Raw genomic sequence first — 72,089 nt, 5'->3', positions numbered from 1 at the left:
GAATTTATAATGAGGAGAGAAGATAAATCAATTTTTGAACATTAACGAAATTGTTTGAGAGTGGCAATTAGTTTTTGGTGCACATTGTTCACTTGCACAATGGTTGAAAAATTTTATTGAATGAATCATTTTTGAATTTATTGAATTTCTAGTTGACAAGTGAAATTCATACTAATGACAGAAAACTAGTATGACTTATAAAAAGAACATTTCGAGCATAATAGACAAAGACTAAAACGAGAGACTTCAGACCAAATAGACTTCAGATAAAGAGCAAATTATAGACTTCTGGAGTAACAACACAAAAACATCTCAATTCAAAAAAAGTTATACTAAAAGATAGAAAATTAGTATGAGGTATGAAAAGAAACGACATTTGGAGCATAGACAAAGCATAACTTCTGGAATAACAACACATAACATATCAATTTAAAATTATTAGCTATTATAGGTACATTTTCAATGAAATAGACTGTCAAATATGCTAGATTTCACACAAACTTTACATCCATCGATGGTAGGAATCTGACATTTGTAACTCTGTATATTGAAAAGTAATTCAGAGAGCAGTCTAGATTAAGTTGGTAGGTTTCCAAATTGGGTGTTTTCCATCTAAATTTTCTAAAAAGTTATCCGTTGATCTGAGATGGAATATTGAACTAACCTCTTGTAGAAAGGTTCAATTTAATTCGTAACAGAACAGAGGAAAGAATACTAACATTTAGTAATAATACTAACCCTGGTAATATGTAATCTGTGGTGATAGCCTTCTATTTGTAAAGAATTCAGGACAAAGTATCAAGAAATTACAGTTGAACCACAATACAACGTATCCTAAGGGATTGAAAGTAAAAATCGTTGTATTGGTGTATTTTTGATAACGGGGACATTTCAAATTAGTTCTAATCTAAGTACGAATAAGTTCAAATGTACTAACAAAATGTATAAGGTACTTAATCAATCGAGGTCTACTGAAAAGTCAAAATTATATAAGGAGAGCAAATTGAATAATTTTTCAAAGAGTTCATTAATTCATCAATTATAAATCATGCACAAATTTGGATTCAAGTTGCAATTAATTACAGGTCGGACGATACAGTTTTCTACCAGAAAATTAATTCAGTGGGCCGAGGCTTGTCTAATGTTGCGTGTAGAAAAGCTCTGATTGACTGGGACAGTGAATTGCTTTGAACGCAGACACGAGAGAAGCTGGATATTATTATTTCAACTAGTGTGCCTGACTTTGAGTATCACTCAATTAATTGAATGAGCGCAATATGGAACAGCACTGTCATTCTTACGATTGAAAATTTGGAATGTTGGAGCAACGCCAAACTTCACAATCAAAATTATTCTCCAGAAATCTTTGATCTCAGCTCCACCATTCACCAAATAAATATTTTTGTGTTTACTATGAATTGAAGGTAGGAACAATTGATGAATGATGTATGGCTAAATGGAATTGCATTCCATGCCAATGACTGTCACCATAGCCTTCTCTCGCTAACTATAAAGATGCTATATTAATTATAGAGAGATATGGAGATGATAATTATAGAGATGCCAGTGATAACAAGAATCTATCTCATTAGTTTATAGAATAAATTCAATAGTGAATAGGATCTGTTTTCTATGCCACATCATTCCAAAAATCTTTTATCCATTTATCATTTCGTCCAGAAGAAAAAACATTTTCTGAGTTTTTTTAATGGTGATGCTGGGATGTCGAAGATATCCATATTGAATGAAATCGCCTTGACTTAATATTGTCAAAGCTAATAATCTATTAAACAATATGAGATAGCCTACTAGTTTCTGTTGTTACACATCTCAATCTTTAGTGAACTGCATGCTTAAACATTGAGCAGTAGAATATTGAAGTATGGGTGAAGCCCTACAATAGGCCATTAGATGTTGACTAATGAAGGTTGAGCTCCACTGTCATTGGTAGAGACTGAACACGCCAACACTTGACACTTGGACGTGTATAGTCTCAGCCAATGACATTAGAGCTCAACGTTTATTGGTCAACAGCTGATAGCCAATCGTAGAGCTCAATCCATACTGTATAATATTCGGCAGCTTACTAGAGATTGATAATGAAGTAACAATCGAGGCAAGTATCTCAAATTATGAAGAATCATACTATATTCGAGTATTCTGTTGCTCAATGTTAAAGATTTCATTCAGCTTACTAGAGATTGATAATGGAGTAACAACCGAAGCTAGTATCTCAAATCAGATAGTATCATAAAATATACTCTACTGCTCAAAATTCAAGCTTCCAGTTTACTAGAGATTGATAATGGAGTAACAACCGCAGCTAGTATCTCAAATTGTTTTAATAAATTATTGATTTTGACAATATCAAGTCGTTTTCATTCAACAAATGAACCAATTCCAGAGAAAGGATAGAATATAAATAGAATAGAAAGAAGAAAATTGGTGTATCATAACCCTGAAAATATTTGCAAATAGCTCCTTCCTTATAGTCAGAAACAAGATTATCAAGAAAGGATTTTTTTGCCTGATGTTTCAGCTACCATTCAAAAGAGAAGAATAACGACCCTTACAGCCGAATAAAAGAGAGTTCCTATGGAGCGAAAGGTTTTCAGCTTTCAATGCCGGAAAACAGCAATATTCATGGAATGAAAAACCCAACCCCACATTATTATTCTTAACAATAAACTTCGGGAGTTTTCCCCTAAACAGAACTTTCCCTCTCCGATTTTCGACCCGAGAATCTCATTCTCTCAAAATACCATTTCATAATGACGAAATATCTTGCAACCATTGGAAAATTGGATGGATCATAGCAGAGAACAAATTCTCGTAGGACTTCTATGAACTGTGTCGTTAGTTTTCAATCACCAACCCCTTAGAAAAACTCGGAATCGGTTAGTTTTCATCATAATAAATTTGTATCAAACGATGTACCACAGCTCTTGTCGGGACTGGCAACTCGAAATTAATCTCGAAGAAAATGACATTCATTCAAGATTCACATCAAAAAGAGCTAAAATTAAATTGCTTCAAAATACAGGCAATGTAACCAGGGTTCCCTTGTTGATGCAATAATTTACAGGCTCAAGGGTTCAAAAATTTGTGTTTTCATTACAATTTCTTCTTAAATATATGTAGGGGTATGTAGGCCATCATACGAAGTTTACTTAATATTTGTAAGTTGTAGGAGTATAGGATTCTCTCAAACTATCATATTAATTTGTAAGTTGAATCAAATCGAAAATTTGAAGTTTACTCAATATTCGTCAGTTCTGAAGTAAATCTCAAACTATCATATTAATTTGTAAGTTAAATCAAATTGAATATTCGAAGTTTACTCAATATTCGAAAGTTCTGAGAGTATAGGATTCTCTCAAACTATCACATTAATTTGTAAGTTGAATCAAATCGAGTATGCTTATTTCATTAAGTTGCAAACTCTTGACAACAACAAATGTGTGAATCATTCATCAATTTTCTCGCATATAAGCAAAATAAATTATGGTTGTTGGGACATAATATTGAGCTACAACTATCTCACTATAATATTCATTTATGATACAAATTACACTGACGTAGTAGAATTATTGGTAGATAAAATACCAAGGGAATCCTTGTGTTTCATTCATTTATTTATTCTTTTTACAATGAAGCACAGATCGGGAGAGAAAAACTAAGAATACCTTGTACTATTTCTCTGCCAAATTTAGGTAAGTCCGAAATATATATATATCTCTGCGTTAAAAATATATCTCGACTATTCGAAAGCAACGAGTCATATCCATCGCCCAAGCAACAAGAATCGCGTCACTGAGTCAACTGTCATCAACCCACGGCGCCAAGTGGCCAACAGGGATCTTGACAAAATAGTTTCCTGAATTTCGGCACAAGCGACTGCGTGCCTAGTTCGTTGACTCGCAGCTGTGATTCAGTATTTATGTGGTGTTGGCGCCTACGCGTGCCTCAGCCGAGAGCCGACCAATGGCCTTGGCAATGGGCTCTCAGCTCTCAACTCAACACAGGAAGGCGGCCCACCACCACACACACACACCACCAGTCAGGCCTCACTACACTACGCACTTCACACCATTCCGAAAATAACAAGCCCATGCATGCTAAAACAACGCGGGTTGCGTCATAATTGAAGAGAACTCAAGTCACCTGGACACAAATTAGGTCTATTATGAAGTATCATTGATAGAAGAATAGAATAGCATTAATTTATATTTGTAAACGTGGCGAAGTCTGGACAGTGAAGTCCACTCTACCACTTAACCACGTCGTTAGCAGAAAATAAATACAAGTTAATAAAGAAATAGAAACAAAAAGAGAATTGGAGGAGGCTTGTTGTATTTGGGAAAATAGATGAAATGGTTAATGTGATTTATACATGCTGAAACAACGCAGGCTGCGTCATAATATTGAAGAGAGCTCAAGTCACCTGGACACAAATGAGGTGTATTGGTGGAAGAGAATTGGAGGAGTGTTGAATTTGGGAAAATTGATGAAATGGTAACTGGTCTATTATGATGTTTAATCGGTAGAAGAGAATAGAATAGAATAGAAAATTGAAGGAGGCTTGTTGCATTTGGGAAAATTGATAGAATAGCTACCGTGATATATGCATGCTAAATCAACGCGGGTTTCGTCACAATTGAAAGGTGCAGGTCATCTAGACAACATAAATGAGGTCTGTTTGTCTATTATGATGGTAGAAGAGAATTGGAGGAGACTTGTTGCATTTGGGAAAATTAATGAAATGGTTACTGTGATCTATACATTTGTGTTCATTAATTTACAGATTAAAAAGATACTTAGAGACTTTGAGTGAATCCTAAACTCTTCTAAATTTAAAAAAAAATCCAATGAGTCATGATATGATCTGTGTAGTCACAAAACCATGGTACTGTACCATGAATAAATAATGTAGAATTGATCTTAATTAGTAGAATAGAATATGTCATGTTTTTCCGAGTAAAATGTTCATTTATTTTATTCATTTATTGATTCAATGATACACAATTCAATAAAATTTGTTTACATAAACTCAAAGCTTTTACGTGAGTAATGGGTAGGTATGATGATGACAATGATAATGATGATGTTTGTGAAAGTTGATGATAAGAAATGAATAGTCCCATAGTCCTACAGTCTGAAATTAATATTCCTACAGTGGGTACAGCACAACTGGGAAGTGATTTTGACGTTCATAAACTGTTAGTTAGTGAAACTGGCACCATGACGCTATTCTTTCAAGAGAAGCTGAAAGTAGGGTCCTTGATTGACTTATTTGAACAATGAGATAAGACTCTGACGGATGAATTTCATCAGACCCCACTAATGATTACAATTCTGAGTTCTAAAAAATAATTTTATTTTCCATTCAATTAGCAAAAATATCACAGAAACTAGACTTCATTATTCTACTACGATTTACCATTAAATCGTAGATCATACCGTTGATATCTGAAAGCTGATGATCATTTACTGAAGTAACTATAGAATTTACAGTTAAATAAATAAGAAATGAATTTTATACATTTGGAAGATCAATAAATTGTATCTAGATCTTTATCAAACGATCGAAAATATTTTCAAGATTCGAATCTGCTTCCTTCATTCTGAAACAAAGTCGAATAAAATTCCGCCACTCCTACAAACCTTCCTAGCAACAAACTACTCTCCTTCATCAGATAATCTTGACAAAAGAAACAAACAATCTTGAAAACATCACCGGCCATTAGTACAAAACTGATAACAGAGCAGACGACAGCTGAATATAACTTGTCCATTAGAACCAGACCTCAGACAAGGTCTTTTCCTCTACTACCGTTCACCTACTGGACACATTCTCTAATATTCGATTAGCATCTCCAATAAATTTCACAATACTCAGATCATCCATTCATTTGAAATTGAATCTTTGTATAGCTATTTTAAATAGTATAACAAAATTCATTCTACTTTCTGAATTACCAAAATACTTTAATGAAAGATTAAAAGGAGAAGAGTAGCACAGTGTCATCAAGTTAAATCACCTACAATAAACTTCACAATAATTCTCGAACCATCCATTCATTTAGAATGTAACCATTCTATAACTAATGTCAATACCTAACAAAATGCATTATACTTTCTGAATAGCTAGAATACTGGAAACATGTATTGAGACTGAAGGGAGGAAAGATAAAACAAAGTAGTGTCACTAACTCACAAGATATAATGTTTTTCTTATAACATTCCAATGTTGATACTTGGAAAGAATATTACACCACATTGATGAATGAGATTCATAATTTATGAGATTCTTTCAACTACAACTCACAAGTTGAATTACAACTATAATTTTTATCACCATGGGCACGCCCCTTGAAGGAAAGTATAAGATAAATTAATTTATAATTCTAATTTAATCCATCTACAATCAACAAGAGCTTCTTCAACTTACAAATCGCTTGAATCATCATATAAAAATGCCTGTATTTTCCAATGGATTTTACATTTGATCATCCAGATCAATCGTACGATCATCAACTTAGAAAAATTATTTAGCATTGCACTGATTATAAAATACAACAATCACTACAACAAAGGGTCAAAGGATAATCCTTATTTCAATTGGAAACATGGGTTCTATTTTTTCTTTGCTTCAATATCACAAGATTTATTGACTCCTCCTCTAAACACAGACTTGTTCAATATTAGAGGAGTGATATTCAAGGGAATGTATTGTAAAATGTAAACTCTCTGAAAATAAAATAAATTTAGGTTTTACAATAGCTTCTTTACATTACATCATCTTCATCTATCGGATACAATACATTATCCCAAAAGTTTATTTTGTTACAGCATTGATCGTTCCGCTTACAAAAACTACAATTACTCCAATTTTATAAAACTGAATATTCATATATTTCAATATGTATTTTCATATGATTTCCATTACATCGACAACAGTTCAACAATCAACATTGTACATTACAACAGTTATCCAGTCATATCATTTCTACGGATACAATCTCTACAAAACTAAAATTTACATAATATACTTATACATTGTACTTGAGATACAATTCGCATTCCATAGGTTCAATTAATCAACCAAAACAATCCTACTGCTATGTTCCCGAAGGACTGGAATTTCCACAAAACTATTTCTGTTTGCAATCCCAGAGTGGACTCTCCGGATAACCGTTCAGTTTCACTTTCATTTAGAGCAAAGCGGGCATGATGCAAGCGCCCGCCCGCCCAGCACCCATCATGGCCACGAACGCACTTTCACGAGGAGGAAATCGGCCATCAATGACGTCGGATGATTCACTGATCCAACAATAAAGGGTTACGTGCTAGAGCCGCAATTCAGGTCACCGGTTTCCCTTTATGAGTGAAGAATCGCCGTTAAGAAACGGACGCTGCCGAGCTGATATCAATTTCTCATGCGAAATCATTCAATCACTTCGGCATGCAAGGAATTCGGTACAACATCGATCGGAACAACATCGATAATCGAAAATCAAGAATGATCATCACCCAGGAATTCGGTACCAAATCGATCGAAACAACATCGATCTTCAAAAATCTGGTGTTGCGCACTCACACAACTTTCCTTGCCATTATGAAAAGTTGAATTATACTCGTTGTAATCTATCACATGATGTACCATATTATTTCAAAATTGAACACCTGACGCTAGTGTTCACGGGCATCTCAAGTCTACTATTCAGAGATCTGAGCCAGCTTATCGTGTGACAGGACAATAACGCTGGAGACTCTCTCATTAAGTTTGCATTTGAATAATCTCATTTTCTCAAATTTCGAGTTTATTTTGAATTTTAGGTGAAAATGTTACTAAACATTAGTCTAATTGTAGAGATTTTCATGCTCAATATTTAAATTTAAAATGTTTCGTTTAAATTGTTTCTGAAGCCTGATAATTGGGAATATAAAATCAAACTTTGCACGAATAGGGCGGTACTCCTGAAATTTTTACAGATATGGGACTTGTGGCAGTTTATAGAGCTTATCAATGACTATTTTAGGTATAAATTTTATCAAAATCGTTGGAGCCGTTTTTGAAAAAATCCCGAAAAACCCTGTTTTTGACATAACTTTCGCCATTTTAGCCGTCTTGAATTGCATTTGATCGAAATTGTTCGTGTCGGATCCTTATAGTGTAAGGATCTTACGTTCCAAATTTCAAGTCATTCCGTTGATTGGGAGATGAGATATCGTGCACTCACACACACACATACAGACCAATACCCAAAAACCACTTTGTTGGACTCAGGGGACCTTGAAACGTATAGAAATTCGGGTACCTTAATTTTTCGGAAAGCAATTCTTTCCTTACCTATGGTAATTGGGCAAGGAAAGTAAAAATCAAGAATGATCATCACCGAGGAATTTGATACCACATCGATCGGAACAACATCGATCATCGAAAATCAAGAATGAACATCTCACCCAGCTTTTCATTTTCATTCATCCTGCACACACACACTCTCACTCTCTCTCACTCACACACACCTGGCCAACGGCGAAGTTCAAAGCTCTCTCACAAGGTTATCCACAGCCAACAATGCCACCAACCAACTAAAGAAAGACGAAGATTAACTCATCGCGTGTAGTGTTTCTTTCGATAGGCGGAATTATATAGTTGTCGGATGCCAACAACCAAAAGCGTTGCCATTTATTTAGCAAATTACACTTATATAATAAGTGAGAGCATTCGGCTGTAGCAAGCGTTTCATTTGGGGAAGTTTTGTTGTTGTGTATCTATTGATATCCTTCCACCTACACAGAGGGCCTTGAGAACAAAAAATATAGTATCATTCACAGAAAAATATGATTCCTAGAAAATGGTTAGGTCTAATTAAATGAGAGCAATGAGGGGGGTTCATGATGATTTTGAGGATGTAAGGCTGAAGACTCCAGTTTGATCAACCAATGATACAACTTGAATAATTCTGTAATTATTACATATTGTTGATCATAGTATAAAATTGAAGATATTTTTTTTATTACACAGAATTGGTAAGATTACTTTTATTATTGATAAGATTATTTTTAATATATTTAACGTTGGTAAGAGTATAGAGTTGGAGATAGTATTTTTCAATCACAAAGAATAAAATAAGATGATTGATTGTGACCCAATAATTGATAAATGAGTGTACTCTCGAAGAACATGACAAGTTCTAGTGCAAGTCCTATCCCAAGATCAAGTAAGTATGAAAGTCTATAGTCTACGTTGATGGAAACATCATGATTCAGACTCACGTTTAGTGAACTAAACAGTTTTTTTCAGCTATTTAATGAGCTGCAGTTATGGTTGTTGACGACTGATTTATCAACTTGTCACTTGCATTTAATGATGAGGTTGTGTTTGAGAAAGTTTTGTTGAATAGATATTGTATTTAAAATTGGGTAAGCAATTCCTTCCATGTATTTCTTCTAGTATTTGTGCTATAGTCTGTTATTCGATTTGATTATTTTAAACAAGAATGAACACTTTAAAAGAGACAACAAAAATGTTTGCGCTTGTGTAAGTATAGAAGCAATGACTCATATCAGGTATTAATAGGTGATGTGATATGAGTCATTGCTTTTATGCACAAGCGCAAACTTTATGTTGTTGTATCTGCTTTCGATGAACAGGATATAGTGCTGCCTTTTTGTCACATATCACATTGAAACTGCTTCAACGTACTACATTTTTCTGTGCTATTTTTTCTCAATCGCTGAAACCCAACTACATTCATTGCATCTTCAGTAATAACTCGTGGGAAAGCGATTCAAATCATGCCAAAAAATATATCAAACGATCACCGCAAGAGGCGTAGGGGTGGGAGAAAGAGAGCAAGCATCGGAAGAAAGGAATGTAGCCGCATACAATCGAGTAAATATTCCATATATATTCCAGGAGGCCGGTCGTTATTTCTTTATGCTTTCTTACTCTTTTACTCTCTTTCTTTTTTACTCTTGTTTCTTTCCAGAGGACGTGCGACGAAAGCAACAAGTCAAGAAGTGGAAGCTTTGCCACAGAGGCCACCACATACTGAGAAAGAGAAAGATAGTGAGTGTGAGAGAGAGTGAGCTCAACAACAAGGACGTTGTCCCTGTCTGTATAAGTCGACCGTACAGACACTGCGGTCTCAACTCAACCAAGAGTCCTGTACTTGAAGGTTACTGAGTATTGGGTAGAGAGAATATTATCAAAGATAATCAATGATTTTAATAAGATTATCAAAGATAATATTATGAAGCTGGAATATCATTCTACTGTATGTCTTTGATATTGTGGGTAAGAGAGAAAATCCATTTATAGAGCACAGTTGACGATATCTATCTACAAGCACAGATTCAAGCCATCGTTTTCATCAATAGGTAAGCCATCCTTGTTTATTTAGTCTATGCTGCAAGGAAACGAGAAGTGAGCAACAAGTGATAAAACAAGGATTTAAATTAAATTTCAGAAATGATAAAATGACAATTGAGAGAAGTGAATTGTGGACAAAGAAAGACAACTACAGAATAATGAAACAAGAATTACGATTGAACTTTGGAAACAATGGAAGAAAATTTTTAAAAATGGCTGAAATTTAATGAACAGCTGGCCCAAAGAAAGGAAGTCGGAGAGAGAAGTCGAAGACGATAGGAAATTGCCCATCGTCATTATTTTGTATATTTATAAATAATCTAATATATTTTATTAGCATATCTTCTATTTATATAATTATTCATTTCCTCATTTGATACTCATATAGCTGTAAATACTAACAAACTACGCAGTAAATCATCTGTACTTGTAATTTGTAACCAACAAAATGTTATATCCATGGGTGGAAGAGAACTCGGGTAGATATCAATAAAAAGTCATAAAGTTTCCAGTTCTTCACATGGATAACATTATTCCATGTTACGAACATCCTCATGAAGATTGCCGCACTTGAAGGATGAGCATGAGCACAGCTGAAAAATTGTAAGAGGATTTTTTTTTCAATACCCTCTCATTATTTTCTTTACATTGGGTTATAAAAAAGAGTCAGTGTGGCGGTGTAAAGCTGCGTTTACACCAAAGTTATTAACAAAATGTTAATAACTTAATCATAGATTCTATTAGATTGAATATAACTATTAGATGAACATACTGTATGTGCTTGTCAAGTTCCATTCAATCTAACTAACATTTTGTTAATAACTTTGGTGTAAACCCAGCTTTATTGTTTTTATCATTTTCTGTGTATATTGTTCTATACTTCTGAGCGGTAATGTAAATCTATAGACCTATGCTTTTTACAAATACCCTTTTATTAATTTCTATACATTAGATTAGAAAATGAGACAGTGTTATCGTTGTTATAATTCTCTGAGTGTATTATTCTATACTTCTGAGTTTTATTGTAAATCCATAAACCTATGTTTTCTACAAAAACCCTTTTATTATTTTCTATACATTGGATTAGAAAATGAGACAGTGTTATAATTCTCTGAGTGTATTATTCTATACTTCTGAGATTTATTGTAAATCTATAAACCTATGTTTTCTACAAAAACCCTTTTATTATTTTCTATACATTAGATTAGAAAATGAGACAGTGTTATCGTTGCTATAACTCTCTGAGTGTATTATTCTATACTTCTGAGTTTTATTGTAAATCTATAAACCTATGTTTTCTACAAAAACCCTTTTATTATTTTCTTTACATTTAGATTATAAAATGAGAGTGTTATCGTTGTTATAATTCTCTGTGTTTATTATTCTATACTTCTGAGCGCTCATGTAAATCTGTAGGCCTATGTTTTCGACAATAAATTATTCGATTTTATATTAATGGCGACGTTCAAGTTCAGCCGAGAACGCCTCCACATGTTCCACCAAGGCTGGTAACAACACAACACAACCGTATGCTGTCACTTCCACTCTGGCTCAGTCTCCACTAGACTCTTGGGAAAGAAACCTGGACGCATCTGAAGCGGAAAATTGCCCCAAGAGTACAATCAACTTCCCGATCCGAAAACTATTAGGTCATTTAGTTCTCGAGGTGGTAGGAACAACTACACTAATCATTATGGACAGGAGAAATGCAACAAGAACAAAAGACACTCCTGGAAGAGGTTGCTTGATTAACCCCAACCTTCAACAAACCTAACATGAAGACTTCACAATCTACTTCATGCTGGAATGGACAACACTGAAGTTTAATCAAGATTCATGATCTATATCTAGACTCTCTATATAAGTAAAACAATTCAAAATTTTCCCACATACTCAACACTGTAAGGAATAATAAATTGTCAAGTGGACGACTGTATTTTTGTTATTTTGAAAGTGATAAAACATCGAGATTCGAGCCTGTAACTATATTATTAATTATCTGTATTGATCAAGATTTTTCTGATAAACAAATAGATCTTGCAATTAATCAGAATTTTCACACATATATCTATGGTTTTAAAGTATCAGGACAATCTATAATAGACTACCTACTGAATTTGTTATATTGAAAGGTGATAAGATTTGCTGTGAACTGCTTATTTACAAGAAATAATAATTCGTAAGACAACTTCCAGAATTCAAATAGATATAGCGCATTACATAAGTAGGTCAAAATCCTCTCATTATATTATTACTTCAGTAAGTGACAGCAGCTTTGTAGACCTAAAAATGTGGATGAAAAAATAATGCTGCATTCCTTTATTCCAAAATACATTTATTATTGAATCATAACTTTCAACTATGTATCATCAATCGCCAATAAAATTATTGATTCTTATTCACTAATTTGATACATCGGATACTAATAAATAAAATTTCTTTGGAAATTTGATCATTAATTTACAAAGTACAACCTCATAGATATTATTATAAAATAGGGAGGAATCGATTGTAGCCTGATTTTATAAGAAAAAAAGCTTTTCCAGAGTTGATAAATTTTAAAATACGAAAATGACAGTTGAAAAATGAAAAGTTACAATGCCAGAGTTTCTTTATTGTTACTAGTATTTGCTATTAAAATAATATTAAGAATTGCATCTTCATAACTATTGGAGGGTTTAAAATGAAAAGATGAGTTCAAGACAAGTTAATGATGTCATACTAATTAGTCATCAAAGATTCTATTAAGTTTAAAATGAAATAAATTGAGAAGGTTTTTATGAGACACTATAATTCTTTTTATCTGACACTGCATTCCTTTATTCCAAAATGTATTTATAATTGAATCATAACTCTATCATCATCTGCCAATGAAATTTACTACCCCTAGGAAACAACACACATGTTGGAAATACTATGCAGGGCACAAACTTACAGCTATCCAATAAGTTAATGCATAAAAAACTCTATTCAAGACAATTTTAACACACCTCTTCAATAGTAAAAAAGCCTATTGGAATACCTGAAAATGATCCTACATAGAAACATAATTATGTCTTATGGAATAACTAAATATTAAGAGTTCTTAAATAAATAAATTGAGTAAACTTCATCAATTTATTCAATTAGTGATTTGCTCATAGACTCAAATGTATTACTAAGATGATCTTATTGATGAATAGAAAGTATCTTTGTAATTTAAGAAACTGTTCAAAAATTAATTAAGTACTGCACGTTACAGTAGACCTATAGAGATATCCACGTTATAATGACAGTATTTAATAAATTGGTGTTACTGTCCTTATCTATCATATCATTTGACAAAGCATAGCGCTATTCTTTTCTAGCTTCGCAACGTTGCCAGGTCGTCTTTCAACAATGTAAAAATTTAAATCACAAAATGTTTAATCTCAATAAATTTATGAAAATGTATCATTTAACCATAAAAAATATTTCCTTGACAATTCTCTTAGCAGAGAATTGGCAAAGCTGTTCTCCTATCTTTCTCTACTGCCATTATAATGTGGACATCACTATAGTACCAACAAATCTAATTAAGCAGATTGGTTAGTTATGAGGTTAGACTATCCATTATTAGAAATTTTGTCAATATAACCTCAAATCAGTTTTTGAAACTATTCAAATCTATGATTGTACTGATAATAAAAATAAACAGAATTCTAGATTATAATATTAAAAACGACAAACAAGTTATTATACCAAATCTTCTAATTTAACTTGATTTACCGTATTTAAAAAAGTACTGGCCTATTTAAATTAATTAGAAAACAAACAATTGTAAGATAATAGCTTTAGAATGTACACATAGGCTCTAGAGGTTTTTAACCCAAATATTTTAGGCCTGAGTTATCCCGTTGGTTCTTCAGGACTTCAAGACTAGCTTTTTGTAACGGACAAGTGCTAGACCACATGTGAAGAGCCGTTGCAATAATTTCTAGGTTTGGCCATTGCCGATACATCTTATCACTGACATCGGTGACTAGGGAATCATGATCCATCTAGGACATGGGAAATCTTTGATGCTTGAGAAACCTTTAGTAGAAATAGTTGCAGATTAAGATAAGTACGGTATTGTTTCTGGTTGGAAGTGTGATAACAAAAAAATCAAGTTTTGTACTTACGTAAATTAATCCAGAATAATAACGGTCCTTGATGTTATGTAGAACACAAGCTTCATTTAAACAAGTTAAATCAGCCATGTCCTCGACTTTGTCGAATTTTGGAGGATTCATCTTCTGGATATCATCCTTGGCCACAAACGATTTCTTGCCGGTTTCCACGATTTCAACTTCTACCTCGTCTCCACGATCTCCTTTGATTCCGGCAGCAACGAAACCGTGAATTTCGTGCGGAACCCAGACCATTTTCTTTTGAGTCCATTCTGCCTGAGTTGCGGGATCATTGAAGGTATTCCGATCAACAGAAAGATATTTGAAATCGGGATCAGAGTGATCGAGTTTTGTATCACCGTCCGACGCCATGTTTGCCACAAGCGTAGCTAGCCGGCGTAGCTTTATTCGAAACTTAAATCCGATTCCTACGCGAACACTCAAAAACTAAGTACACTGTGCAGTCGATGTGATAACTTGTTAACTAATATCCATTACATTAACTACATTTAAATTAAGTATAAATAATCCAGTGGAAGGCACGATAACCGCAGCACACATGCGGACTGATAGAGCGTGAATGCCCGTCTGGCAAAGCCTACGCCCGAGCTTGGTTTAGTCATTCGTCGCAACATTCTCACGCTAGGTGGCAGCACCTCATTGCCACATCACACTCATGCAATAGATTTTTTTCAAAATATTATTTCTCAATAACATACAAATTAATAAGACTATTGCCTTATCATTCATTGACTTTTTCACACCATTTCTCTATTGAGTTGAATTTTTATAACTTTTTTGTTAACAAAATGAATGACTATCAGTCAATTAACAAATAAAGTGTTTGAATGGTAAGCAGTCCGCGATGGAAAACAACATTGAAAAATTGAATTTTCAATAAATTTTATAAATGATTTTGATTGGTTCATGAACAATTCAATTAAGAGTAGTAGGAAATTTATTTTCCTATACTAATTTTTGTGAATAAATAAATAAATAAATAAATAAATTTTTATTGTCATTAAGCAACATTGGCAATAGACAGTCAAAACTATAGGCCTACTAACATTAAGCAAGTCAGAAGGTTATAAGTTAATGTAATTGAAAGTATATACGATATCTATATATATAAAAGCGAAATGGCACTCACTCACTGACTGACTGACTCACTCACTCACTCACTCACTCACTCACTCACTCGCATAACTAAAAATCTACCAGACCAAAAACGTTCAAATTTGGTAGGTATGTTCAGTTGACCCTTTAGAGGCGCACTAAGAAATCTTTTGGCAATATTTTAACTCTAAGGGTTGTTTTTAAGGGTTTAAATTTCGTCTTTTAGCATGTATATTCTTCTTCTCCCAATCTCTTAATTATAATTGAAATTTCCATATCATATGTTACTATAGAACTATAATCTAGATAGAGTACCTCTTCGAAACAGTTGTTAACTGGCAACTAAATTAATAATTTTGTCAGGTTGGCATTAAGTTGAGTTGACTTTGTTAGGTTGGCACCAAGTTGAAGATTTAAATGCATTTATCGCGGAAAAATTGATTGGGCACTGCTACTCCAATCCTGGGAATATTATATTACTAGCCGTCAGGCTCGCTTCGCTCGCCATATCCGTTTAGCCAGACGTTTAGTCTGGACCCCCGACTGGATTGTCCTAACATGATAAAAATGCAGGCGAGCGAAGCGAGCCTGCTAATCTCATTCCTGGACAATCCAGTCGGGGGTCCAGGGGGCGGAGCCCCTGGCTAGACGGATATGGCGAGCGAAGCGAGCCTGACGGCTAGTACATATATAAACACATAAACATAACTACATCTAAAGTAAGCCCAGAAGAATTCAAATATTCATCACTGTACAAACAACAGTACAAACAAGGCCCTGTCAAAATGTTAAAACAAGAAAGAAAAGCTTTAAGCAATCAAGGAATTGGTGTTCTACAGTTAATAACATACTTTTCTCCTGGACTATTGGATGTAGAGTTCTGTTAGTGTTTTTATTACACTTTCACATAAAACTCATACAATAACAAATAATAATAAAACTACCTATTTAACACAGTTGGTTCTATAAATCTAGTCTCATGAATTTAGCGTTCCAAAAACTACAATACGATTCAATTTCACTGAGAGAGCTGAGTTTCAGGTGGAATCTTTTACTCTGTATAACTCGGTATATAGCAAACTATTTTTTCTAGACTCATGTTTCAATAACCTTTATTATTGTTGAGAAAGGAGGAATCAGTCGGACTTATTCCGGTACCGTAATGTATTTTGTGAGTTTATTTATTACGACAGTGAGTTGGTAATTTTTTGAATATATTTTATGAAATTATATTTCTTTTAAAAGATGATAAATTTGGGATTTGGGATTAGAACAAACATGACTGAAACTCTATAAATTTTCTCATTAGAGTTGCAAAAGCTCTTACCAATATTATTTTATGTTTATAAACTATAGAGCTTATTGAATATCATGCATGCTATGAAATCTTCATCCTACTTTCTTGTGAAGTGCGCTTCTATAGTTCTAAAACGCAGAAATAGATTTTTCCACAGTAAATATCAATTATTTTTTCTGGTCTTATTTTCAAAATACAATTCCAGGAGGAATCTGCTAAACGGTTCTCTTGCTCCGATAAGAATCTCTCGGAAGCTTTTAAAAACAAACAAATAATAATCGCTCATTTCTGTAATACATTTAATGGTAGCTCCAAGTTTATGAAAATAAAATTCAGTAATAGATTTGAATAAGATGCATATTTAGAGATACGGTAATAACTTTCATTAGACAATGAGAAGGCTTGCAAATGAGAACAATTGAACGCTTCATTAGATCTTAGTCCATGATTATTTTCTTGAATATACAATCAAGTCTCTACTTGAATAAATCAAGGCGATAGCAATACCGTACTACTTGCAATCACATATTCACAAGTCAATAATTATTAGTAACTAGCCTACTTATTATAACTTGAGTAAGTTACTAATTACTTGGTAGTTACTGAACCTTTGCCTTAGAATTATGTGACAGACAGAGAAAATCAATTGTGTTCTAACAGATAATTCATCCATCAACTCCTCCTACAACTCAATTCCAATTTAGCCTACTTATGAAAAGGCTTTCTGTAGATTCATGTGTGTTTTCAACTGCACTGTATTGTATCGTACCATTTTTCAACTTCAACAATTACCTGGAGTTCGTTACCTGATAATAAGCTCGTTAATCTTCAAGACAATTTACTTGTCCACCACAATTTACCAGAGACCACCATATGATTCAACAATATTGTCCTCTAATCAATTCCTGAAAATCAAAGTCATGCGTAATTCTTATTGATTGGTGGAAATAGTTTATTAGAATATATGAAGATTGAGGTGACTGATAATAATGAAACTTTTGAAGTTTTATTGAACAGCATTTCCAGGTGGAACTGATAAGGCATCATTCATCATCAATTATTGTAAACCTCGGTAAAGAGTCGTTCTCAGGTCTTTTAAGGCAACAACTACTACCACTTTCCTGATTTAAGGATACATTCGATCATTAGATGTCTGCCACCCATATAGATTTTCCTAGCCAGTGCAATTGAATTGACCCGGTGAACCAATAAATACCCAACAGCTGATCGCAAACGTAGTATTATGTGATCGTTGAGACAACAGATGGTTCCCCCTATTACCAAAGCGATCAGGTCTTTCTAATCCTTTCCATAAAAGGAAGACTGGCGCCGCCTGAAAAGCGAATTTAAAAGGCCTTGTTTGAGAAGCACGATTTCGTAATAATGCCTTGCTAAGCCGAGGGACACTACACACTATACTTTCTCCACCATATCCCTATGAATATCAGCCGTAATGTTGTTTGTTTTCTGGTAAAAAATTATAAAAAAATCTTGTGTTAAATGTTGATGCAATCGATAATACATTGACTATTAAACTATCACCATCTGTTTGTTCAATTATTATTTACGTTACGTTGGAATTGTTGCAGTTGAAGATCTGACCGCATGTTAAATTTCAGCCTTATAAAGAAATACACGATTTCATTGACTGTTGCCGTATTCAGTTGGGTACCTAGACTATCAATTTCTTGGCACAGTCGTGTTGTTCTTCAGATGATGAGCCTCGGGCAGTTCTTTTGCGTTCGATTCATAGCATACATGATTCCGTTTGTCTCTTTAATTTCCATTTCTTTCGTTCCAGGTGACCCCTCTTTTTCGCACACACGAACCGGTAGAAGAAGAGATTAAGAGAGAGCGAGTGAGTGAGAGAGGGTGAGAGAGAGAGGTCCTTAACCCGCTGACACCGGCCGTGTGAGTCATTCTCAGCGGTTAGTCCTCTAGTCAGGCATCAGGTCTCCCAAATGAGTCATATCACCAAGTTCCATGGAATGTATTGTCCAGTAGTACAGGTCTTGAACTTTTGCTGCGATTACTATCTGAAACAAATGGTAGAAGGTGAAATGCAATATGCAATCATTATTCTAAATAGTAGTTATGCACTAGGTACCTATTTCACTCAATAGTCTCTTATAAAATCGAATAAAAATTAAAATTGTGCTTTATTTTACTTTTATGAAATTTTAATAAAATTTACTAGTAGTTCTGTGAACAGTAGACCTCACACAGTTTTCTCATCCACAAGTATCTGATGTTACCTGTTCTAGTTGATTCAGTTGAATCACAATTCACAGTTGAATTATAATTTACTCTTAAAAACTGATATTAGTTTTCTTCAAGATCAAATACTCACTTATGTTGATAAACTCGTTTGAATTTGTATCTTATATGATAATTTATCCAGTTCCACGATAATCTTTCCATCTGAATTTTCTCAACTATTTTAAAATTGATTTTTTTCAATCAAGGATATTATAATTTCATCAGCATTATTTAGTTTTATTTTTCATTTAGATAATGATGGGCACGCATCATAAAAAATCTGGTGTGGTACACTCACACAACTTTCCTTGCTCATATTTGAAACAACGATCAGACTTTTGTATATGTGTATAAATAATTATTGTTTTCAAAGTACTTTTTCCTTTGTGTAAATTGTGAAATTCGATGATTTTTTTAATTGTCATTTTTTTAAAGTCGTCAAAACAGCTGTTCTACAGATGAAATATCTCGACTATGTGTTCTTTTTTATGAACTGCTCTACCTACCTACCTCATGCACGAGAAGGAGGTTACAAGTCCATTTCCCAAGGATGGGGTGGACCCTCCATTGGTTTCCCAGAAAGGAGACTTATAGTATTGATAAATAGAGTTGATAGAGCTGATAAATAACTCTACAGGGTATGAATTTAAAAAAAAATCGGTCAAGTTATTTTTGAGAAAATCGTGAAAAACATGGTTTTTTAGCAATTATCCGCCATTTTTCTCAAGAATATTACGGAGCTCCTGCAATTTTCCCAGAAAAAAACTCATGCCAGTTGATAGGGCTTATAAATAGCTATCCATGGTATAAATTTGAAAAAAATCGTTAGAACCGTTTTCGAGAAAAACGTGAAAAACATGTTTTTTTAGTAATTATCCGCCATTTTTTTCGCCATCTTGGATTGAATTTTATTGAATTTCTTATTGTCGGATCCTCATGGTATAAGGACCTTAAGTTTAAAATTTCAAGTCAATCGGTTAATCAGGAATGGAGTTATCGTGTTCACAGACATACACACATACACACACACACACACACACACACACACACACACACACACACACCACACACACACACACATACACACACACACACACACACACACACACACACACACACACACACACACACACACACACACACACACACACACACACACACACACACACACACACACACACACACACATACACACACACACATACACACACACAGACCAACACCCAAAAATCATGTTTTTGGACTCAAGGGATCTTGAAACGTATAGAAAACATGAAATTAGGGTACCTTAAATTTTTTTGGAAAGCAATACTTTCCTTACCTATGGTAATAGGGCAAGGAAAGTAAAAATATTGAAACCTTTTAGAAATAGACACGGCCAGACATCTGTGTAAGCATGCAATGAATCAATGTACCTAGAATACATTGTATTCTAGGTCCCTCGGTCTGATCTATCCTATCTTCAAAGTAGATGATAATATAATAGTGATATCAGAGTATGGAGGAATTCCTTTTCTATTCATATTATCCTTAAAATGAAAAATTTCAAAAAGCCTTGTGTACCTATACATCGACGCGCAGTTGAAAAAGGAATATTTCTGCACAAATCTCATAGAATTCTAACAACGCGTTTGGCCGTAAATGCGTTACATACACACAGACAAAAGGAAATCCGAGTTAAAACATAGACCTCACTACGCTCGGTCAATTAATGAGAGTTTCCATTACCGGTACCGACACTAAAAAACTTTAAACAGTGAACATTCAACATAACACTGTTTAAATCATTGAGAAGCATTAAAAGAATAGAAGCATAGGAAATTGTAAGCAATTATCAATAATATTTTTAATTATCAACAATCACAGTACCTAATTATCTATGAAAAAACACCCTACTTATATCCTAGAAGCTGTCACTAGTCAGGACTATAAAGCTGAAGATAGGTCCTTTCTAGAGTCTTGTTTGTTTAATTGTTATAGAAAATGTCACAAAAGTGTGTCATTCTTGTCCGAAACTTGTTTGTACTTATTTTTTGTTAACGAATTACTAATTCTAAACAGATACTCTCAGGCATGAGTACTCAGAACTATGAGTTCTTTGTCCAATGTGTGGACTTTTGTTGATAATATTATTTGCTAAATGTTTGAATATCTTGGACAAACTCTTAAGAAAGTTAAGTGGAGAAAAAGATGAACACAACAAATGAAATTAAGTTAGATTATTTGTTTTGGAATACAGATCTTTTCAACTGGAACACTAATTGTATTGAATTGTTGAATGAAAATTTCTTCATATGAGAAAGTTGTGAAGTTGAATGAAACTTTCATTTGAGCAAAAAATACGTGAACACCCCATTGAAGTTGTGAGTAATAATTTTGTTTCACAAAAATATTGACATTTCTCCTTTCACCTAAAACCTTGCTTATCCAGGCCCCGATAACTTTGAAGTCTGAACAATCTCTGGATAAATGGTTGGGGGAACCAAATAAAATTAAGACTGTAATGATTACCATACATTTTAGCCATGAAAAGAATGAAAATTAGGATGTAGAGGTTTGTAGTGAATGCTTCAATGTAGATACAATAGAGTGTATAAGTACTGTTGTGGTGCGAACAACAGAAATTGGTCTGTATATACAGTTTACTACAAATGGGGTATATTATAAATAACATAACTTCCTAAAGCACTGGGTGATTGTGGAACCATATAGGCAAAGTTCTAAAACACAGACAACTAAAATATTAATTTGATTGGAAAAATGTGTCCAATATTTGTGTATTCTGATGTGAAATCAGTGTTAGATCTCAATGAAGATTGAATTTAACAAGTCTGTAAAATGATGCCATCGAATTAATCTCAGGTTTGTTGATTGGGTCTCTTTACATTGGAACCATGATATCACCATTCAACTGCAGTAAAATAAATTGGTTTTTGTACAAAAATGTCACTTTTGGATGTTTTTCAGTACGTTCACTTCTTGAATGTTTCCCCTACCGTATTCTCATATCAACCGAGATTTTGTTCAACCAACTATGGCTGGCTTCAGTCTCAAGTGGTCCACTATTATCTAAATTTATCAAAAAATTGTGAATTTAGGTTGTTGGCCCCGGTTATTGAAATTTCACCATGATTGTAAAATACTCTGTTTTTCTGTAAATTTAGGTTATTGTATTAGGGCCTGTTCAGTGAAGTCCAGAGTAACAAAAGACTGTACTCTAACTAGAATTGGTGATATAAAAAATTTTAATGAGAAATAGTTTTAAAAATGGAATTCTTACTTCTCGTCAATAGAAAAATGAATATTTTGAATTTTATTCCAATATGTTACACAAGTAACAGCTCACTCCAAAAATAAATTAAGAGATATGAGGTATGACGTAAATTCAGGTACATGTAGGGTTGTAGTTCAGGTACATATGATGTAGGGTTGTAGTTTAGTTACATGTAGGGTTGTAGTTCAGGTACATATGTAGGATTTTAGTTCAGGTACATGTAGGGTGTAGTTCAGGTACATGTAGGGTTGTAGTTCAGGTACATATGATGTAGGGTTGTAGTTTAGTTACATGTAGGGTTGTAGTTCAGGTACATATGTAGGGTTGTAGTTCAGGTACATGTAGGGTTGAAGTTCAGGTACATGTAGGGTTGTAGTTCAGGTACATATGTAGGGTTGTAGTTCAGGTACATGTAGGGTTGTAGTTCAGGTACATGTAGGGTTGTAGTTCAGGTACATATGTAGGGTTGTAGTTCAGGTACATTTATGTAGGGTTGTAGTTCAGGTACATGTAGGGTTGTAGTTCAGGTACATTATGTAGGGTTGTAGTTCAGGTACATGTAGGGTTGTAGTTCAGGTACATATGTAGGGTTGTAGTTCAGGTACATGTAGGGTTGTAGTTCAGGTACATATGTAGGGTTGTAGTTCAGGTACACGTAGGGTTGTAGTTCAGGTACATGTAGTATTAAAAACTACCTATGCAAAATTCAATCATGATCAATTTTGATTTATAATGTTTTCAATAAACTAACCAGCACATTATTCTTCTTGAAACCCATTACGTCTACAGTTCACATCGGATCTCCTTAAATAATAAATATGAGGTAAGTTCATGTAGAGATCACTAAGACCACATACAATAATATAGTAGAATATTTGGTTGATTCGCCATACAATTACATTTTTTGTTGGGGGCTACACTCAATTATCAAGAAATATTATTATTCTAGATTTTAGGAAAAATATTATTTCTTGTTTATACAGAGTGTTTCAGAGAAACGGGAAATTTTGAAAGTTGAATATTTTCAAGAAAAACAAATCTCTAAATAACGTTTTTCATATTATTCAATAGTAAAAATAATGCCATTTTAGAATAAATGTCACCATAACATTTATTTTTTGAAGATCACATCTTTCAGGTGTATTCCTTTTCAATGCAAACATTCCTGTAGTCTCTTCATCACATTTTTAATTTTTTATAATTGTTTTATTGTAGCAGCAAAAGAGAACATCAAATGCATTACAATGTCAAATGGTAACAAAAGTAGACACATAACAAATAAATAGAACTATTAAATACTATAAGTCACAATCGTACACAGGTAAATCATTATAACTAATTCTACACCAAGAAATTTTTCTCTGATCTCAATATAACATTCAAGTACCTAGTAAGGCTATTCCACTTCAAGATTCATTATACAAAAAAATCATCTATTGTATAAATAGAATTTTCTGACGAAATTACTTTTAATTTATTTTTAATCTCTAGGTTCCTGATTGAAGGAGGTAAAAAATTATATAATTTTATCGCTGTATAGATGAATTATTGTCCATGTCCATGGTTTGACGTAACATTACAACTGGAATTTGAAATAGTTTCTCGAATCTTGGCTTTGAATTCTTCTGTTGTTGCAGAATTGAAAGCCAAGATTAGAGAAGTAATTTCAAATTTCAGTTATAATGTTACGTCAAACCATGCATGGACAATGTGATGAAGAGACTACAGGAATATTTGCATAGAAAAGGAAAATACCTGCAAGATGTCATTTTCAAAAAATAAATGTCATGGTATTATTTATTGTAAAATGGCATTATTTTTACTATTGAATGATATGAAAAACTTTATTTAAAGATTTGTTTTACTTGAAATTATTTAACTTTCAAAATTTCCCGTTTCTCTGAAACACTGTATTAAGAGTAACCCTAGCAAAAAAGGTAATTTGATGCATTTGTCTCACTTGAAAATGACATTAATGTAATAATATATTGTGAGTGTAAATAAAAAAAGTACACTTAGATTTTTTTATGTGTTGATATAGTAGAATACTATAATTAAATTGTAGAGAAAGGTCCTTTTTGCTTTTTCTTGTATGTGCTATGACGTGTACTGTCATTGACGTCATGCTGGCATATAGTTGGTTGCCGTGGCTGAAGCGTCAGCCGTATTATTTTCAAAACTGGCATCACTGATAAGAAATAACTGATAAATAAATATGCTATTTGAATGTCATAAATAAAAATGAATGACCAAATCGAATTTCATGCGTATATTTTGTTTTCATAGTATCTGTTTATTTTACACTTAAACCGAACTTTTAAACTGCGCAGTTGGTCAACGTGGGGCTAAATTTATAAATGATGTGTCACGTGAACGCTCTGGCTATAAAACTCCTTGTAAAAAACGTCACCGGCTTAAAAACATTCCATCATTCAAAAAGCTCACTTGCTAGGACAGTTGTATCGCATAATTTGATAGCAGACAGTAAGAATATTGTTATTTCGATAACTGAATGTTTTGTATTATGATTCTTGAGGTAGCACAAGTAGCTCGCTTTCTTATCTTTTCCTTCGCTTGTGGTGGAACTTTCCACTTTACCTCTAATCCTATTGGCCGATTTCATGAATGTGCATGCTTATCTAGTTTGGCGCTAAATTTCGAAAGACGCTCTTTCAATAAAAGTAATGCCTCTTTGTTTGCATGCAACTATTTCAGTCTTATAAATGAAAATAGAAATTGAATAAACATTATTATGTTTGCTATATTTCTTGTAGGTACAAAACTGAGTTAGATGGAAAAATATTTTTCATTCTCAATTCAGCAAATTCTTAATTTGTTACTTGACTGATTGAAATTTCAATTCAAAGAATTGGTATATATTCTTTGAAATATTGAATAGAAAATTCAGTTACCTATTACTGTTATTCTCAAACTGATTCTTCACCAAATTTTATAGGGTAATAATAATTATTAATCACAAGATCATATTAATGCTATGATCCTACTGAATACTGTTTGAAAAAACACAGTTTAATTTTGTCACATCCACGTTTTTATTGGACATCTTCAGCTGTTGGTTTCAACACAAAACTGCAGTCCTGTATTAATGCCTAATAAATGTGGATGTGACAAAATAAAACTGTGTTTTTTCAATTATGGAAAAAGTCCACAATATCAATGATTCTCATTCTACAAATTTTATCATGAATACCGGTACTGTTTATTTTTACTCCATCTTCGATTTTTTTTTGTCAATAACCACCTAAAATAATAATATTATTTGAAAATTCTTATTCCGTCAAGAGAACTATACTTCGCTATTTTCAAGATTCGTTTTATTCAATTGGAGCATCCTAATTAGTAATCACAACAAATTTTAACACATCACAAATCAGCACTCTTGTCATTTTTTTACATCCTTGCTTTAAGAGTTGGTACTTGCTGTTTTGATTAAATGAATAATGAATAGCCTACATAGGCTATTAGGCTTCAGTTTTATTGACTTATCTAATAATTTAATTAAATTGATAAAAATAATATTCACCTGACAAATATACTGGATTCTGTTACCGTTCTTGATAGAAAATTCTGATGAATGATTTTAAATACCCATGACCCAACGATATCATCCTACTTGTGTATCAAAAATGTCTATTGGCAGGCCTCTATAAAAAATAAACTCCATAGTAGACAAAAAAGTACGTGGGCCTACTGAATAATAGAAATAAAATTCAATAGTAGCAAGGCAAGAATTACTAAGCTATACCATAGAGAAATCATAGGTACATAACTAAAAGTACCTGAAAATAAGTACTTTCCAATAATTCTTATTATATGTTTATACTTTGAGTTTATTTTATGAATTGGAATTACTGAATGTCACTGCCAAGATTTATCGTTATCCAAAAGATTCATTATTGAGTTTAATTATCATAAAAACGCTTGACACTAACGAAAAAGTCCTTCGGATAATGGAGTCGGAAAGTAAGTAACATAAAAACGACTGTTCATCATTTCACTTGTTCATATATTGAAAGTAAATCAAATCACAGTTCCTGAAGTTATCCAAAATTAAACAATAAAATGTTGATACAGAATTCCACTATCACCTTGAGCAATGCATCACTTATCTTGACTGAAATAGAAAATGCATATTCAGCTAAATTGAAATTGAGAATAGCTTATTTTCAACTTTTATCAATGCAACATTACAGTAATCTTTCCTCATTTCTGTACTCTACATACGTTAGTATTATCAACAACCAATTAAAATAGATTGAATAAAAGGAACCGAAAATTTAAAAAAGTTCATTGAATGCTGAACGAAAGATAAGTTTTTCTGAAAATGTATCATTCCTACTGTCGAACGAGTTTTTTGAGCTTGATAACCCTTTCCTTTGATACTTTTTTTAGCGTTAAGTTGATCTTCTAATGATGAGTTACAAAGATAATAATATCTTGGGTCATCGGAATGTTTAGAAATAATGTTGATAAACTCAACTTTGTAACAATAAATGACGAAAGATATCAATAAACAAGCCTCTTTCTCTGTGAACAAGCAACCGGTGAAGTTCGTGTTGTGATTGAGCTGTGTGTTCTCCACAATACCGGTATCAAATCAAAATACTGCTCTATTTAATATTAACCTTAATTTTAAGGGTGATTCTACATTAACTTGCATTAAATTGGTGATTAAATAATAATGAATCGTTTCTAGTAAATTTAAAGTAGCTTTATGATTAAACTTGACATATCAAACTTTTATTGCGTCAGCCTCAAAAATTTAGCATGTTCAATCCTCTTTTAAAATCAAATATTGTATAATTTTAGTATGGAATGAAAATTTGAAAAAAATATATGATGCTAGAACTTATACTAAGGTACCGTATGGCATGTCTTCAGAATTAGGATTTTTAGGTATTATAAATTTAAAGTAACTTTATGACTAAACTTGACATATCAAACTTTTATTGCATCAACCTCAAAAATGTAGCATGCTCAATCCTCTCTGAAGATCAAATATTGTAGAATTTTAGTATGAAATGCAAATTTGAAAAAAAATGTAAGTGATGCTAGAACTTATACTAAGGTATGGAATGTCTTCAGAATTAGGATTTTGAGGTATTATACTGTTGCATGTCTTAATATCAAGAACCGCATCCCTTTCTAGCAATTTGCAGTTTGAAAATTGAACATTTTCCAAACTAATATACAATCATACTTGGATTCATGTAGACATCACATTCATTGAATAGTAATACTGAATATATTAATCGTCAGTTCACTCTTGTTACATATTTTCAAATTGAATATAATCTACAGGATAAAGGAAATAAAGGATAACATTCTATTAGGCATGCGGTTTTAATCCTACACAATGATGGTGCAGCAGGCACTTATTTAGAGAAGCATTAATCCATATTATCTAGTACAGTAGCCCAATTATTTATGATCCTATTTTCAGTTTTCTGGTACCTATAATAGGTACTCATAAAGGTTTTCTGGTATTCATAAAGTGTTTATGGTAAAGTCAACAGTTTTTATTGAAATCACTTTATGTCCCGTACCTGAGAAAATAATAAGTTATATTGGTAAAACCTGATATAATTTTATTTATTCAACCAATGATACACAAAACATAATTCATTAAAATGATTTTTTTTCATTGATATAATTTCTATATATTCAATAGATCTGATCTTCTCTCTTTTATGAAAAAAAATATCAAAGGATCAGGAGAAACTGATCTCTAGATTGTAATAGTCCGATATCAGTATGCTTTAAATTTGCAAATACCGTAGAAATAAATCTGATAAAACAAACAATCCAAGACTTCATTGACATTTTCAGTTCGATCTAGCTTATAGATACCATGAGTACAGAAGTCATTCTTTTTCAAAACACAATGTTTGATAATGATAGATGGTACGATAATAGATATTATAGAATGATTTAATCTAGCTACTAAATGAGCATGTGGAAAAATCGCATAAATATTATTGCTGCATAAAAATTATTTCTCAAGCGACGGTTGGATCAAAATGTGCTTAGCGCCTGCTTTGAGCCTAATTTTTACACTGATACCGTCGTCTTGAGAAGAGTTTTACGGGACCAATTAAAATACGATTTCATTTATTTTCTCATTCAGGAATGTATTCCAATAACAGAAATCGCTACATGCCAGCCATGTATCCTGACCAAGCGTCTTGTTCACCACCGTTTGATGGATTTATTATGGGTAATTGAAATTTTGCAATAATTTACATTTATTTAAATAAGTTCAATAAATACGACAAATAAGATATTTTGTTGAGTTTTGATACACCCAATATTTTAATATTCATAGACAGTATCAATCTTATCATTTATATAAAGATCTAGGTCTAATGGACAAGCCGTCTTTGAATTTAATAACTTATGATAGAAGAGTAATTACTATCAATCAATGTGTAGATGTACAAGTAAATTACGAGGGCCAATGTTTCGAGGGTAGATTGTTTGTAGTTGAGGGTGATTTTGATACAATACTTGGTAGAGATTGGTTTTTCAAATTACAGTTCAATTGGTCTGACATTAAAAAAACTGATCTTACAAATACCTTACAGATGAAAAACATTTAAGAAATTACAAGTGAGCAAACGCAAAATCAGGCTGCCAACATTACTAAATTAAATAATATAAAATACAATATAAAATGATAATAAGATATATTTATAAGATATATGATAAATTTATAGTGCCATGGTATTAATATTTGTGAGCACAAACCAAAACTCCATAGTGCATTTACATTTCATATTTGTAAGCACAAACCAAGAAGAATAAATTATAGGTACCTTACCACTTAGTTACAACTATATTATTCTCCCCAATATTAATACCGAAGGAAAAAAGTGTATAATTGTTCAAGTACAAGATGAGTATTGTATATATTAGTAAAATTATGTATATATTTGTTCAATCATTGATATCATAGTCTATTTTATTTATCACTCAAATAATCAAATCCCATTACAGACATTTGCCTTTCTGATTTTTACTCATACCCTAGATAACACAATGTAGATCACTATATACTTTCTTGTTAATATTTTTTCTCACTATTTACAACTGTTACTGGTGTGGTGTGTTATTTAGAAGCTTTAGTTGCAGTGTTTTTACTATATGGTATGCATGTGAGTAAGATTCTTATTGTTCAATCTGTTTATTTATTTGAATTGTGAGTATTGCTTATTCTTGTTTGATTTATTTTCTAAAACATTTCATGTTTCTTAATAATTTCAAAGTTACTGTTTTTGATGAGAAAGATAATGTTCTTTATCCATTTTAATAAATAAATAGATTATATAACTTACTAATTATTATTGCATGACTATGTTCAATACAGTATATTTTTATCATCTCCAAAGAAGAAGTGATGTTTATTTGGTGATGTGATTTGTGAATTATATTGTTTTATAGTTGCAAATGTTGGCGGCTGTTTGAGCTAGCTCAAGTTGTAATCCCCTGACATATTTATGAAAGAGGAAACATCAAGCTTGTAGAATAATTTATTTTAAATAAAAGTTTCATATTACCTGCTTGTTTATCGACATTTCTTCACATGTAGACAATTTAAAAGCCTTCATCAAAAGAATTTGTTTGGAGCTCGACGTCAAAAAGTTATTAGACACTGATCTCATACAAGAGCTTCTACTTGAAACGAAGCTACACATAATAGCAAAGTAAAATTACCTGATAGAGGACCTTGAATTATTTTTCCTTAAAAATCAAGTCCAGGAAACTTATTAAGTTTGAGTATATTTCAAAGAAATTACTAATGAAACAATTACAGTATATTCTTTATTGAAAAGTTCTCTCCCACGCAACTAATCTTTCATCATCTTGAACAATAAATAAAAACAAATCATCAATATCCTCATTGATAGCTTCATTATTTCTGAGAAAAATTGTATCAGTCCATTAGTTTACTGGACAAAATATAATTATTTCATGTACTTAATTTTAATTAATAGGACTAGATGACCTTCAGTGACTGTTGTAATTACTCAAGATTTCTCACCTATTTATTCATAGAGTTGTGAGAAGTATTACCTCGCCGTTGGTCGATGGATGAGCGTGGTGCTTAACCTGAAAGTTCATAAATCTGTCAGTTACCGTAGTGTTTTAAAGGGTCATCATGGAAAGTAAGTTACCTAAGTTGTCTCAGTAACATCGGATGGCACACTCCTGTGTAACAGGATGCTGACCCATCTCCCCTACATTTTATATTTTTTGAAAAACTATTACCAGTATTTTTGTGGTTTAATTGTTTACAAGAGATGCTAGATCATCATCTTCTTATAGGCTCTATTAGCCTGCACCAGGATCCAAGAAAGAGTTTGATAACGTTTCAAGATGCTAGATTGTTATTTTAATTTTTTCAACTTTTTATTTTGAGAATAATGAAATTATTAAATGATGATGCACATGCTTACAATTATCGTGAAAGGTTGAGCAATGAAAGTGTTTTTTATATACTTCTATTGCTGATTTTACGTACCTCCACCTTATGACCTCCACCTAATTCTTTTGAAAAGAGTTCAAACACTTTTGTGGTGAATTTTCTTATTAGAACATTCTGGATCAATTTGTAACAATCTGTTACATTGTTTTTGTATGACCGATACAAGATACTATCTTTCATGGTTCCTTGAACTATTTTTATTAAAAATATATTCGATACTTTAAACCATTTTGTTGTTATGTTGTAATAATTGCAATTTTTTTATACTGTTTTCCTTGATTGAAAACGTCAGCTTTTATCTGAGCCAGACAATTTGTATGTCGGTAGATTAATTTGTATGTGGGTGGATTAATTTATTTACAAAATTCAACGCATTTTCATCTGATACAAATTGTATTCTATTTTCTCTCACTATCAAAAAGAAAAATTAAGAAATAAAGTCTACTCTTTGGAAAAACCTCTATTGTTGGAGACCTTCCAACCCTCCCCCACCACCTGGTGATGATTTTTCAGTCTTTCTATTTAATTCCTAGCAAAAATATGTGTTTGCAGTTTCCAGCTGTACATCGGTGCGTATAAAAACATACTCTATTTTTTGTGGTTTGACATATAACCTCCTCTTAAAATTTATAATTGAATAGTTTTTAATTTTTTTCACAAAATGCACAAAGTTAATAGAACTGGTGTTTCTGCCCGAACAGGAAATCACAACAGAAGGTCTGACACAGAATACACCCTCAAATCGTACAAGTTGAACTTCAGCATGTATGGAGCAGAGAATCCAACAAGAGTGTCGGTAAGATACTTCTCTATATTTTTAAAAAGATATTAAGTAAATTTAAGCTTATATAATTTGCAATACCAGATACCTTTACCTTACCATAATTATTATTATTATTATTATATTATTATTATTATTATTATTATTATTATTATTATTATTATTATTATTATTATTATTATTATTATTATAATTTTATGGCCTTCATTGGACCACTGTAGTCAGTATCTTCCACCTTTACTCCGTCCTCTCTCAGCCCAATATTTCTTCATTCGTTCAGAAATTAATTTCCTTTCCTCGTCCGAAATCACTCTTCCCATTCTGTGTCTGACTTTGATCTGCAGTCTGGTCTGTTTGTCCTTCAGGATTCTGATGTTGTCCGACTTGTTCTTCAAATCTTCGAATGTTATATTCAACTCTCTCATATCCTCCTTGAGTTCGTCAATCCATTTTATATTTGTTTTACTTTTCCACAACTTTTCAATAATTCTTCTGCTTAGTCTGTCCTCCGAAGCTCTAATCAGGTGACCGAAGAAAGATATTCGCTTTTTTTTATTGCACTTGTGACAGGTTCAATTTCTTTGTAAACAGTTTCGTTGGAAGCTAATCTCCAGTGTCCATCTACTTGATAGTTCTTGTTAATACAGGTTCTGATGATTCTTCTTTCGATTTTTAGTAATTTGTCTATTGTGATGGTATTGGTAGTTTTAAAGATGGTTTCACTTGCGTAAGTTATTACCGGTTGAGTGACTGTCTTGTAATGCTTCAATTTTGTGGCTATTGATAGTGATTTCTTGTTGTAAGTGTTCTTTGTGGCATACTGTGCTCTTCTCAACTTATTGTAAAAAATTGATGACAGGTATTTCGGCACTGGACGTAAAATTACACCAAGCACCTATTCTAATTATTCATCTTAATATTTTTTTAAAGCCATTCTTAATCCCACTACTTGATTTTATTTTCATTTTGCAGTGTACTGTACTTTGTATTATTATAAGTTGAATCATAGACTAAGTAATAAACAAATTTAGATCTGTGGTTTAATTTAAAAAATCATATTGTTTATTAGGTAGTTGAGTGATCTAAATATATTGAGTACAGTAGTAACTTGTAAAAATGTTCAAATAATAATATTTGTTATCTTTTCCTACTCACAAACACACAATCTACTGTAGTACACAATGTGTCTACTACAAAATATACAACATATTATTATTTTATTTCTGTTTATTAATAAATAATATAGCCTAAGCGTTTTCTAGTAGACTGTTTCTGTTTGCTTTTGCACTTACTGTAGTTGAATATTTTATAATTGCTTTAAAAAAGAAGTCTTGTTGGAATTCTATTGTTTTCAGGTACCTATTGATGATTGCCAATATTAATACATAGCAACTATTGTGTGAATGTATTTTCAAGAAAATAAAAAAATACAAAAGAAAATGCAAACACAGTTCAAACAAATTAATATTTGAGAATTACTCGTACATTTTACCTTTCAGTTTTAAATCTGTTGTGCAATGTGTCGAATGGTATGGAATGTGTCTAATTTAATGAAAAATCCATTTCCAAGAAGAAAAATATATCTATCGTTATTTGTCGTTGATTTTCAAATTATTGTTTACCTATAAGATTATAGAATTTCCTAATAATTTTTCAAATTTTCAGATTCCGGCAGTTGATTTCAGAAGCGACACAGTAACAAGACCAACGCAAGAGATGAGGCAAGCCATGTTTGAAGCTGAGGTTGGAGATGATGTTATGGAGGAAGATCCTACTGTAAAGAGTGAGTTATATTCAACAATATTTTTAACGGTTTCAATTAATGTTTAGCATTTTATATTCTATTAGGATTTCATTTTGAAATCAATAAATTTGATTCCTGTAAACTTAATACTAGCTTCTCAAATTCCTAAAACTCATTTTTTAATATTAATTTTTTTCTATCATGTGAGTTTTAAACATTGTTCAAATATTCTACAGTCCATTTTAAAAGTAAAAGTAAAAGTTACTTTATAGATTATTTATTAGTATAAATTATTTTATAAGTATGGATTACTCTATACAAGTAAAAGTGAAATCCTTTGAACAGAAATTGGTTGAAATTAGAATTAGGTCTAACTTAGTCTCTAATTATCTCTTCCATTCCTATATATTAAATAATTGTCTTTTTGGAGGAATTTAGTGTGTGTATATTATTGGTTGAAATTATACATTTGTTTTTATTTATTAGTATAGACGATTATTTTATAAGTATGAATTAATCTATACAAGTAAAAGTGAAATCCTTTGAACAGAATTAGGCCTAACTTAGTCGGTATTCATCTCTTTCATTCCTATATATTGAATAATATTGTCTTTGGAATAAATATAGTGTATGTGTATTATGGGTTGTAATTATACATTTGTTTCCTTTCTTCATAAATTTCAGTACTTGAAAAGAAGGTAGCAGCTCTGTGTGACAAAGAAGCTGGACTCTATGTTTCCAGTGGCACCATGGGAAACTTAGTGGCAAGTAAGTTGAGAAAAATATATAATGAAATAAAATAATTACTTGAGAATATCTTAATCAATTTAAACTCTAGAAATAAAATTATAAATGATTAGTTTCAGTATCTTTAAAAATTTTCATTTAACCTTTACAATAAATTTAGAATATTCTTAACCAAGGTATTATTATTTTATAATAAATCATTAATGACAGGCTTTCTTTCAATTAATACTAAAATAGCTCTCTTAATTTTCAATCACCAAAGACATCTTCGCCTCAGTAATTTTTGAGAAATTTATGATTAGCGAGGCTACCTAGCCTACGGTATTCTATGAATCGATACATAACTACCTAATAATTATTTTTAATGATGACTAATATCATTATAATAGCCTAGGTACTCATTTATAATTTGTAGGTACTAAAGGATCTTCATGTTTAAAATTATTCTGTTTCAAAAATGTCACTGAGGTGAGAGGAAATGGAGAAAAATCACACTGTTATCATGAAGATTTTAAAGTCTGTTTTTATCTAATTACAAACTTTGTTCCTAATTACAGTAATGGCTCACACCGCTCATGTGAGGGGAGCAGACATTATTGTCGGAAGCAAATGCCATATTGTCCGTTATGAGCAAGGAGGTGCTGCTCAAGTAAGTAGATCAAATATTTCTATTTAAATATATTTTTTAAAAACAAGGATAACTATTCAGTCATTAATTTTCCTTACAAATTAGAGGATGCATTAGAGGACCTACACCTACAGTTCAGAGGAAATTTCAATAAAAAATTTTCTTGAATATTAAAAAATCTCTTTTTGTTATTCACTCTTCTCTTCACTCAATTGTAATAAATCTACCAGGTCATAGATGGAAGTTGTGACACTGAACGCTGTGCCTGCACTTCAAAGAAAATTTCTTTATTGGTAGTAATTATTATTTTCTATAATATTCGAAAATCTCTTCTAGAATTTATTTTTTTGTTATTGACTCAATTATAATAAATCTACTCGGTCCTAGGTGGGAGGTGTGACACTGAACGCTGTGCCTACACTTCAAAGAAGATTTCTTTATATTTTTCCGAAATATTCGAATAGGTTATCTCTTGTCTAGAATATATCTCTATATTCACTTATAAATCTACTTGATCATAGATTGAAGGAGTAATACTGAACGTTGTGCCTACTCGTCACAGAAGATTCATTTGTAATTTTTCCCGAATATTCGAAAAGGCTTATATTTTAATAACTAACGGTTTGATCAAACTGAATGCTTATATGTGCAAATGTTCAAGTGCACGTCAGATCATGCTTGAGCCGAAAAACAATATCTGGAATGTGTCATTGAAACAAGATGTGACTTGCATGTAGCTGCTCACACTGAACGCAACCAGCTAGTGCACGCGTTCAGTGTGAGTGGTCCTATTGCTCTTTCCAGATTTTTTTCTCTCATCTGCACGCTTGGTAATGTATAACCAAGCGTGCACTTACACATATTATACGCATTGTGATACACAATGTGATCACACACTAATAAATACTAATTGGGCCAATATTTGAATAACTAATAAATAATATTTAGGCTAATATTTGAATAACCAATTAATGTACTTGGTGTCACAGATTGGAGGAGTGACACTGAACGTTGTGCCGAACAACCCGGATGGAACATTCGACATCGACGAAATGCTGACCCAGATCCACGAGGGGGAACATGACGTGCATTACCCGGTTACTGCGCTCATCTGCGTCGAGAACACCCACAATGCTTGCGGGGGGCGCATACTTCCTCTCAGCTGGCTCAGCAGTGTAAGTTTCAATAAATATTCCACTTGAACTATCATCTAAATAGAAATTTCATTGGTACGATGTAGTCAAAGAATAAGTCTCCATATCCACATAGTCTGGACTACAGTTACTGTAGTAATTTATTATAGTCTATGCTAACAACGTTTCCTTTTCATCCTGGATTATTTAGTAAACATTTAGTAGTTTACAATGATTACATCGAAGCTCGAAACAATCTTCAACTAACTTACACAATTAGTTGATGAGAGACAATAAGGGCCGGTTCCCGAGCTCGTGATTTAGCTACGATCTAGACTTTAAACAGCTGGAGTCAAAAAATTGGCTTTCCGAAACGGGGCGTAGTCATAGTTTTTATGATAATCTTTATTTTCTCATTTCTATAATTGGAAACTTTTTTCTTGAAGAAATGAAACATTCCTAAATTTAATAATTCAAAATAGCTGAAACTTTACACTATTTTATCTTTATTTTATTTTGTGTTCAATTTCCTAGTTTTTCGAAATTCACTATAAACGTGGACTACGATTACGCCCCGTTTTGGAAAGCCAATTTTCTGACTCCAGCTGTTTAAAGTCTAGAACTTAGCTAAATCCCGAGCTCGGAAACCGGCCCTTATTGTCTTTCATCAACTAATTGTGTAACTTTAACTAACATTCATTGTGTTATTGGTTTTATTTATTTCTATTTTATTTGCCATTCTATTTTTCAAAATGTAAATCAGTGTGTAACATGTAAAAAATGTTTTGTAATGTGAAATAACGCTTCAAATCTTCAAACCGCATTAACGATATTCACAGAGCAATATAGTAGGATTGCCCTACAATAATTTATTTTCCAAAGAAAGTACTTACAGACTAGAATGATCTTAATATTCAATATACCAATTCTTCTATGGTGAAACTAATAACATTGTAAATAATTCTTTGAACATTTACATCAGCATGGAAATGTTTATAAAACTCAGATATCCGAATCTGAAATAGATTAATGTACGTATAAAACAAAGAGCTCAAACGAGTTGCAAAAGTAAAATTGACTTTAGCAGTTTGGCAAGTTAAAATCAATCAATCAATTTATTTCTTCATGAAAAACATACAAATAGAGTTGAGCTTATATGAGATACTCTTGTGCATGTTAAAATTTCACAACATCATACAATAACTACATTTTTTAATATACTTATAGAATAAACAAGGAAACATATTGAAAACAAGTAGGCCTACTTTATATGAATAGAGCTGGAACAAGACAATTATGAAATTTAAAATCTACGTAATTCTAGAATATATGAAGCTGTGATGATTATATATGAAAATGATTGATGAAGTACGGTAGTTGAATTTCATAACAAAACTAACGGATGGGATTGTGAATAAGTAGCCTATTTGGTTGGAGCGCAATATTGTGAATTGGATGTACAGTACTTTTTAAATTGGACGTATGTTGTGAATTGGATATTTTCTTGTGTACTGTGCAATGAGAAAATGACAGCTCTTTATCATTTTATTATTGTGATGCTTCAGTATAGTAGGAAGCATTGCTATGGTAATTTGCAATAACTAGCAGGGTACTACCGTTATATTGTGAACTACGTACTAAGTACCTACTCAAGCCTCACTTTATTTAACTACATGGTTAGGAGTGTTTGTAAACAGTACAGACGTCACTGATCTGTATTGCCGTTTATAGACTGTACTATTATTACAGATTGTCTAGTAGGCTTGAACCAACTACGCCATGCTTAATATAAATTGGTTGCTTCCTCTTATTATTTTATTTTGTCTAAGCTTTGCACTGATAGTGACGTACTGTCACTTCAATCCAGACAGATTTCATCAGGGTCAAATCAATTGCTCACACCACAAACCAATATTACTTGACTTTATCAGTTTAGCAATTTGGACTACCCTATCTGTTGGGCTGCCTGCCAATTTATGAATCAGTGACAAGGCATTCGTAAAAGAGATAAACATTCAAAAACGTGATGTTCACTTTTGCAATGATTTATTGTGTAAATGAAAGATTAGTTATAGACCTGATTGGCTATCTTCTATGATATTAGGTACTTGTTTTCTATTTCGTAAATAGTAATATTTCTCTGTAATTGTAAATTACAGGCTACTGTACCTTTGAGATGTAAATATTTCAAATGAAAGGAAAAATATGTCTCATTTAAATACTAAAATAAAGCATATTTTTCACTGTTAATAATGATGGAATTGGTGATAATTTTTTCACTTAACATTTACTGTAAGTTTTCTCGGGAGTCAGTATAATTATATTGATGGTGTGTTACATTAGCATTAAATTATAACATTAACATAATATTTCAATTCATTAGCATACCATGATGTACCTTCACCTTAACGAAAGATTTCATTTTTAATAAATTATCTTGAGATCTCTTTATCAACATAGTAAATAAAATTCAGTTTCTACTATACTATTCATTGATACTTCAAGTGGATTCTCACTTAGTAGTATCAGTGAACGCTTACAAACAGTGAGAATAATATTCCCATAAGTTTTGATAGGTCTAATCATACTCGATCGGCCAGGCTGAGTTGGAATAGTTCTATTAGAACCCATGGATATGTGGGAGACCAACTTGAAACTCAAACTCAAATTCATACAAGCGTATTTGCATGCAAAATTTATTTTTTTACTTTCAATTCAGTTGGGAATTTTATACATAGAACTATAATTATTTTCACTGTATCGAACACGTTCATTGATACTGATATGTGGGAGTCCAATTTCAATACAAATACATACAATAGTATTTTATTTTCATACAAACTTCCATTCTTATCCTTTCAATTGAGTTGTGAATTTTGTGCAGATCGTCGAAATTGGCAAGGAGAAGAACATCCCTCTGCACATGGACGGAGCCAGGCTGTTCAACGCTGTTGTGGCTCAGGGAGTGTCAGCCGCCGAGATCACACGTGGATTCTCATCAGTCAGCATCTGTCTCAGCAAAGGCCTCGGCGCTCCTGTCGGATCAGTGCTCGTTGGAAGTCAGGACTTCATCAAAAAGTAAATAAAACAATTGAACAGCATATTAGAATTGATAAAATTTCATTCATTATCCAAGTAAGAATGGTACTGTACCAATCTGGACTGTACGTTTTCAAAGTCACCTCAATTCATTGGTTCAAAAATACATCAAAAAGTGAATAAAATAGATAACCTTTCATTCATTATCCAAGTAAGAATGGTACCTGTACTAGACAGATCTGTATTTTTTCAAAAATCACCTCAATTCAGGGGTTCAAAAATACATCAAAAAGTGAATAAACTTGATAACCTTTCAAAGTATAATTGCTACTGTACTGTACCAATGAAAACCGTACGTTTTAAAAAATTACCTCAATTCAGTGGTTCAAAAATAAATGCCGTGCCAACTGAGATGAGAAAGGAGGAAAATGATTACAAGTTTAAATTAAGTCGGGCACTGGCTACTAGACCATTCTACTCAGTAAATGATTATTAATAATAAAATTAGTGAATGATTCTTCAATTATTGATCTGTTGAATAATGTACCATACTCCATTTAATCTTCCCTCACTCTATGACTCCCTTCCTTGTGCACACCTACTTGGAGGCACCTTATCAGTTCGTTTTAATAGCACTTATGTTCTCATTTAGCTGAGGAACATACTGTTATAAAATGTAATGTCAATTTTGACAGTACTAGTGTATTTTCTCAATTTTAATGTTTGTTGATTGATTACGGTATGCATATATTGTGACTCTTCCTCTGTATTTCTCTTTAGATAAAATAAATTCATAAATGTATGGACCTGCCTTAAGGCAGAATACTGATGATGAAGATGATGATTGGATAAAATAAACTGTTCATCTATCTATTATCTAAAATACTAGAGTTGAACAACATAATAATAACAATAATGTTGAGGAGTATTATAGAGTTGAGGAATATAGCAAGACATGAGAAAGAGACGTCTTTAGTACTTAACCGTATTGTTGCTGGTTGGTTTTAGTACACATTAGGTTTCCCGATTATAGAATTATAAAAAAGTACAATACAGTACTTAGCTTTATTTGTTAGTGAAGGGTATGGATTCGAAATGTGGATAATAATATTTAGCTCTTGCAAGAATACTAAGTGAGAGTTGTGGAATATAGTAAGACATGAGAAAGAGACGTCTTTAATTCTTTATGGTTGCTGGTTGTACACATTAGGATTATAGAATTATTATAAAAAAGTAAAATACAGTACTTAGCTTTATTTGTTAGTGAAGGGTATGGATTCAAAATGTGGATAATATTTAGCTCTTTCAAGAATACTCTAATTGTAAAAATTTAGAATGCTAGTCAATAAATAATGAGTAGTAATTCCTCCAAAAAGGGGGTGAAATCTAAATCTCTTGCTTTCGGAAATTCCTATGAAAATCGGTTTCTCAACCACTCTTCGGTGTTCATTGATATTCCCAGGTTGAAAACAAGACTATTAAGCTTACTAAAGTCTACTACAGCCTGGAATTTTCTTTGATTATTAATGTGAATCTCTGAATATTATGTAACTAGGTGTGGATCAACTGTGGAACGAACTTGCTCATATATGAGTAAATCAAAGTTAATTATTGATTACAGATGTACTTATCTATTTTTCCGCAGAGCTCGCCGTATCAGGAAAGTTCTGGGAGGAGGTATGCGACAGGTCGGTGTGATAGCTGCTGCTGGACTCTATGCTGTTGAAAACAACATCAAACGACTGGCCGAAGATCACTACAACACCCTCACTCTGGCTAACGGTCAGTTCATATCCTATTTACAACTTCAAATTAAAAACACAAATACATTTTCATAGACATTCTGCTTAGATGCGGTAGCAACAATATATTAATGTATTGTTATCGGTACTTTTTATTTAATAAATGAACTTACAAGATAATCATCAAGAAATTAAGAGCAAAATAACACAAGATTTGCAAGATATTAAAGACTATAAAAAAACTAAATAAGATTTCGGTGACAAGTTTGCTAGAAAAATGAATAATAGGTGAAGAAAATTTGTCACTTACGTTGTCCAGCGAGGGATTTTCAGAGCACAAATAACGTCGTCAGCGGTAGACGTTTGAGACGGCAAGGGTCTCCAAGTAGACGGCACGGTCTCCTAGAAGTGGTAGAGACAGCACGGGCATCGAGCTAGCTCATGGAACCGGCTATGTTTACAGTAGCACGCCTAGTCGAGCACTGAGTTGTAGAATAGTGAAATACAATATTGTACCATTCTTCTCCGCCCTTATCGCAAATTGCGTAATGCCAGGAATGGGGTTTAGAAGGCGAAATAGAAAGAGAAATAAGAGGAGAAGTGTTGTGGATAGGATTGAACAAGATTATATCTATTATATTATGTAGATTAAGATTGTATTTTCGAATGATTAGAGTTCAGAATCAAAAGAAACTGATCACCCAATAGGCTACTTATTGCATTATAGTAAACTTAATGTTACTTATTCTATATTGTAATAATAATTATTAGGTATATTTCGGATATTTTTGAATGACTGAAATTGAAAATAGAATTGACACTGACTTTTTCATGTTTTACAGCGATTGCCGAACTGAAGAGTGACCTGGTAAAAGTGAACCTGGAAGTGGTTGAAACCAACATTCTCTTCATTTACTTTGACAACAGTCAGCTGACTCCTGAGGAATTCTGTAGCCGTATGGTCAAGGTTTGTATCCACTCTACTTTTTGGTAAAACGATTTTAGATGGTAAAAACGTTCACTAATTCATTGCCAAAGTATTAATCTTGATACAGATGAAAATACTGAGATATTGCAATTATTCAAATGCTAATGAATTAATTATTATTATTAAACGAAATGAAAATTAATTAAAAAATTAATAATAATAATTAATCTTGATACTGGTATTAACCTCTCTCCCTCTACTTGAAAGCAACCAATACAGCTGCAATACAAGGGATAAGACCATGTATAAATATCCCTTAGAAACTCTCCAATTTGCGCAGGATCACGATTCTTAAACCTTCTCCTACTACATCTCAATACTATTGAGAGCAAACAATCATTTGTCTCGGAATTAAAAAAAATATTTGATTGTAAGCCATACTATACAGTCTCTGAATACACAGATGAACATACTTTTCAACATTTACGGAGTCAGATTATTAATATTTGACAATTGAATTAAGATTTGAAAATTCCCCGGTCTATTGACTGTGGCGAAGACCTAAAAAACTGAAACTGATGAATGGTTTTGTTCGACAAATTTTGAGGTGGATAACAGACGGAAACTTTCTTACACATCACGGGTTATCAAAGTGTGCGGTAGGGGTCATGAAATGTGTGTAAAGGTGCGTACAGACTTTCGCTCTACTCCGCAATCGAACGTCACTCGAGCAGATCGATTGATGATCGACCGGGGAGCAAGAGTGGAACGCCAGAAGAGCTAACATCTCCCGTAACGTTCATGATCGGAACGAGAGCGGAGCGTGTTGGAGGCGCGTACGCACCTTTAAGTAGCCAATTTTCTTCACCTCCACCAACCGAGGTTTCCAAATCCCAAGAGCAAATCTATTGAAGTTACTCATCATCATCTTCACTTTAGGAATAAGGTTTATTAACTAACCTGTTCCGGTACCCATCTCTTTCTTGGCCTCCCTACAACTCTTTTTCCTGTAGGTCTATAGTTTTGAATTTCAAGGAACATTCTTTGAAATTATACTGTGAAACAAATTACATAAATTATTGTCCAAACAAAAGCGTAATTTCTACCGGCTTCTTCTTCGTACTAAGGAACACATCGGTGAAAATTAAAAAATATTTTCATTTCTAAAATATACACTAACACAGACATATTTTTCATTTCACATTAATTTTCATTTACTTTTTCTCATAGTGTGTCTTTTTTGGAGTGAATTATGTATTGTTCTCTAAATTATTTGAAAAATAATCTGGAAATATTTGAATTTAGTATAGGCCTTCTGGATCACAAGGTGATTTCATTAGAATTTAATTTACTGTAGAATCTTATTAGTATATTTACTGTAATTGTTACATGTAGCTCCGGGCTTGATTAGCTGACTTGACTTAAATATTTATTTTACTTCAACTGGTATCTTCTCTGTATAGTGATAACAGTCGAGTCTACTTTCTTTTCTAGCATTGTGCTGTTTTGTTAATTTATCTTGTTTTTGTTTTAGTTTTTATCTTGTTTTATTTCTACGCAGCTAAAAAAGAAAAAATTAACTAATTTCCTGTAACTTGGGTAGTTATAGTGAGGTTAAATATTTGTTTCGAATAATTGCATTATTAAAAAGTAATAGGATTCAATTCGAATAATTTTGTTATCAGAAAGTATTGTATTCAATTCGAATTAATAATTAAATTGAATAATTACATTGTTGGAAAATAATGATGCGATATTCAATTCGAATGATTGGCTAAAGTATTATGATTATTTGTAGTACGGTACCCTTTACAATAATTATTGATTGATGTCAATTAATATTGATATTAACGGATGTTGATTTAATCCTTATAATGCTGCTTGTAATTGCTAATAATATTGAATTATTCCAATAATTTTTCGAGAATTATCAAAAGTAATATGATATTCAATAGTCTACTTTGAAATATTATCTATGATAACATAATTAGACTATATTGCTTTATTATCAGTTATGATACACCCTAGTGTTGGTCTAATAATTTATGGTTCTTATTTACACAAAACCAAAATAAAACCGTCTATTCTGCCTCCAATGTATATTATCATGTTCAAATTTTTTCCGTACATTATGTTACATGAAATTTGTATTTTTTGTGGCGGTTGAGCGGGCGGATGGTCCCGGAGATTTTTTATTATTTTTGTTTTAGAATTTTTTTTTACTGTCTATGGACAGACATGAAATAGAATTAGACAATTATAATACAATATTTTGTAGAGAGTATGATACATTTAATTCATTCAATTTATTTTTTAATAAAGAGAGAAGCTTGAAAATAATTCATTTAAATATAAGAAGCTACAATGAAAACATTGACAATTTATTGGTGGGACTCAACTCATTAGATTTTGAAATAGACATTATTGTGTTGACTGAGACTTGGCTCAATATAGATGATATCAAGCAACTTGACGGTTATGAAACTTATCAGACAGCAGATAAGCGTAACAGAAACGACGGAGTGCTTGTTTTTATCAAGAAATCGTTATCATCAGTTGGGAGAAGTTTGAATATCGGTGGGGTCAATGCTGTAGAAATTGACTTTCACTATGATAAAAAGAAATACTGTTTATTAGCAATTTATCGAACCCATGATTCTAATGTACAGGAATTCACTGATCATCTTAGAAATTATTGTATTGAAACCAATAAGGGCAAAACCAATATAATCGCAGGAGACATTAATATTAATATATTAAATAACGACTTACAAACAGACAGTTATTTAGATGCTTTGTACGAAAATGGGTTTATCAATTGTATTGATAAACCAACAAGAGAACAGAATAATAGCAGTACACTGATTGATCATGTATTTATAAAAAATATTGACGTGTCTTCAGTTCAGTCAGCAATTGCAAAAGTTTCTATAACAGACCATTACATAGTAGCCTTGCAAATAAATTCAAATTCTATGGATACAACCACAACTGAATCACCTAAATTTTACATTCATAGTGAAACTTTAGAATCTTTTCTCAGAGAGGAAACATGGGACTCTGTGATTGCCGAGCAAGATGTTAATACTTCAGCAGATAATTTCTTTTCTATTATAAAATTTAACATTGAAAGGTCAAAAAAGCCGGTCACACAAGTGAACTCACGTTTTAGAAAAATAAAGCCCTGGATAACGGATGGATTAGTTAGGTCAATTAGAGAGAGGAATAATTTACATAGGCTTACTAAGAGACAACCCTTTAATTTAGAATTAATTAATTACTTTAAAAACTATAGAAATAGATTAAATGACTTACTTAAAAAAACCAAAGCCCAGTATTATAGAGATCAAGTAAACGATAGTGGTAATGACCCAAAAAAGTTCTGGCGCGTAATAAATGAAATTTCAGGAAGAAATAATAAAAAAGAAGGATTTCCATTAGATCATTTCAAAAAAAATTATATTTTTGATTCTCCACTTCATAAAGCGAGAGTAGTTGCAGATGAATTCAACGACTATTTTTCGCACGTAGGGGAGAATTTGGCAAAGGCCGTTCATTCCAATAGTGTTCCAGCTATTGATGATGATCTCTATAGACTCGACACGAACTTCATCTTGCATCCGGTAAATGATGATGATATTTGTAGATTTGCTTCCGAAATAAGAGGCATGTCCGCTCCCGGCTTCGACAATATATCTGCTCAATTTTTCAAACAACATATTAAAATCTTTATTAAACCCCTTAAACACATTTATAATTTGAGCATTACTCAGGGTATTTATCCAGATAGTTTTAAAATAGCCAGAGTTTTTCCACTTTTTAAAAATGGTGATAGATCCCATGAAAGTAACTACAGACCTATTTCTATTTTAAGCATTTTCTCTAAAGTTTTAGAAAGAATTATAAAATTTCAGTTGAGTAATTACATTGAGGCTAACAACATTCTTGCAGATGGACAATTTGGATTCAGGAAGGACAAAAACATATCTGATGCACTGTATAAATTAACTCAAGAAGTAGACCAATCAATAAATAAAAACCTTAATAATTTAATAATATTTCTGGACCTGGCCAAAGCCTTCGATACAGTCGATAGATCGAAGCTATTAAAAAAACTTGAAATGTTAGGTATTCGTCACAACTCTTACAATTGGTTCAGGAGTTATCTATCGGATAGAAAACAGGTCGTCCAACTGTTGGGTGTTGAGAGTAAAATTAACAACATTGAATACGGTGTGGTTCAGGGCAGCACCTTGGGGCCTCTCTTATTCCTGATTTATATAAACAACTTAGCTAAACTGCCACTTGACGGTAACCTGTTCCTATTTGCTGATGATACAGCTCTGCATGTAACCGGGGTGAATAAGGAAGAAATGTATCAAAAGGCTTCTCGTGATCTCCACCTTTTGAAGGCGTGGTTTGATGATAATATTTTGACGCTTAATATAAAAAAATCAAAATTCATGGAAATTTCTTTACGGAAAAATCATGAGCCTTCTGTTGACACGTTAATGTTACATTCTTGTGGGAATCCAGATAACAATCAGTGTCAGTGCGATTGTATTGAGAGAGTGAGTTCTTACAAGTATTTGGGAATTATGATTGATGAAAAACTTAACTGGTCAGTTCACATTGCCTATCTGAAAAATAAAATACGTAAATCCATTTACATTTTTCTCAACTTACGTCAGTTTTTATCTAAAGATGAACTTAGGAATGTATACTTTGCATATGTCCAATCGTTAATAGTTGCTGGGATTTTAGCTTATGGGGGTGCTTATAAAACAATTCTATCTCCGTTATTGATAACTCAAAAACTAATTATAAAAATTGCTTTAAAAAACCCGTCCGTACCCCAACTGCACTAATATATGACGAGTTCAACGTTCTCGATATTCGCCAGTTGTATGTCAAGAGCCTACTGTTGTATATTCATAAATATAGAGCAGATATGTTCACGAGAGTTGCTCACAACTATAGTACTCGGTCGGCGGAGTCTTTGGGCATAGAAGTACCTAGACTTGTGGGGGCTCACTCCACTACAAACACTCATTACATTTCGCACATCATTTTCCGAAACATTCCGGCTTTCTTAAGAAGGGTAGAGGATTATTCCCTTTTTATTTATAAAAAACTTATTACTGGTTGGTTGAAGGAGATTGGCAGGGAGGGTATTGAAGAACTAATTCATTCTATTTATCAATAACTAATTAACTGATGCCCCACAGCTCCGTTTCATAAAAAAGAAAAATTACTCATATAGTAATGATAATAATAAAAAATAAAACAAAATATTAAATTTGTTAATAACATTGAAAAAATAAATAAAAATGAATAGCGAGCATCTGCGATCTGTAAGGAAGCTGTATTGCAAACGATGTTTATAGTAATACAGTATTACGGTAATTTTATGGTTTTTGCTGATGAATGCGAGAGTCAATCAGTCAGTCGTGATCAGTTTTTATAATTTATATAAATAGATTTTACGCTTACCCTAGTATATGCTGTGTTGTTTATTGTAGTGCAACAATATATGGTTTCTTTGTTCCACTGATATGTGTTGTACTGTAGTTTTATATTGTTCTAGTTTCTAATACTTTTGTAATATTCTTCTCTCTTAAAGTATAGTATTCTCTCTTATAGTATATTCTCTAGTATAAAGTATATTCTCTCTATAAGTATAAAATGCTTATTTTAAGTAACAATATAGGCTATTAGGCCTATATTTAAATAGTATTGGCTATTTTAACGGACTCCATATACCACACACAGGCTCTGGCCTAAGTGGTTGTGATGCATAATATTTTTAGAATTTGTTCTGCCTAAAGTATACACTGTTTGTAAAATTATGTTATGTTATTGAGTTATAAGTTTTTTCTTGTATTTTTGTTATATGCAAAATAAAAGCCAATTTGATTTGATTTGATTCATTCAAGGTAACTGAAGAAGAAAGAAACGCATTGGGAGACAACGACGTTTGCGCCGTCCAAATGTTCTCGATGGACTCATTCTCCGCCCGCATCGTGCTTCACAGCAACTTGACAGCGCGGGACGTTAAACTCGCCATGAAAAAGTTTCAGTTTGTCATCAAAGAGTTCATGTCACGGACTCTCTAAAATTCAATTAAAATTATGTGACGTCACCTATAGATTAAATAATTAACAACTCTATAGGGTTTTGTGATTCCCGGTGTAATTATTTTCTAGTATAAAAAGCCAAACGTATTTATTAGCGAGTATCAAATAAACTCAAATTATTTCAAGAGCTTTGAAAATAATTAATCTACATAAACAGATAAATTTCAATTTCTTAAATATTCTGCAATCTGCAAATAATATATTTTTATTTGGCAACGCTGAGTACATTTTTAAATTGCTAACACATCATTGAATAACGTACGGTACTCGTTCTATTTTTCCAACACAAAATCTTATCCTTAGTTTTTGTTAGTGTATTGATATTTTCAATCATAATATATTTTATATTCATCACCTACTAATAAAATATGTTAGATTGCATAATATAAAACATTAGTAAACTATATCCATTCATAACATAATATTGTGACAAGTTTTATTGTGATATTTACCCATTGTAGAATAGTGAATGATGATTTTCATCAATAATATATTTTTGCAATAAATGCATGCTTCTGAGTTTTTTCAAGTTTGTATTTAGAATTTAGTACGTAGTTGAACATTGAATAAATGTTTGTTTTAAATAAATAATCAAAATTCTATTACTAATTTCCCTGGTCTTTACATATAAGTCATGTATCGTTATTCTCATGGAGAGATCGTGTGAAATGATAGCACTGTATATTATATTATAATCATTATCACAAGGATAACTTAGATCTTAGATTGGATTGAATTACATCAATCTGTTATTAATTACAAATTGTAGAAGAATACTTTACTTTAGTAGTCGATGGAGAATGGGAAAGCCATAAATAATTCCAAGATCAAGCAGAATTGACATTCTTATATTTATTATTCAGGCTATATATTGGATCCAAGTAATACATTCACAAACTTTGTTTAAATGTATAAATGGATCTTACAAAATGATGCAAAAATGCAGATTGAAACTATTGGAAAATAATAAATTTCAATGTAAATTTAGAAGTTGATATTTCCGCCTTCTTCTTCCTCCGCATCTTCAGCATCCGATTCAAAAGTGTTGTCTGGGATATCGTAGAGACGAATCATAGGCTGCAAAAGGAAAAAATATCATTTTATTATAACAGTTTTTGTTTTAATATTCAAGCAAAATGATGAAACCATACACGTACATTATACAGTAGGGGAATATTTAAAAAATTAATTGAAGTATGTTATTTCCTCAAGGGACTCACCACCAACAAAAAGTCATACGAAAATCTACTTCAAATAAGACATAGGAACAAATAATTACGTTTGGCAGTAGCGTAGGGAAGGGGGTTTCCAGGTGAAGTCTGTAAGGGGTCACAGCGATGATCACCACCTCAAATGACGCGATTGGCTAATTCTCACCAATAGGCAACATCTGATTCTCAGCCAATCGTAGAGCATTCTCGGTACACTCGTCAGTGGCCAGCTTTTAAAAGCATTCAACCTATATTCCAAACTATAACAAGCCAACACGCTCAAGAATGCCTATTATATAGTTCTTCTAGATCTATAGATACACCATAGATGGACATGCCTCAAGACAATTGAAATTCAATTTAATTTATTAACAGCCAACAATACAAATTGAAGAACAAGGCAGATTCAGAATAGTAAGCCCTTTGAAATCTTTTTGGTAATAAGCATGAGAATAATAGAATAAATATGAATGCAACGTATAACAGAATACTGCAACTATAAACCTATAGAATATTCAATATACATCCCATCAGAGATGAAATTGGTTTAAAACTTGAATTATAACATATCTACTAGCGGCTATTTCATATAAAGTAGAGATAATTATTAAAATAGTAGCCTACTAGTAATGTACCAGCAGTTATTACTATTTGGTATCAATTCATTGATGACGAAATGCATGACCTTAATTACAGAGATGGGAAAATATGAATAAATATCTTGAATGGGAAAGGAATTTATTCAACACTTTTCTTCTTCCAACAAGCAGTCAACTGGAATGATCCGAATAATTATGGTTGTTCCTGCGATTCGTCATTATTTCAGGGAAAATTCACTTATTAATAAGTAATTGTAGATGAATACTATATAGATCACATAGATACAACAAATATTGCCATAGATACTAATGAATAAGGCGGGATGCACACCGGAGAAACGCGTTTCGTGAAAAAAGTTTCAGGAAACGTGAAACGAAAGTTGCTCGCAATCGACTGATAAGATTAAGCAGGGAACGTTTCTTTTGTATGCATGCGCGAGTTAAACGGATTACATGAAACAAGTTTCATGGAAGAGGGCTTCACGAAATGCGTTTTTCCGGTGTGCATCCCGCTCAAGTTTGCAATGGTAAATTACCTTGTTTGGATCCTTCATGATCAAGTATTTGCCATCCTTTTGCTTCATGCAGATGTCGATGATGCATCGAAGGATTCCCCACGCATTATCCATATTCAGGTTGATCTGCGTGGCGAACTCGTTCGGCTTGTACTGCTGAGTGCCCAGAATCACGTGCTTCGACGAGTCACGCACGTGAGATCGGCTCACATATCTGAAAATGGAAAACAAAATTATATTCGATTTACTGAGCTTCAATACACAGTTTCACACGCTTGGTCAAGACATTCGAACGTGGTCAAATAGGGGGCAGTTTACAACGCGTACACTGGAACTTCAATGTCCGGTTTCACCAAGTTTGATCAATATATTAGAACAAAGTAAAATCAGGTATGGTTTACAACGAGTGCACTGGCGATAGGTTTAATATGGCGATAGTTACTATCGATAATTCCAGTGCACATTTGTAAAGCCTACACGGCTTTCAAACGAGCTTGGTGTAACCGGGAATAAGTCAGTCAGACTAAGTACTATTGTATAAGTATAAATGAATAATAAAGTTTAGCTATCTATCAATATTTAGAAGAAAAATAGTACAAAGACTACCTTCTTATTTTAACTACCAATGTTATTACATCAGTGACATTTGTATCGTAGATATATTAGACAATTAGCAGGTGAGGAAAGCCCTAGCCTACTGAATTCACATGAAAAACTCATTGATACTTCCTTATAAAAACACTTGTCTAGAATAATTCATGAAGGAAACGCATTGGGATGAGCAGATCGAAACTTTCGGAAAGAATTCTGAATTTGATTCCTTGAACTATGTCTATTCCTAGATGAGCTATAATCTATTAAATTGTAGGATCAGATAGAAGCAATTCATAGGAGTTCCGAAATAATTTTTTATTTGACTCCCTCAACTAAGTTTAATTAATTCTAGATGAGCTATAATCTATTAATTTTTAGGATCTGATAGAAACAATTGACAGTAGTGATACCAATTCATTAGCAACATTGAAATCAATACACATAAACATTGAAATCATAGCAATATAAAAATGAAATCAATACCATAGCAATAGTTCAAGATAGAATGAAAAACCTAGAATATATTATATTAGATTGTTCTTAGAAATAATGAAGGCAGGATGATAAAATTTTTTTCCATAAAATCTAGATACACGTGGAACGAACAATAAGTGACTTACAAAAGATACTTTTCTTAGGGCCCCATTATATTTTCTAAGCTTAGCGAAATATGTTTTCCGTCGATCAGATTGTGCCAAGATATGTGGACTTGCATATTTGAATGAGAAAGAAACCTGATGAGAAAATTTAACTTGACGCCTTCCACTGATGAACCTTTGAAACAGTCGTAATTGAAAAGAGTATAAGCATAGCCTCAAATACATCAATTTTGAACAGATAGACATGCAGTTGATTGGAACGCTGGAGAAGGTAGTTGAATGTTGAAAATATATGTATGGTGTTCAAATGTGTCAGAGCATTTATTGGAGCGGTGAAGGTGATAATTGAGAGCGCTGACATTTAGATACATGCATTATTTAAACACACTCATCTACCTACTCTGTTACCCCTTCACCTTCGCCACTTCACCATGTTATGACCCTTACTTACCCGAACTTGATTTGGTCAGATCCAGCGAGGAGAGCTTGGATTGTCCACTTGGCCAACTTGCATGCATTGTTCCTCAGTTCGTTGGCGAGCACAGCTCCTCTCTGCGTATCCAACTTCTGCCTCCATTCCACTCCACCTGATAGCTGTTAAAAAAAATTATAAGTTTCTCCTATAACAAAATTGATCAGAAATTGATAAAATTTGGTTAGTTCTAATTTTTCAAAAATCGGCTCGAAGCATAAATTATGATCATGATAGTTCAAGTCGATAAAACCTAGGTTGCTTAGTTGCATAACAAGAAAATTTATAATATTTCAAATATAGAATAGAGTAGCATTTCTTGTGTCTAGTTTGAATTTAGAATAGTTTACGGATAATTCATGAGAAATTAACTCTCCTACTGTAAACATATTTTACTGTAATAATATTATAAATAAGCAGATGAGAGATAAAACACTGAAACAAAGATTGACTATTTCGATGAGGATTCAAATTCAATATCCTTCACTTTCATCAGAATAGAATAAATTTCAAACAATGACAATTTTTAACAATGCAGTGTAAGTAAGACAGACTTGGTGGTTAATTACAATAATAAATAATACTCTTACAATAATAAAGTCATGTAAAAGCATTTTTATAAATTTTGTTAGTAAATTAATGTAGAAAAAACAACCCAAATATTAGCCATAGTTTTTGAAATTCCGTATTATACATCATAATTACAAGCACATTTGGTTAATGCTAATAAACCTAACATGAAATACATAGATGTAGACATATTTTAAAATAGTTTTAAAAATTAAACTCTCTAATAATTCGATTACAGAAAAACTACGAGTATTTTTGAAAAATCTACCAGAATTACTGAAAATTTAACATGATTTTCTAATTTTATAATTATTAACCGTATCACCATGAATTGGAAGATCTAATTGGAAGAGCTCTTTAAGAACATTTGGGTGAAAGGAATTAAATCAATTTCATTCACAAAAACTAAATCTAAGCTCAACTACCTTGTACCGCTGATGCATTCATTTGTTAATGATTAAAGAATAATTCAATAACTGATCAAAAAAGGCGAAAAATACAAGAAAATTTATATTATCCTACCTTGGAATCCCATTCGTTGAGCGCTTTTATGGTGAGGAACTGCAGTTCCCCGTTGACATTAACCCAGACGGCGTCGTGTTCACACCTCGACACCAGCACTATGCCGTTATCCAGATCCCATTTGCGATAGCGGTAGGCCACAGACGCCACTTCTCCTTCCTCTTCATCCGAAATGAATGGATTGCCTTCATCAAACTTGTATCTTGGCTCTCCCTGTAAACGTATCATTACAAATTTGTGATTTCAATTTGAATGATGCTCCAAATGACACGAACACTCAAGTTTCCACTACACTGCATAGAAAACTTACAATTCCCGGACAGTTTCTATGTTGGAAAGATACAGTTTTAGATAACATATTCAGTCATTTGTTATTGTTTACTCGAACAATGAACTTTTCGCTACACTGCACAGGAAACTTACACTTCCTGGACAGTTTCTAGCTTGGAAAGATATAGTTTTAAATAACGTATTCAGTCATTTATTGATGTTTACTCATTATTTGCTGATTGTGTAGCAAAAAATATCGTAGGTTACTTGGCCGTGAATGTCTCTTGCAGGGCTCGCATGAAATTCCAGTCTCGGCTGACACCTCGTTTGGAAACATCATGCTCGGCCCTGCAAACGGCCACTTAAATAGCTATTCTATGTTGTTGTAAAAGTTTTTTTTATTGTCAATACTATAGCTATCTAGTCTGGAGACTAATGAGCTATTGTTTTCTACCCTAACACACTACTTGAAAATTTTAACAGCGAATATCTCATTAGATATTCTTACTGGTATTGTTTATTTAATTAATATGTACCTACACTTGTTGAATGCACTATAGAAGCTAGATTCACTCAATCTTTGTAAAAGTGATGTAGTAAGTGAGAGGTATCCATATCTAATGAAAACTGCTTGATATTTTCGAAACCTTTTCATTCAGCATGAACAATTATTGCAATGATTGAGAACTGAGTACAACTTTCTTTTAAAACAGATGTGATTTCGTGAAGGGGGTGATGTGTTAGGTATCAATACTGGATAAAACTCACATACTTATTCCACTTACAGCACAATACAAGTTTGCACAAGTTTACAGAGCACATTACAGTTAGCACAACTACAAACAATACAAGTTGTGACAATTTCATGTAGTTTCATTTATATGAGATTGGAATATGAAGTTTATAGGCTAAATAAAAATGATAAGGAGGGAAACTACAGGTACCGGTAAACCAAAAATGCTTCTCTCCCAAATTTTGGTGACGTAGTCAAAGAATAAAGCCCGGTCCAGACGCTCAAGTTTAGCTTCAGTCTTTTGCTCAAGCAAAAGTCGGATCATGTAAGTCGTTGCGTCTGGACCGTAAAAAGGATGGGTCTTCAAGCTTAAGTCGTCAAACTTAAAATGTATCGGCCGGGAATCTTTTCCCATCAAACCGTCCGTCTTTTGCCTATCCACCAAAACCTAAATCGCGTAAAAATGGAGATAGAGAAATTGTGATTTCAGATTCGGATTTAGCGCCCTCGAATTAATAAAATGCCTCGCGAGTACTTGAAAATAAGCAAGTTTTTTATCGATTGTATATAACGCCATTTAACCCTTTTCTTTCTTTCTTGATTCTCATGATACTCTCAGAATTTGATGTTGATGTTATGATTTACTATCATGATATATTATACTATATTGTTGATAAGAATACTATCTACAAAATTTCAATCCATTTACAATCACTGTGTCTCGAGATATGACATGTAAACAAAGCCATTTAGCGACTAACAGTGATATTTTTGTCATTATGTTGTTAAATATAGCATTATCCAGTTGAATCAGCGAGAAAATACGATATAATTTTTACTCATCTACCGGATATATGTCAACCGTATACAATTCACTGTATTCAGACTCAATGAACCATATCACAAATCAAAATTCATATTGAAGTGACACATAACCTCTAGCTACTTTGGACAGTTGTAAAAATTAGAATTGGGACCGTTTTGGGCGTAAGTTAGCCTGTGGTACTTTTCTGTAAGTTGTATAATTCCGAATGATTGAATGAATAAATAAACATATCAAGAACTGAGCTTGTGAGTACAAAAATATAGGAAAACGGACGACTTAAGACGGATGCGTGTGGACGCAATTTTACATCAGCCTTTTGCTTGAACCAAACGATCATTCTTTTGCTTGAGCAAAAGACTGATGGTGAACTTGAGCGTCTGGACCCGGCTTAAGGGTATGTTTCTACTTTAAAGTGAATGCTATCAACGATTACGAAATAGTTTCAAAAATGCTACATTGGAAGAATTGATAATAAAACGTTTAGACTTGGATAAAGAGTATGATTACTTACAGTTTTCAGCACTTGCTGGGAAAAGTTGTGATTGATAAAGGTGGCCTCGAGAGCAAGGTTGCGAGGAGAGTTCAAGCTGTTGGAATCATCCTGAGGCGGCTCAACCGAAGTTTCGTTCACAGTAAGCAGATCTAAAAGGGGGAACAACAAGATGAACAATTGTTATATTAATGCACTGTATTCAAACTAATATTGAATTATAACTTTACCTACAATTAAATAATTGAATAAAATCCGATAGCTGAAGGGAGAGGCCACACGAGCGTTTTTTTTTCAGGCGGTTTTCAGTCGTGTCGGCAGGGCAGGTAGCTCTTCGATTGGCTGATTGGGTTGGCGTTCAGGAATCAGCTGATAATCAGTCAATTGGAGAGCTTCCTGCCCTGCCGCCTCGTCTGAAAACGCCTGAAAAAAAAAACGCTTTGGGTGGCTTAACCCTAAGCACTCATCAATAATAATCTTTCATTTTTTCATCTTCTTGTATTTCAAATTGTATAATGTGTTGAAAATATTGTATTGTGTGAAGGAGGCAAAATGGGTATCATCCTGTTGTCTCCATTAATAAAAATTATTATTATGCTGATAGTTACTTTATTTAAATACAATAGTTAATTTTGATCAATAAGTTACTTCATGTCTCATCTGAAAATGCTCACCAAATTCAGTGTTGTCTCGCTTGTCGAAGAAGAGCTTATCACCAATCTTTTCAATGACGATATCCCACGAGTAGCTGGATCTGGTGCAGCACATGAGCGTTGCCAGAATGGCGTCAGTAGCGTACACGTTTCCAACACTTTTCGATAGCTGCGAACAAGTAGCGTGCCGTTACAAACTAAATATTTTTCAACCTCTTTTTATTGAAAATTGTATTATGTTGAAAATTATTGTATTGTGTGAAGGAGACAAAATAGGTTTCCACCTGTTGTCTACATTATTATAAAATATTTTTCATAATCTTTTTATCGAAAATTGTATCATGTTGAGAATCATTGTATTGTGTGAAGGAGGCAAAATGGGTTGTCTCTATAAATAGAATGAATATCGGGGCACCGAGCTTCGCTCGTTAGTTTCATTTATTGATAAACAAAAATTGATTATAGCCTCAAGCATACAGTTCAAACAGGACAACCAATAACACTGTAGTGATGTCAATCAGTGATATGAATTTACCTTGCCTTCGATTGTCAGGAGCTCAAGATCCTTCGACAATCACACCCCACTTATTTTAAATAGGTTTCATTAAAGAAAATGTTGCTTAACATTATGTAAAAGTGTGGCTCCCCAATTTTTTGAAATTTATCATGACAATCATATGCTGATAGTGAATGTTTTTGTGATTTTTCTGGCTTCAAATTTATCTAGTTTTTTAATATTTTTCAATTTTATTAATGCATTTTCAAGTGTAATAATAATTTGTTTTCATCTTTCTGATCAACCGAGATACAAATTTTTTAGTATAATGTATATTTGGACTGTAAATTTTTGTGATCTTTATAAAAGTGTTTTCATAACCTCATTTGAACTATTTTTATCAAAATTAGGGAGAGGAACAGTTTTGGGTTTATCCTGTTGATTCTCTCCCAATCATTAATTTGATGTTGTGATTAAGGAATGTAATAAAAATGTAAATTTAAATGTAATAAACAGAACACAATTCTCTAAAATGATCGTGTTTATATTTTACAGCTGGCTGTACGTCAGCTTATGAATTTCGGGGATGCGATATTTTGATTTTTCACAGAATCACTTGCTCACTTTCTGCACTATCCACAGACAACGAAAGTCTCAGCTGTTTCAGCCAAGGATGAATTATCCTTTTAATGTCGTTGAGTGAGTTTTCCCAAGTATGAGACCTAGTGCAATCGAATTTTTATATAATTTGCATAAACCTACTATGTTCCAAATTTCGTGAAAATCGTTAGAGCCGTTTTCGAGAACCGTTGAACATAAATAACCAGATATAAATATAAATAACCAGATATAAAAATACAGAAATTGCTCGCTTAATATAATAGGATTATGAATATTAATTTTTCATCATCGTTCTATTGAAAATTTATCATGTTAAAAATTATTGTATTGTGTGAAAGATGCAAAATGGGTTTTGCACTACCTGTTGTCTCAATTTATAAAATTATTGACATAGTTTCCGCTTATTCGATTCCAAAATGAATGTCATTGAGTACGGTTTTTCCTAATATATGATATTTCATAAATCGATAATGCGAGTCCCTTCAAATTTATGATAGAAGACTTCAAGTTTGAGGTTTGGTTTATTCGTTTATATCTCATGTCTATTGAAGTGTTGGATTACATATTCTCAGTCAAATAATGAGTTACATATTTTACTATCACTTCTATCATTACTATTCACTTGACGCATAATAATGTATATGCGCATAATTCATATTGATACTGAAATTTAAACAAAAAGTTTTATCCTTTTTTAGAAAGGAAGCTCAGGCCTACCTTACGGATAACCGGGTCATCAGTAGTAGTGACAGTATGGAAGATTCTGTCAATACGTTGCAGTGGCTTCTCGCTCTTCACGTTGATTCTGTCGTACGACTTGTCGTAGTACTCCAGTGATCCACATTTCGTTCTGAAAACATCAATTATAATTCATCATATAATTGGCATGGCTGAAATTGAATTATTTCCAATCGTTGACTTTTATACAATAATCAATTTCATATTATGAATTATATTTTCGAACACTTCATACGCTAAATTCAAGTTTATACATTACATCCCTGATTAAGCTGAGCTACGACTCACACTGGCGCAAAAGGAATCTTCCTTTTGCCGGTGTTTTTGCCTCACCTACTGTACTTATGCATGTGAACATAAATTAAATCTTCATTTTATAACTATCATTTATAATATAAAGGATATCATTTCGTTATTATATCTAATTAAATAAATTTATGTATCTTGGTTTAAGTGCAGTAGCATATACTTATATTTATTTTTTGTAAAGCTTTTTTGTATTTTGTTTTTGGCAAATAAAATTCATTCATTCATTCAAATAAAATTCATTGATTCATCATGATAACATTATAATATACATGGGTAACAGAATACAGATTTTCTTCTGTATGAGGTGCAAAGTTCAAAGCACAAAGCGCTTTCAAAAACTAGTTAAAAAGGGTTGGTTTAGAAGATAAAACATTCAACACGACCTGTTGCATAGCATTTTGTACTAGGCCTATAAGTTTTATAATTTTTTTATCAAATAGTACAATGTAGGATTAGCGGATGTTGATTTTGCCTAGAATGGCGGCAGACGGCTCGTGACTACAGTGTCTCTACAGCCACATAAAGTATCTGGATTCACACATATTAGTAGTGAACGTGACCGATACAGTGAAAATATTATTCCCGTAAGTTCTAGTGGGACTATTCCCACTCAGTCCGGCCAAACGAGTATGGACAGTCCCATTAGATCTCATGATCTAATTATATTTTCACATTCCAGTGTACCGACAAGTAGCCTACACTGATACTGTTACGTGAGAGTCCAGCTTAAATGTGTAATGACATTGAATGCGTATTTGTGCAAGTGCACGTCACATCATGCATTAGCCAAAAAACAAAATCGGAAAAGAACCATGGAAACATGCCTTGCATGTAGCTGCTCACACTGAAATCAACCAGCAAGTGCAAACGTTCAGTGTTCCTATTGCTCTTTCGAGATTGTGTTTCCCATCTGCACGCTTGGTCAAGCATAACCGAGCGTGCATTTTGCACATATACTTCATATTCATATTTATATTTGTTTACTTGTCATAAACAATAAAAGATACTATATAGACAATTGTCATACAATACAATTACAAAAACAATTACAAAATAGAAATCAGACTACTACACAATAAAATACGCATTCAATGTGATCACACACTTCGGCGGAACGCTTGTTTCTCATATTTTGTTATTGTATAGAATGAGTGGTTATCATTATTTTCAACTCTTTCCTTCAACATTTCACCTAATCTGCAGAAACAAGACAACATTCTTCTCAGTTCATCTAAAGGTGCGTATATACATACGTGCTGCTTTACACATAAGCGTAACGCGAGCAGTACGCAAGATGATCGCAGGTCGTGTGATTCTGGTTCGCGCGCAACGATCTGACCACAACTCCCGCCGACAACAATGGAGCACGTGGTAAGCTCGCGCTCTGATCTCGATCACCATACTAATCGAATACTTGTTTAAGGCTAGGCAACAGGCTAGAAACACTATTTACTGGTGATATTGTTCTCCAAGTTTTTCGATTTGTATACCATCAAGTTATTAAAATAAATGAGGTTTCACAGGAATCGTTTATTTCCTATTATTACTTTTCGAGATATGAGCGACCATTTCAAATTCGGTAAGAGATGAATTCATAAAATGTTGAGAATAATTGTCGCGCAGCGCGTAAGTCTTTACGCAGCCTTACAAGTGGTTATGACAATCTCAACTAGTTTTCAACGACTCACATGTCCTCGCCTTCCTTGACATTGGGCAGGGACAGCTTGGCGAGTCGCGGGAAGTCCATCTCCTCGATGACAACCCAGTCAGGGCAGACGGTGACCGAGGCGTCGCGGTTCTTAATGGGCGCCTGGTTTTTCTGATTGCGCATGCCCGTCTGCTTGTTCCATTTGCGCATGCCTGTCTGGCCTCCCTTGCGGTCACGGTCGCGCATCTTCAGACCCTTGCCAAGAACCTACAAGAAAAAAATCAATGAAAAAATGCTTTTGTTTGCATTTGTAAACAAAAGCGTATTTCCTTAATAAGAGCAGACTCCTCGCCACACACAGGTTTAGTAGACTAACTAAATCTGTTAATGGGGTATAATTATAATGTAGAGGGTATTAATGGAATTAGTTTTGACTAGATAGTAGTGATTAGCAAGTGGGTTCTTATTATGCATTTGTCAGGTAATTCGGGTTTTATTTTGCTCTCATTTTGGATTGAATGGGTGCTCGTATTCTCAGATTTCCTTTCATCATCTCTCATTCATTCATTGAATCATCAAAAATGGAAGTATTTGTGCGGCATTTTCATTCATTTCTTCATTATCACCTGGGCTTAAAATACTCGTAGAGAGTTGCCTTTGAAAATAAATAAATAAATTAATTAAGCCTTCGTGGATGAGATGCATGTTCATTTTTTTTCTCTTCATAATTTAGTATAGTAGAAATTATTATGTTTATTTTGCATAATATAGATTTTGATAAAATTTATTTTACAAAGGCAACTCTCTACGAGTATTCTAAGCCAAGGTGATAATGAGGGGATAGAGTGTAATATTAGTGTACATTTAAATTCATTCAAAATTCTACTAATTGTGATGTAAATTAATTGTAAATTCCTTTCATTTAATGAATGAATTTGAATATGTTCCTCTGGAACGGTCCCATCCTGTGGGTATTGGTATAGAAAAAACCATAGCATAAGTAGATATCCCATGATATAGGGCTTTTATGTCGCAACCTTTACTGTTATATCAAGCCGATAGTCCACGTAGTTCTTTCCCGTGAAGCTGTGTGACACTGGTAGTCTCTCATATAGTTCCGTTCATACACTTTTATCCCAACAAAGCAGTAAAAATCCACAATAATCGACAGTAATCGGCTTGAGTTAACAGTAAAAGTTGCGACAGAAACGCCCTATAACATGGGATATCTACTTACGCTATTGATTCTCTATTGTATTGGTGAATACATATGGGTATATCCTGCTGGTATTGGTGAAAAGGAAGGTAACTCAGGCTTAGAATTTGATACTTAAACGACCAACACCATATACTTTCTTTTCTCTATGGTATGTCTTTCTAAAGTAAGTATTTCTGAGAAGATAAGTTTGGGTCTAATGGTAATTACCTTTGTTTTATATAATAATTTCTCTTCTATTTCACAATTGTGTTATATTCTTGTTATTATTTTGACGTGCTTGTACAATGTAAAGTTGTTCTGGCAATACAGTATGTTGAATGTACCTGGAATTGGGACTGTCCGCCTCGGGAGCCGCCTCTACCGCGCATGTTGCGCTGGTTCTGCCTGAAGCGGCCTCTCTGGTAGGGCGGCTTCTGCACTCGGGTCGTGTCCACCAGGTGGAACGTGCTCTCGTCTTCCTCGTGGTAGTAGGCATACTGACTACCACTGCCAAACTGAGACTGGTACTTATCTTGAAAATACAACCACAATGGGGTTTCAAATCTATACGGCTAAAACCAAAACAGATTTTGAAAATAACCACACTTTATTGGTGTTTAAAATCTATATGGAAATAGCTCAATGAAAATTAAACTGTAATTTATGTATTTATTAAACCATTCAGGGCCGGTTGCACAGTGGAAGCTTAAACTGAATTGAATCAGCTGGAGGTTTAATTTAAAATTGAATCACATGAGACTTGAGGCTACATGCACCACCCAAAGTTAGACTGTCTACTAACATGAACTACGTTCAACACTAAGGCCGGTTACAGAGCTCGACCGACCGTCAGTGCATACGTCAGTCACGCTTGTCTTTTCCATAGATGTTCCATGTATCCGTACAGAGCAGGACTGACCGCACGCACGCGCCATTGAAGCAAATAGAAGTGTTCACAGTTGTATTGATCAGTTCAGTTGTCCGATCGCGCCATAACCACAAAAAACGACTTGAACTAAACATTTCAATCTAAATAATTAACTAATTATTGTTACAGTAAATAACCTAAATTATTCAAGTGAAATGCCTAAAAATATTGACACCAAACGGTTAATAACCGAAGTTCGTCTTCGTGAACCATTGTGGAATCTCGGCCATAATTGTACGGTCATGTATTGTATCTTCATCCTCAAGCAATGATGTAAATATACTACTAAATTCCCCTTGAAACGCTTTTTAGGCGACCATCGGGTGAACCTGATATCTACGTCTTTTAATTTTTTTGTTTACAATGATAACAAGTTGCAATTAAACAATCTGTAAGGGCGTCCATTTTGTGAATCAGAAAAACTGATGTATGGATGCGATGCGTATAGTCAGGATGGTGCATACGCACTGGCGGTCGGTCGAGCTCTGAATGTGTAAAACTGATTTATGGATGCGTATGGTCAGGATGCTACATAAGCACTGACGGTCAGTCGAGTTCTGTAACCGGCTTAAACCACGATCATTATTAAATATGGTTGCATTTATCGAAATGTGTTCTATTCGGGGTTTGAATGAACAACTGACATTTCCCCGTCTGGACAGAGTATTTGGGTTTAGGACCCAATATTATTAATTTGACTCAGATTAAATCAAGATTCCGTTCAAACTAGCACTAAACAAACGTTCGAAATGAGAATTATATTTTCTATATCTTCAAAATAGAACTAGACATCGTTTTTCATCTACTTCCTATGACAATAACTTAATTGAAAGCAGGTATGTAATCATTTTATTTATTCAATCATTTAGAATTACACAACTTTCAGAACAATGACCTAATAATATAGAACTCCCTCCTAGAGCTCACGCTTACTTTTCTGGGAGGGCCTTGAATTGAGAAAATATGTCTTGTCTAGTGTCTAGACCCATCTGTGACGCAATCAATCCAGCCCTGCTGGTCAAAGGTGATGACATCAAGTATCAAGAAATAATATTTATTGAAAGAAAATAAAATTACTCTATAATCATTATTATTATTATTATATGCTTTGCTAGAGGGCCAGATGCACAGTCCAAGATTAATTATAAAACGCCCCCACACATTCATTATTTTCCTATATTAATATTATTAGAATAATGTGGATGTGAATCAATTTAGTAAAGTGTGAGTCACTTTAGAAATAGTTTACCTTTATTTTTGGTACATGTAACCGCATTAAATTGAACAAATAGCCTACCATTGTTTACCATTATTATTGTGACGCCCAATGGATAAAAAAACTGTCTGAAGTTTCAAGTTTTATTTGAATTATCGGTAATACGGATGAATGATCATTAGTACTACAGAATTAGTTTGGATACTCACTAATATATTTTTTGTCCTGGAAAGCAGCACCGGTCCAATCTGAAATCTAAGCAGAGAAAAATTAGGCATTTATTGATTAAAAAAATGTATTTTGAGCTTGGCAAAAGTGTCAAGTAATTTAGGAGATGTAAGTTAATAAATTTATTTAAATAGAAGATGAAAACTATTTTTTTTTTTTTTAGATTACGTCCCAAAGACTCCAGTCATGGAGTATAAGACAAGTCATGTTATTACATAATAATCCTAACACTAAGTAGTTCAACCTAGTTTAGGTTTGAAAGGAATTCTTGTACACTATAAAAAGCTTTATCAACTAAATATTTTTTCATTTGTTTTTTGAAAATCTTCAAATCATCATTACTTTTCAAGATTTGAGGTAGCTTGTTATAAAATTTCCTACCAATATAATCTGGTTTTTGTTCAAATAACCTACTATTGTGACCCATTATATGATAATCTGCTCTGTTACTCATGAACATCTGAATTCTGGATCACACCACTCGTTTTCACATGCATTACAACTTCATATACATACAAAGATGGCACAGTTAATAGACCAAGCTTTTTAAATAAAAGGCCTACAAGAGTCTAACCTATTCACTTTCTCTATACATCTGAGTGCCTTCTTTTGAATCTTAAACACTCTGTCCATATTTTGTTGAGATGAATTACCCCATACTAAAATAGCATACCTAATATGAGATAGTATAAGTCCATGGTAAGCAGTTAACAGTAGTTTTTTATCATTCAGCCTAGCAAGCTGCCGCAGGACAAATACCCCAGATGATATCTTATTACATATCCTCTCAATGTAAGGATGCCATGTTAATTTCCTGTCCAATAAAATTCCCAAGAATGCTACTTTCTCTTCTTGGTCTAATTCATTTTCCTCTACAAACACATTTATTTCTCTATCCTCTACTGAATTATATTTACTTTTGAATTGTAGGAATTGACATTTCTTACTATTTATTGTTAATTGCCTTTGCTTCAAGAATTGGACAATTGACTGTACTCCAGTAAAAGCATTTATTTCTAGACTATCTAATAAATAATTGTTAAAGATAAGCGATGTGTCATCAGCAAACAACAGAGCTCTGTGATCTTTTAACTCTTTTGGTAATTGGTTCACATACAACAGAAACAGTAAGGGACCCAGAATTGAGCCTTGAGGTACTCCAGCCTGGACCTCCAGTTTTTGAGATTTAATTTTTACTATTTCATTCCCAACCACCTTTGTAAGCTCAACACACTGGTTTCTACCTATGAGATATGATTCAAACCATTTTAGTTCTATACCATTCACACCTACAGTTTTTAGTATTTCCAATAATATTCTATGGTTCACACAATCAAAAGCTTTGGATAAATCAAGAAATATTGCGGCTGCCATCTCACCTGAATCTATTATATCTATTAGTCTTTCAACAAGGGATACTATTGCAGTCTTAGTAGATTTCCCTTTCTGGAACCCATGCTGTTCATCACATATGAAATTAATTTCTTCCAGGTGCATCAATAACCTATTTAAAACTACTCTTTCAAAAATTTTACTTATTACATTTAGAATACTAATGGGTCTATAATTTTCAACTCTTTCAGAATCACCGCTCTTGAAAATTGGCAAAATTTTTCCTTGTTTCAGATCATCAGGGAAAATACCCTGCTCTAGTGAAGTATTAAGGAGATGCAATAAAGGGTCCAGTAATTCATTTTCACATTCTTTTAAAATTTTGCTTGAGACCCCATCCAATCCTACTGTTTTTTTGTTATTCAAATTTTTTATTATTCTTGACAACTCATCTCTTGATAATGGATGAAATTTAAATACCTTTTCAATTGGCTCAGCATTTAATGTAGTTGTATTATAAGTATTAGTGTTCAGTGACTTTTGGAGATTATATGCAACCTGTTGATAATATTTATTGAAAAAGTTACAAATGTCTATACTATCATCCATATAATTTCCATGTTCATCGATTATCCTAGGGACATTAGTAGCTGTATCCTTTTGAGCTGCTCTCCTATTTCTATTAATTACCTCCCAAACAGCAGAGTTAAAATTGGTACTAGTTGTTAATATTTCAGCTGTTTTCTTACACTTAGCTTTCCTCACTTCTTTTGCATAGTTTTTCTTTAGACATTTGTATTTGACCTCACTCGGAACATCCCTCACTAATTTAAATTCCTCATAAGCTTCCCTAACAATATTTCTTTGAGTAAGGATATCTTCAGTTATCCATTCATCTACTTTGTTTAATTTACTTTTTACTTTGACTTTTTTTATCGGACAGCATACACTAATGTGAAATCTTAGAGTATCAATGAATTGCTTATATTTGTAATTTAGGTTACAACTGTTATAAACACTACTCCAATTTTCTTGAAGCAGTTCCTGCTTCAAACAATTTATATTTCCTAGCTCATATTGCTGAATTTCTTTCACAAAAGTTTTTTTTCTGCTTGGATTCTGGCCCTGCAACTTAACATCTAAAATTTGATAGTTATGATCTGATAGATCTGAGCTACCTAACCTGACATTACAACCTTCTATATTTGTGAGGATATTATCAATAATTGTCTGTGAAGTTCGAGTTACTCTTGTAAATTCGTGGACCTTAATTTCTAAATTATTCATATTAATAATATCTCTAATATCCTCTGTCATTTTATCCTGCCTGGCAAAATCGGTATTGAAATCTCCTACTACTATAACATTTGTGAAACGAGCGGTTGTAATTTCCAAAAGTGTATGGAGCAGCTCACAAAATTTTTGCCAGTCTCCATTTGGTGACCTATAGATCCCTAACACTACTACCTCAAATCGATCATCAATTTTTAACCTTAGTCCCGTCACCTCTAAATCCATCTCAACAGAAAGTCTCTTAACAAAATCCAGTTCATAAGTTTGGGTATGTTTAGCATTGCTAGTGAATTGCTATAGTTAGATAGGCTAATAAATTATATTGATGGGTAAAATTAAAGAGTTTCCAGTCTTATAAATAGTTGAGAGTATCAATTTATAAAAGTAAGTAACCCATTAAATGTAGAAACTTTTCCTACAAGGCTGGTCATTTTTTAGAACCCCGACCCTCCCATAAAAGGTGTACTATACTCTGTGAATGATACAAGTTAGAAGTTACTATTATACATAGCAGGGCCAACGCAGCCAAGCTTACCAGGCTGGGTCAGCGACAGGGCTAAGTGTGGACTAGGCAATAAATCTGTTATCACAATAGCCTAGTTGGTTTATGATTAGCCAGTCCCTTAAGCATAGAACAAAATTGACAAGCGGAAGGCATAAATTTGTCAGCCAGTGAGCCAGATTTACAAATCATGAAAAAAAAACACAATGCTTGTTTTAAAAATCTCAAGTTATCTTATTATACCTTAGGTATAAAGGTACCTTGCAGTAATAGTACGGTAGCAAACACCCTACTTCAATTTACACCGCTAACCAATTGAAGTTCGGATAACTGACTGCTGTAACAATTTGACAAGAGAAATTGATTTATTATAGTAATAAATTTAATAAAATCTATACAATATTTACTTTTCCAAGTCGATCGCCTTTGCAAAATGGTTGATAAGGCATGTCCTTAAATTGATCAGGCATCTCACATGGACCCCATCCTGTTGTATTTAAGTGGAAGGTTGGAATTACGAATTCTAGATTATCATTATCCAGCTCTTTGGAATCGGATATAACTTCTTCTGAAGCCATTCTAGAAATATAAATAAAATGCCGAAAACACACAAAACCGTCACGTCACAATGCTTCAATATTGGCGGAAGTTCAATCCGACCTAACCTAAAATCAGAGAGAAGCAAAGAGGTTCTACGTTTACTAGTTTACATCCAAAGCACCCCAAACAATAATTTTGTTAGATAAAAAATATTTCAAGGGAGGAACGTAACTGATGCGCATTTAAATATTTGTTTATTAATTTCAGTAAACAAATGAACCTTGAATATTCCTCTAATAAAATAATAAAAAATTTCTATATACTCCATCTGGGACGACGACATCATGGAACGATGGGTCCCGAACATATTTTGTCCCAGTTTGTCGCTACACACAGACGTTTGGTACCGGTACCGGTTCTCAGTACCGGTACTATAGTGAGTTGCACCTTACTAGTAGTTCTGTGAACAGTAGATCTCACGCAGTATTCTCATCCACAAGTACCTGATTGAAACTATAGACCTTATGGAAATACAGCAATTGACTGGCTTCTCCACACATCTGTGTAATCACTTGTCAGCTGATTTATGATGAATAATATTCTATAGTCTGATTTTAACTCTAATATTGGCATATGAAGGAGGCTCCTTTTTCCTTTTAAATTATCCTTGAAATGCAAAATTTCCAAAAACCTTGTATATACGTCAACGCGCAATTAAAAAAAGGAACATACCTGTCAAATTTCATGAAAATCTATTACCGCGTTTCGCCGTAAATGCGCAACATGAAAACATTTGAACATTAAGAGAAATGCCAAACCGTCGCTTGAATATTAGACCTCACTTCGCTCGGTCAATAATGTCAGTATTTGCTATCTTCAGCATTGCTAATGGCAATGGTCTTCCTATCCTTGTCTATCATTCAACAAAGTGGATAACGCTACCTCACTTTGCTCTGTTGCCAGATCGTTTATTAACAATGTAAAATTAATCATTAATTAACAAGATATTCCATATTTATCAAGAAATTCATTATGAAATTATTGAAGAATAATTTCTTGTTTGATACGATATATTTGATTATTTTTAACAAGAATTTACAGTTAATATTACATCAATAAACCTTATCAGCTACCGTTTATAGAAGGCATTGACAAGATGGAGGATCAGTAACATTGTTTCCATTTCTTTCTTCACTGCCATTATAATGCGGATCTTACTATAGCAGGAAGGATCTGTAGGTGTAAGTGAGGAAATAGAATGGTATGAAGAATCTTCATTGATCTGCAGAAGGCATTCGACACACTAAACTGGGACACTCTGGAGATTAAACTGAAAAAATGAAAATAGTTGGAAAAGCTCTACATTGACTGGAAGGTTACCAAATGGAAAGCTATATGTAGAACTTAACCACCACAAAAACATTATTGTTCAGTATTGATCAACAATTCAAACAGTAAACAGAGGTGTACTCAAAGGATCCATACTTGGACCACTGTTGTTCCTTATGTACTTCAATGACTTTCCAAATGAAATAGACAGCAGGAACAACTTCATACTTTTTGCTGATGACACTACTATTGGTGTCACATAATGATCTAGACTCAGCGAACACACTTTTCAACAACACACTTGGAGGAGTCATCCATGCCTGCAATAGATAACATCTATCTATCAATAAACAGAAAACAAAAACTTGACTTTCCAACCAAACAAGAATGGTCCAGAACAAATTATCAATAGTCAAATGTTTGCAGAGGCATCTGCTTCCCAAGACTCTTATACATCATAATCGACAGGAACCTGACATGGCAGCTTCACAATGAACAACTCAGCAAGAAATTATAATCTGCAGTGTACATGGTTAGGAGACTAACTCACATATCAGGAGAAAAGGCAGCTCTCACTGCATTACAAGCTCTGTTAGCTTTCCACTTGAGATTTAGCATCCCCATATCGATATCAGCGTCGAGGCCTAGGGATCAGCCTCGCAAGTACACCTCAACAGGATACTGGTGATACTGCTTACAGTGACCTTGCTTTACATCCTGAAGACAACCACTATGGCAAAGAGGCAGAGAACATACAGTCGACACTGTATGTGTGTGAAAGAGCATGCCCTGCACTCAGAAGAGAAAAGCATCAACATAATACAACAAAAAATAAGGACATGGACTAGTTGTGACATCACTCTAGAGTTATCTGCAGTCATGATTCCATATTGCTCTACTATTGTTTTATCTATCTACAGGCCACCAAATGGTGATCCTCAACATTTCTTTGACTTGTTAGAGGATTGTCTTGTGTACCTTAATACCCTGCAGTGTCAACACATCATTATGGGTGGTGATTTCAATATACACTTGGAGGTACAGAGCCCAGCAGTAAACCAGTTTACAACTCTTTTAAAGAGTTTCAATCTCTTCATTGGTAACTGGAGACCCACAAGAGGTGAGGCTTGCCTCGACACTGTTACCACTAGTCTGAGCTCCTGGCACTACAGTGTTTATGTTGTTGAGCCTGTGGTGGCTGACCATCAGGCCCTAGCTATGAATATTGTGGACTTTGCTGAAAAAAATACTGTACTGGAACCAGCATGGGTTGATAAGTACAAGTTTACATACAGGAGAATTAACTCTGAAAGTCTCTCACTCTTTGCCTCTGCATTACAGAGGATCAACTGGGAATATTTGGATACCTTTGACAATCCAAAATCTGCTTTTGATGAGTTTTTCAGTGTCTTCAACTTGAAGTTTAACATATTCTTCCCTACCAAACTGAAGAGATCTTCTGGATTTACAAGTGTTAAGCCTTCATCTGTGGATGCCAAGCAGTGGTACACGGCTGATCTAAGCAACATCAAGATGCTGGTATTGGTTGCCAACAACCTCTACAAGACAGCTGATGCCAGCGAAGTGAAGGACAACTATTACTCTGTCTATCTTAATCTCAAGAGGATCTATCGCCAGGAGGTGATGAGGGCTAGGAGATGCTGCAATGAGAATGTAATAAGACAGGCCCCAAATCCTTGTAAAGCTGCATGGAATATAATCAACAGTGTGCAAGCAAGAAACAGCCTGTTATGGCGGAGAGTGCTAGTCCAGATGACTTCAATAACTTTTTTGTGCAGTCAGTTAAGTTTATAGCTGATAATTTTCCTGGATCTCCTGTTATTGCTGTCAATAGGGTGCCTCAGTTTGTGTACAGGCTTCCCAGATGGAGAAAAGTTACCACCCAGGATCTTATCAATATAGTCAATGAATTTAAGAATTCTTCCAGTCCAGACAAATTTTGGGATGTCCCCATCACTCACTCCTGAAGTCTGTGATTGGAAGTATAGCAGATCCATTGTGTTCCTTGATCAACTGCTGTCTGGAGCTTGGAATCTTCCCTGACCTGCTTGAAACATCTAGAGTGGTCCCAATCTTCAAAAAAGGTGATCCAGAGGAATTGCGTAACTACAGGCCCATATCAATCATCCTAGTGTTTAGAAAAATCTTTGAAGATGTGATGTACAATCAACTCAGTGCCTACTTTGAGGAAAATTCTCTCTTTTCACCTCAGCAGTTTGGTTTCCGTTGGGGAAGATCTACCACAGATGCTGTTTGCAGCTTGGTTGAAACCATGCTGGGAGCAATGGAGGATCTTCACTATGTGGCATTGACTCTGTGGGACCTGACAAAGGCGTTTGATTGTGTCTCTCACTGCATATTGCTGGAGAGAATTGAGAGATTATAGAGTCTGTGATATGGCCCTCAGTACACTGAAGAATTACTTGGATTGTCAGAAGCAGGTGGTGTCCATCGGTGGTGCTGTGTCTGAATGCCATCCTTTTTGCAGACTACACAACTCTGGTGGCCAGGAAAAATAATGTTAATGCAGCAATCCAGGAGTCTGCCCAGCTGTTGGAGGCTGCCAGTGTTTGGTTTCAAGTGAACAGCCTGTCAATGAATGAGAGGAAGACTCAGCATCTCCTCTGCACTCTGCAGTGGAATCCGCCAACCTTTGGTGATTGTAATGTGAAGCTGCCTGGGTTCATGATGGATGCCACACTGACATGGGAGACACATATTGACATGATATGTAATAGATTGTCAAGAGTAATCTATCTAATGCGTATGCTGAGGAGTCATGTTTCCCAGGAGTACCTTGTAACAGCATACCACGGTCTCTTCCACAGCCATATCAACTATGGTATTGTGCTGTGGGGTCATGCAGGTGGCTGCAGAAGGATTTTGCTCCTGCAGAAAAAGGTTCTGCAGATTATCACTGCTTCTCATCGTCTTGAACATTGTGTGCCAATCTTCAGGAGACTGAAGATTATGACAGTCTACAGTCAGTATCTGTTCAGCTCCCTGTCACTGTAGAGAAGAGGACAGCACACCTATCTTCAAAGAGGACAAGTTCATGATCACAACACAAAACAGCGGGCTGATATTGATCTACCTCAGGCAAGACTCACACAGTCACACAGTAGTTTTCCTGTCAGTGCGCTAAAAATATTAAACAGGATGCCAGTGAGTCTCCGTGTGCGGGAAGTGAAGATATTTGAGAGGGTGATTCGGGAAAAGCTTGTGAACCTGCTGCTTTACTCCCTAAATGAGGAGTCAATGCAGAGTTTTTTCAAATTCGCTTCAACTGCCACCCATCTTGATCTTATGTTTGACTTAATGATGCAATCTATCCAGCTAGTGCTGGTCAAGGATAGAGAAAACTGAATTACCACTATAGGTCTAGCATATTGCATTGTATATGCTAATATATTCATAATACATCAATAATAACTGTTATTGTGAATGTTATTATTGATTGAGCAATCAAACGTCAGACTCATAAACATTTTGTTATACTCACTTCTTCTTACTTCTATAATTTTATCTCACATTCTTTGTTGAACTGTTTGCTTTTTAATATACTATCAATTTCTCAGTCTGTCGTCTGTGTAGAATATGAAACCAGATTTTTCGTTGTCTCACTTTGTTTTTATACATCTAGAAATGTTCATCTAGAAGGCATTGTTTCTGGTTTGGACTTTGACCAAAAGATTTTGATTTGGGTGGCCAGTCGTTTATCAAGGTTTGACGAAATGCGAATAGTGCTAGTTTTCTTTGCATTTTCCCTTCATTTCTTGAACAAATTCTAATTA

At 33.4% G+C, this 72,089-nt stretch overlaps 4 protein-coding genes across 7 annotated transcripts in view; 2 read left to right on the top strand and 2 right to left on the bottom strand.

Annotated features, from left to right (window-relative positions):
• Positions 1–14,421: 14,421 nt before the first annotated feature.
• LOC111047654 (myosin-10) lies at positions 14,422–15,116 on the bottom strand. Its single transcript, XM_039434160.1, has one exon. The coding sequence runs from the start codon at positions 14,881–14,883 to the stop codon at positions 14,437–14,439; it is 447 nt and encodes a 148-aa protein (XP_039290094.1). The 5' UTR covers positions 14,884–15,116; the 3' UTR covers positions 14,422–14,436.
• A 9,649-nt stretch (positions 15,117–24,765) lies between these two features.
• LOC111047652 (probable low-specificity L-threonine aldolase 1) lies at positions 24,766–48,435 on the top strand. 4 transcript variants are annotated; one of them, XM_022333457.2, is made up of 11 exons: positions 24,766–24,941; positions 28,606–28,695; positions 31,665–31,759; positions 33,410–33,527; positions 34,173–34,256; positions 34,793–34,884; positions 35,853–36,038; positions 38,881–39,074; positions 40,681–40,817; positions 41,620–41,744; positions 47,642–48,435. In XM_022333457.2, the coding sequence occupies exons 1-11, from the start codon at positions 24,815–24,817 to the stop codon at positions 47,819–47,821; spliced, it is 1,428 nt and encodes a 475-aa protein (XP_022189149.1). In that variant the 5' UTR covers positions 24,766–24,814; the 3' UTR covers positions 47,822–48,435. The 4 variants fall into 4 exon arrangements, with proteins under 4 accessions (XP_022189149.1, XP_022189150.1, XP_022189151.1 ...); XM_022333459.2 differs by lacking the exon at positions 24,766–24,941 and adding an exon at positions 26,774–27,067; XM_022333458.2 differs by lacking the exon at positions 28,606–28,695 and having other exon boundaries at positions 24,784–24,941.
• LOC111047651 (eukaryotic translation initiation factor 3 subunit D) lies at positions 47,917–67,305 on the bottom strand. The gene is made up of 11 exons (XM_022333456.2): positions 66,813–67,305; positions 63,260–63,305; positions 61,251–61,438; positions 59,749–59,975; positions 57,731–57,863; positions 55,918–56,065; positions 55,265–55,395; positions 52,925–53,137; positions 51,812–51,954; positions 50,189–50,381; positions 47,917–48,919 (listed from the first exon to the last, which is right to left on the bottom strand). The coding sequence occupies exons 1-11, from the start codon at positions 66,981–66,983 to the stop codon at positions 48,827–48,829; spliced, it is 1,686 nt and encodes a 561-aa protein (XP_022189148.1). The 5' UTR covers positions 66,984–67,305; the 3' UTR covers positions 47,917–48,826.
• Positions 67,306–71,996: 4,691 nt separating this feature from the next.
• LOC111047650 (luc7-like protein 3) overlaps positions 71,997–72,089 on the top strand; it is a 21,105-nt gene continuing 21,012 nt past the window's right edge. The window contains exon 1 of the mRNA XM_022333455.2: positions 71,997–72,089. This exon is cut by the window's right edge and continues 223 nt beyond it. The gene's annotated coding sequence lies outside the window, so the exon portion shown is untranslated.

This window comes from Nilaparvata lugens, chromosome 8 (assembly GCF_014356525.2).
Source record: "Nilaparvata lugens isolate BPH chromosome 8, ASM1435652v1, whole genome shotgun sequence".
In the NCBI taxonomy this organism is placed as follows: Eukaryota; Metazoa; Arthropoda; class Insecta; order Hemiptera; family Delphacidae; genus Nilaparvata; species Nilaparvata lugens.
This window is presented reverse-complemented; position numbering and strand designations above follow the sequence as displayed.

Bases quoted from the DNA above. Each gene is read 5' to 3' on its own strand.
- LOC111047654 (XM_039434160.1), bottom strand. From the start codon at position 14,883: ATGGCGTCGGACGGTGATACAAAACTCGATCACTCTGATCCCGATTTC.
- LOC111047652 (XM_022333457.2), top strand. From the start codon at position 24,815: ATGATGTGTCACGTGAACGCTCTGGCTATAAAACTCCTTGTAAAAAAC. The intron at 28,696-31,664 runs GTAATTGAAATT...CTGCCCGAACAG, and splicing joins GTTTGATGGATTTATTATGG to GAAATCACAACAGAAGGTCT. The intron at 36,039-38,880 runs GTAAGTTTCAAT...AATTTTGTGCAG, and splicing joins CTCTCAGCTGGCTCAGCAGT to ATCGTCGAAATTGGCAAGGA.
- LOC111047651 (XM_022333456.2), bottom strand. From the start codon at position 66,983: ATGGCTTCAGAAGAAGTTATATCCGATTCCAAAGAGCTGGATAATGAT. The intron at 56,066-57,730 runs GTAGGCCTGAGC...ACTTGTTCGCAG, and splicing joins ATGACCCGGTTATCCGTAAG to CTATCGAAAAGTGTTGGAAA. The intron at 50,382-51,811 runs GTAAGTAAGGGT...TTCCATTTTCAG, and splicing joins TCTGACCAAATCAAGTTCGG to ATATGTGAGCCGATCTCACG.